At 41.0% G+C, this 71,984-nt stretch overlaps 2 protein-coding genes across 2 annotated transcripts in view; both read right to left on the reverse strand.

The window, feature by feature from the left end:
• LOC121998345 overlaps positions 1-8,524 on the reverse strand; it is a 9,011-nt gene extending 487 nt beyond the window's left edge. Inside the window, exons 1-2 of the mRNA XM_042553245.1 lie at positions 8,066-8,524; positions 1-176 (exon numbers count right to left, since the gene is read on the reverse strand). The exon at positions 1-176 is cut by the window's left edge and continues 487 nt beyond it. Coding sequence (XP_042409179.1) covers positions 1-176; positions 8,066-8,469 — 580 coding nt within the window. The 5' untranslated portion in view covers positions 8,470-8,524. The remainder of the gene's footprint in view (positions 177-8,065) is intronic.
• Positions 8,525-48,373: 39,849 nt separating this feature from the next.
• LOC121998346 (WRKY transcription factor 22-like) lies at positions 48,374-50,084 on the reverse strand. Its single transcript, XM_042553246.1, has 3 exons — positions 49,559-50,084; positions 49,345-49,458; positions 48,374-49,252 (listed from the first exon to the last, which is right to left on the reverse strand). Exons 1-3 carry the CDS (start codon positions 49,915-49,917, stop codon positions 48,706-48,708), a joined length of 1,020 nt encoding a protein of 339 aa, XP_042409180.1. The 5' UTR covers positions 49,918-50,084; the 3' UTR covers positions 48,374-48,705.
• Between the last annotated feature and the right edge of the window lie 21,900 nt (positions 50,085-71,984).

A 71,984-nucleotide genomic window follows, 5' to 3' on the forward strand; every position in this document is an offset into this window, starting at 1 on the left:
TATGAACAATCCAGCGAACCATTATTACATTCTCTGCAGGCTGCCATATACTCACGATATTAATACTTAGAGCTCGGAACAAAACACGCCCAGTGAATCTTATTGCCCAGAATATACGTTTGTAATTGTCAATACCAACAAACGAGTTCAAAGGATCCTTGAAGACAATATCATCCCTGAACCACAACAAAAGATGTATCTTAGCCCGGTAGCTATAAATTATACAGAAAATAAAATGTAAGCTGATTAAATATCAAGTTGGCACAGATATAAATAAAATACATCTTCCGATGAGATAAGGAACACTTCATAGTACAAGATTAAACATGGACACCGAATAAATGATTTACTATTGATTGGCAGTCTTCCCTCCGGGAAGGCAACATCAGCAGGATAGTTGTTTAGGAAAAAAATTGTTGGGCAGTGCACCAGAATCAAATATGAATTTTGATGTTGTTAAATATAAGTTAAATCTTATTGTGATCTGATGATTTGACTAAGTATAGAGACTATTTACTCAACCAGAAAAGTCTTAGTCGTGACTAGACAGTAAAGTCCAAACAGATCTGGAGGACCCGATGTTTGGCTAGTAGATTGAGATAAACAACTAGAGTGGAGCAACGGGGAGGTCGTGTCCTGAAAAAGGACAAACCCTAGATCGCTGATCCAAATGAAGAAACCGGCAGGTTTCTAAGTTAAAATCAAGATAGATTTTACTGTCTTTGCCTATTCATGCATTATTACTGTGCTAACTTTGTGTTACGGGAATATTTTATACTACATTGAAGACTAACTCTATTTACAGAATCCAAGTGGATCAATCGACCGAACAGGAGGATCAGTCGACCGAATCAAGTTGACATAGTGAGCATATCAAAGCAGAGCACTTTTGGTACAAGGGGATCAGTCGATCGAACCCATTTTGGTAAACAACCTGAAAGATCGAAATCTCGACAAACTTGGAATTCAAGCAGATCGATAGACTGAACCCAAGGATCGATCGACCGAACATTAAATAGCATTGATGTCGAAACAGATTCGGGTCGCAGCGAAAAAGGCAGTTTAAAGGATCAATCATTTTCTATTAATCCTTCAATTGGTATTAGAGTCAAGTTGCTTTGAATTAACTTAACCGTTTTTCGAACACTTTAATAATCGTTTCTTTTCTTTTTGTTAAAAAGAATTTTTTTATATTCTCTTTTCTTCTAATTAACTTAACCGTTTTTCGAACACTTTAATAATCGTTTCTTTTCTTTTTGTTAAAAAGAATTTTTTTATATTCTCTTTTCTTCTTTTTCTCGCACTGCTAATCCCAAGACAAGAGTCTTGGAAATTCTTTTTATTTCTCAATTTTTGGTGCAGGAACAAATGGCATAATCTGCAGGATACTCCACCGTGCATCCTCCTATATTCGATGGAAGTGGTTTCCCATACTGGAAAAAGAGGAAGTTTTTCTCAAAACAGACATTGACCAATGACTCATTATCCGATGCGGTTACACATCACCAGTCAACAACTCGGAGGAATGGACCGAAGAAATAAAGAAGAAAATACAAATTGATTCAAAGGCATTCAACACTTTACAATGTAGATTATCAAAAGAAGAATTAAACCGAGTCGGGCCTTTCGACAATGCAAAAGATTTGTAGGATACGTCAGTCAAACTACATGAAGGGACAAACGACACAAAGACAATAAAATGTAATCTTTTATTAAATTCATTACTAAATATTAAAATGCTAGATGGTAAGTCAGCAAGCCAACTACATATCATCAGCCATCAACTAGAGAATCGTGATATTATCAAGTACACACTTAACTCATTTCCTTGAAACTCCTGATGGCCATCTATTGTAAATGCCTATAAAGTTTCAAAGAAGCTTTCCATTATTAAATTAGATGGGCTATTTTGCGAATTAACATTACATGAATAGACAGACTTGAGTCAGATCGAGAAAGGGTTAGCTTTGTATTCAAGACCAAACAAGGAAGCTAAGCCCCGATCAAAACCAGAACTAAAGCACTTGAGTCATATAGCATTTATGGCAAAAATTGAAGAGTCAGAATCTGAGTCTAAAGATGAATACGAGTCAAAGTCCGATAATGAGTCCAAGAGAAGTCACGGATCCGTATCCGTTTTTCGAAAGACCCAATAAGGTAACTTTCAATTCGAAGTCTGAAATGTTGAAAGTAATTAAATGCTTGTTTAAAAAATTTACAAAATCCAAGGAACAAAATACTTACTATTTAAAAAAATTAACCACCTTAAGGAGCAAGTTATAGCTTGAATCACTTGACTAACCAAGTTCAAGTTGGAACTTCAACTCAAGTTGCAAAACTTGAGTAAGAAAATTCCAACCTGAAAGGTCAAGTGGAGCGACTCAAGAAGATGTTGGAAAAGTTCAACTTGGGATCCCAATGTCGAAACATGATTCTTGGGTCTCAACGAGCCGTATACAACAGATCCGGACTCGGATATAAACCAAACACAACCAACAAATTATATTTGTCTTTACTTAGTCAAAACGTTAGAAAACAAGTCAAGCATGGGTATCGTACCTAAATCATGTTTAACTAAACTAATTGAACCGGATCAATATTTGGTTCCCAAGAGTCAGATCCATCTCTTAGACATACCATATCTAAGCTATGACTCAGGGGAGCGAATAGAAAAATTGTTCATTCTACTAATTGTTCATCCTACTTGATTTATTGAATATGCATGTTTAGGTTTAGATTTACTTTTCTGCTTAAATTAGGAATAGTTAGAAATAAAAAGACTTACCAAACCCTAATAACATAGCATCGGAATGGATTGAGATGATAGTATGCCAAGGAAATTTTATCGAATGCATGTCTAGGTTGAATCATATGTGTTCTACTTGGTGCACTAGACCTAGTAGATATTGTTAGTACCCCGTGGAAGTTTTGATGTGGTCAACTAAGTTAAGTTAGATCCTGTGTATTTGATCATTGTGTCTAAGTTTCCGGGAGCTTAGGAACACAAGAAGTCGAGCGAAAGACACAGCTAGTGAGAAGGATGACACAAAAAGGAAATCGACGGGCTCAGTGCATCCGAGGGACGAGGTGCTGCAAAAGAGTACACCAGTGGATGAGAAAGACGTGCACGACGTTCGAGGGACAAGAAGCCAAGGAAGAAGCCTGCTCGAGGAGAAGGCCGAAAAATGGGTTCGAGTGAGCTCTATTCCAGTTGGCCAAAATCACCCAAGCGAACGGAACAGCAGAAGAGCAAAACGGAGTTGTTGGAGCTGCTGAAGGCGCCTCCAACGTTGCAAGAGGCGCCCTCGCGCCTTTTTGGTGGAAGGCGCCTTCAAGCCTTCATGGAAGGCGCCTTCAATCACTTGAAGGCACCTTAGACGGGGCAAGTTGATGAGGATATAGTCTTATCCTCGCTGGACGCGCCTTCCAGCTTGTTGGAGGCGTCTTCTAGCCCCGGATAGAATTTTCCAAGGCTATAAAAAGACCCCTATAGGTAGGAAATCAACATCAACTCTTGTATTCATTTCCTAGCAATTGTCTGAGCGTTCAACGAGTGTAAGAGGCTTCTCTGCCTTCATCGAAGGAGACTTTTAGTGCTTTTCATTTGTCTTGGATTAACAATCACCTAAGTTGTAACCAAGTAAATTTCTTTGCCTCTTCTTTTATTTTGTAGTTGTTTAATTTACTTGTTATAATTATACTGGTGCTACTAATCGAGTTGAAAGTCGGGAAAGGTTCATTTTTGTTTTCAGGCAATTCACCCCTCTTGTCGGCCGCATGGGTCCTAACAAATATGACCGAAGCTACCCCAGTCAAACATGAGCTAGTTAGACCAAAACCTATTAAGTTCTTTGGAATAGTCGTTTTTGGAAAGTTATCTCAGATGTGGTTACTCTAATGATGTCTATTGTGACTCACCACAGTCTAGAGGCTTACCTTATAAATTCCTTCTTAATTAACCCAAAGCTAAGTTTGAATCTAACAAGAGTTAAACAACCTTTTCAAGAATTCTTAATAATTCAAACCAATTTAATATAAACTTAACATTAATTAATGAAACAAAATTAACTAAGAAAATTAATAAATTAATCAAATTTATAACCAATAATCAATCAATTAATTTTAAAATTACTAAATTACCTTTTATTCAAAATTAATTTAATAAATTACTTTAATCTAAATTAATTAAATAATTATCTAAAAGTAAACATTTAAATCAACATTAATCATAATTAATCTTCTTAATCAAAACAAATTAATTTAACAATAAATTAACCAAATTTAACTCTCAACTTAATCAACCTAATTAATTCAAAAATTATCTAATTTAATAAGAGTTTAAATGATCTTAATAATTTCAGCTAATATAATTTAATGCAAAATTAACATTAGTTAATTCAAAATTAATCAACTGATTATTACGTTACTTTAATCTAAAATTAATCTACAACTTAAACTAATCATCTTATTTTATTTTCAAATTACTTCAAATTTAACTAATAAATTATTAATCCTAAATTAATTGATAAATACAAATAATAATTAATTAATCTTAATCAATTTGAAATTAGAAAAAAAAAAGGGGACTCCGGTGCATGAAGCTCCCGCTAAGCGGGGTCCCGGGGAAGGATTCATTGTATGTAACCTTACTCTACTTTTTGCAAGAGGTTGTTTCCCTTGAAAATTTTCAGATTTGGTGTTTATTGATACCCCAATTTTTTGATGTGTCAGAGGAGAGATATTATGGTATAAATTCAGGGGAGTTATTGAGCTAGGAGGAGAGTTATGGAAAAATGTTTGTTTACTTATCCCTGCATATTTTAAATTTAACTGTGAACCTTGGTTGTCAAACATCAAAAAGGGAAAGATTGTTGGTGCATGGTGCACCAGAATTAAACCCGAGTTTTGATGATGTCAAAGATTTAAGTTAAGTCTTGTTATGATCTGATGATTTAACTAAGTGTGTAGGATATTTACTCAACTGGAAAAACCCTAGTCGCGGTTAGGCAATAAAGTCCAAATCGATCTGGAGAACCCGATGTTTGGTTGGTAGATTGAGATAAACAACTAGAGTGGAGCAACAAGGAGGTCGTGTCCTGAGAAGGGACAAACCCTAGGTCGCTGATCCAACTGAAGAAACTGACAAGTTTCCAAGTTGAGATCAAGACAATTTTACTGTATTTTCCTATTCATGCATTACTACTGTATTAACTTTGTGTTACAAGGATATTTTATCCTACTGTGAAGACTAACTCTATTTTGCATAATCCAAGTGGATTACAAGGATCGGTCGATCGAACCCAAGAATCGGTCGATTGAACATTAAATAGCATTGACGTCGAAGCAAATTCGGAGTGCAACGAAGAAGGCAGCTTAGAGGATCACTCGACCGAACAATTAATGCTCTTAATTACGCAAAGATTCAGATCTTGTCACCGAAGGAAAGCACAGTGCTCAGTCGACCGATAAAGGGTTCAGTCGACCGAATGGTTTTTCAATCGACCGATCAACACTTATAAAAGCAAGCTTCAAGCACCAAGCCGAAGTAATATTCTGCATTCCACTGTCCTACTGCGTTGCTGCTAGTGCTACTTCAGATCTTCCACTCAGCGTGCAAGCTACATCACTAAGAAGCTCCGACGATCTTCGTTGTTGTATTGTCAGTATTTTTAGTTAGCTTGCATTCTTTTGTATTAACTTCACTGTATGCATTACCTCTTTTCCAAAGTTTTCAGAAGAAGGAATTTTACTGGATTACTCAATGGTGCAATCAAGGATCGCGGATCTTGAAGTAGGAGTCGCCACAAGCTCTGAACCAAGTAACCGAACGAGTTTACTTGTTTTCATTTTCTTTCCGCTGCTACTTTGATATTTCGAATTGAAAAGAAAAGTTTTTAAAACGAATGTCCTTTAAAAACGACCAATGGGACGGGAAATTGCTGCTAACAATATTTGATTGCTAGTCATAAACACTAATACTAAAGATAAACAATGTGTTTGGAATGGCATTGAAATGATGAATAGCAATAGAATAAAATGTTTTCCCAAAAACCATGTAGATCGTCTCATGTGGAAGGACCTAAGTGTTATCAGCAAGATGCATTTAGTTTTAAGTTTCAATGTCGTCTTTGCTGGGAAACCTCTCAACTCATGCCAAATTCTGGAAGGAGACAAGCATTCCCTATATGGCAATTAGATTTTCCACTATCTCTTTTCTGGAAGCATCTCAACCATTGCTACCACATTTGGCAGCCAGCCTTGGGACATTTCTAATGATGCAGCATATGCAGTTCAAATCTCACAAGTCATAGCCCTATATAATAGTTACTTGAATATTTGGCATTCACCAGAAGTCTTGCAACAACAAGACAATTTCTTGCTTAAGTCACTTTATCTAACTAGATCATGTCAAAATTATGCATGATATAACTGAACTAATATCAACCATCTCAATGATGTCATGAATAATGATCTTCAGTTGGATCTTTCTCCATTATAGTTTACCAACGAAGATGTAAGAGTTTATGATCTGGTTTATTTTATTGCACTGATTTATTCTAAAATAGTCTGTTTTTGTTGCACTAAAACCTTACTTCAAATGGTTCTTTCACTCCTTATGAGGAGGGCAGGTCCATTGCAAACTTCAACAGCAGAAAACCCAAGACCTTATTAAAGTGAAACTGATCGATCTGGTTAGCTAGTACTTGGTTTTTGAAGGATCCAATGTTCTAAGCAGATCTCCCACAATATTGTATAGCCTATTCAGATAGAGCAGAGGTTCTGGAATCTTGATAGTAACTTATGCATTCTAAGCCAAGGCCTCTATCTAGATAGACTGTACTTAGTTTGGAGATCCATCTCTTGGAGGAAGGTAAGATCTTCAAGTCTAACTTGTGCTCAAGTTCCAGTTCTCTTAAGGTATATCTGGCTCAAAGATCATTTCATCGAAAAGATATCAACCAGTGAAATTGCTTCAATTGGATTGCCTATTAATTTTTGCTATCCCCAAGCAAGTATTTGGAAAATTAGTAAGATGTGAGTAATTTACTGGTTCACATCTTTTTACCTTCTCTTAATATGGTTTTGATTATAGAGTTATGGCTTTATACTCCAGAAGTTCTCAGATAGGACTGTTGTACAAACTAAATGTCATCATAAGTTCAATTTGTGCCGCATATCCAATTTTGTCATGATGTGGGCAAAATTACCATCTCTGAGGACCACTGAGATGTTGACGTGTCCATGATGGGGAACTAAGACTTTGAACAGAGCTGAATTCACATTTAGTATTGCAATGAATGGGGAAGTTACAAATGTTTGGTCAGATCAATCAGTGGATTACCCACTATCTCCGTGGATTGCTAAGATGTTGTGTATCCATGACGGGTATCGAGTAGTTTGAATACACTAATAGCGTGTATTCTAGATGCAAAGAATGTAGAAAGCATACACATCTAGTCAAGCCAGTTAAAGATCAAGGTCCCAGGGATGGATAGGATGTATTAAACCTAAAGGCCATAGATACATGGGACTCTACCACTGGATGGTCAATGACTCTAAGACCCACAAAAGGGGGCCATGCAATAGTAACCCTAGAGGTTAGTGTGATTCCAGGCAACAACTTGTCGTCCATCTCCATTTCAATCTACTTTTGATCTCACATTACTCAATTCTGTTACTCACCCGTGCCTTGAACCTTCTTCCCTCATTGCTGAACCTCCAGGCTCCAGTTAAACAAAATCACAAGCAATCTTCCAGGCCATTTGGTCCCGAGCTTTTCCCATCTCAGTCAAGCTAGATCCATCTCATCCGAATGGCACTTAATTCTTACGAACTAATTCACCTCCCTCTGTTCAAACTCATCTTGACCTACCTACCTTCAACCAAATTCCCCAATTGAGGTCCAAATTATCTCAAGTATTGGAAGACAGTTTTAATTTGCATATAACAGAAGCTTCTCAGAGGCTCTTATAAAATCAAATTAATTCCGACAAATCAATCACTTAATTACTAAAAAAATCATTTTTCTATAAACCAAAACCAGAAGAAAAGAGGGATAGCGAACCTATAAATGCTGAAGTTGGGTTCCCGCTGGAAGATATCAGGACAGTCCTCTCTCAAGGATCGAATTGCATACCCCATGTTAACATAATACCGCTGCTTCTCCTCCTCCTCGTCCCTCTCCTGCTGCGGCTTGAGTGAGGGAGACGGAGGCGAAGAAGGCGAAGCGCTACCGAGGAGTGGAAAGGAAAGAATTGGAGACAGGACGAAGCTGCCGCCGGCACCGCACAGAGGGTCACAAACCCTAATCACCCTCCCCAGGGCCTCGTCCTTGACCAGACCACGGGCAGAGCACCAGGCCGGGGTTCTCTTGCGGGAATCCACCGCGCCGCTGATCGTCCAACGAAAGGGTCGGGGTTTGACGACGGGGTTTGCGCTTGCGTCGGTGAGAGGGAGAAGAAACGCCATGAGGAAGAAGATATTTTTTTAGGGCACAACGGGAAAATACCCATTTTTAGCAAAGAGATAGGAATCGGATTTGAGATATTCCTCAACGACAACAACGGTGGGAATATAATTATTATTTATTTTGTATTATTATTATTATTATTATTTTAAATATCGACTCTAATGGAAAATGAAAGTCAAAGCGTAAATACGGCGATTTAACATATCACTATTATTATTATTCATTTTGGAATGGATGAATATCTCTTTCCATTTTCTTTTCCACAATACTACTCATCCTTTTTATCTTTTTTTTTTAAAAAAAATTAATCTCCTTGCCCTCCTCTTTTATCTCTATTTCCTCCACTGGCATAGCATCGAGGCGGTTGCCCGTCATCATCATTTGCCTCTATCCAACAGCACAAACAAACATGATAAATCCACGATAATTTGATATCACCGTTGAGTTTTGTATCGATTCATGGTAGTTGACTTCATCTATTTTAAAAGGCCACCGGAATGATCTTTTCTCACCATTCATGCCAATTCCATTTACTTTCTTTTTAGTAATTTAAAGGTAATGTGACTCCAACGACTCGGAGAAATTAATCATGAAAAGAGGAAAATGAACACTTTCGGAGGATAAGATTGACTTTGTTGTTTTTTTTTTTTTGAAGAACAACTCTAGTCACAAGAGTGTCAATGCGCCCTCGACGGCCAAGTAAGTTTTTAATTTAAGATTAAATATCTAAATTCTATATGTTTTAGGATGATTCTATTTTTTATAGGTAGTTGTTTGATAAAATTGAAGGAAACTCTCTCAAAATGGAGATGAAAAGGATGGATGGGAGATTAGATTTTCTTAGAGGAAGAAATAAGGCTATGTATACATTAGACCCAGCTTACTTAATTACTTAATAGTATTCATATTAAATTACAATGTCACTAGCTTTTATGAGTAATGAAGTATAGTAATTTATAGTGTGTAATAAATTCTACTTGTCTTATTAAAATTTATATAATATTTTTTTTTAAAAAAAATCTAGTATGATAATCATAACAATGAAAAATAGTCAAATTTTTATAAGCGAATTAACATTCTATTTTTTTTTAGTTTTTCTCGTATTGATTATGAATTTTTCTAGTGAGTTATTTCTAGCTTCATTATGCTTTCATTGCATTTTATATTTGTAGGTCTCATCTTTGGCAACTAAATTTGCAAGGGCATACTAAAGAGGAACACTTGGGTATCTTACTATTGGGGGTTGGATCAAAAGAATTCACATGTCTCTATAATGGTATATGATCCGGTGGTAAGGTGGAGCCCGTCTGACAGGAGGTCAAAGTGGTCAACATCCGGGGTATGCGTCTGATTGGTCGAGTTACCTTCCCGATCAGCAAGAAGAGTAACCAGCCCGACACTTCGATAGCTCGGCCTGACGCTGAGCTTCCGATGCTCATAAGGCAAAGCGGGAAGAGACGAAGGTCGAGCGGACATCCCACTCGGCTAAGCAAGGGACATGACTTCGACCCGACAGTTAGGATTCCTTCGCTCGATTGGATGGAGCCGGACAACAGCTCATGGGCCGAGCGGACGCTTGACCCTACCGTCGCATCGCCTAAACGGCGAACTGGCCGAGCGGCTCTCTCGCTCGGCCTAATAGCAGACAAAGGGAGCAGTTGGCAATATCTTCCTAGAGACCAATGTCATCGACAACCCGCATGATCAACGGCATGGACAGGCAGAGGATCGTACGGTGGAAGCTTCCACTGTCATACCAGGGATATGCTCGGTCTGTTCAGGTATGGCGTCAGACACACTTTTCTGACACAACCTTTCCAGGTATGCTTTGGGAAGCGTGCACGTCTCGAGAAGCATGCGCGCGCCTCCTGGGAGCTCTATATAGAAGCCCCAAAGCTTCATCGAAGGTATGATCTGATCACTGTAGCTACAGTTACGCTGCTCCTTTCTACTTCATTCTTCATTCTTCATTCGTTTGCCAGTGATTGACTTGAGCGTCGGAGGGTCATCACCAAGGAACCCCTCCCTAGCTCAGCACTAACGACTTGTGGTTGCAGACTTAGCTCATCAGAGGATCACGCCACCTTTGGTCGACAGCTAGTCAACGTGAGTGTCGTCTACCCAACGTCCGTCTACTCGCTCTCGGACAAGATCAAATTTGGCGTCGTCTATGGGAAAGCGCCTGAATCCGAACGGAGAAGATGGAGGAAGCTGGACATCTCCACACCGTGACGCTCACTCCAGAAGAGCTTGACTCGCTCATTCAAGTATGAGTGGCGAAATTAGTCGAACAGCAGCAACAAAAGGCCCTAGCCAATCGGCTGGCACAGCAAGCAACATCGGCCTCGGGAGGCCGAGCGATGCATGAAGACCGGTCGGAGCAACTCTCCATATGGGGACAGAACAAGATGCCGACTGACACTCTTGGAGAAGTTCCGCCAGCACCCATTCCATTTCATCGGGCGTTATTTCAGATGCCCTCAGAGATTGCTCAGGCCAATCAGGATAGGGGTTCCTCAGATGAGGCCCCCGCTCGGGACGAAAGAAAAGGCAGAGCGCCCTGAGCTGATTTGTTGCCCGAGCGGATCAACCGACAGTTCTTCGAAGCCATTTTGCAATATCCGTTGCCGAGGCATTACGCTCCCTTGGCGATCGGGGAGTATAACGGGTCGACTGATCCAGACGACCATCTCAGTAAGTTTGATAATACTGCCACTCTTCATCAGTATACAGATGGAGTCAAGTGCCGAGTGTTCCTCGCCACTCTCTCTGACTCGGCTCAACGGTGGTTCCAGAGGTTGTCAGACGGGTCTATCCGAAGCTTCAAAGACTTCCAAACGGCTTTCCTTCACCACTTCGCAAGCAGCAGACGCTATCAGAAAACAAGCGTCAGCCTATTTTCCATGAAGTAAGGCCAGAGGGAAACTCTACGAGCCTACATCCAGCACTTCAACCATGTGGCGATGGATATCCCCTCGGTCTCGTCCGAGACCATGATGAACGCGTTCACGCAAGGGCTCGTGGACGGGGACTTCTTCAGATCGCTCGTCAGGAAGCCGCCTCGCGACTACGACCACATTCTAAAGAAGGACAATGAGTACATAAACGTGGAAGAAGCTCAAGCGGCTCAGAGGAAGGAGGCTCCATCTGAACCATCAGCGCCGACCGAGCGATGGGCGCCGTCCAGCCATCAACCTCCAAGAGGGCCCTGAGCCGAGGGAGTACGCCCACACCAGGAAGCAAAGCCACATGTCGTCCAGCATGTTGCCGCAGAACGGCCGAAGCCTAAGGGGAAGGTATGGACCCCTTTGTTTTGCTCATTCCACCAGTCTGCATCCCACAACACCTGCGACTGTCGTGGGTTTGATCCTGTCGTCCAACCGGCGCCTAGGAGTTATCGGCGCTGATCCCCTTCGCCCGATCGGCGACACGAGCATCCTCGAGCCAATCGACGAGAAGAAGCAAGACGATCACCAAGGCGGCCTCATCGTAGAAGCGCGGAGCCGACAAGAGCAGGGCGCGAGCAAAGCAAGGCGTCCGCTCGGGAGGAGAAAAACTGGAGCAATGCTGCTCGAGGCGAGATCAACATCATAGCCGGCGGGCCGATCGGCGGGGATTCCAACCGGGCCCGAAAGTCACATGCCCGGCGGTTAGAAATCCATGCGGTGGGCTGCAGTCGAGAGCAGGCCAGCAGACCCGAGATCAGCTTCGGTCCCCGTGATCTCGAAGGAGTCGAAGTGCCGCACGACGATGCACTCATTATTCGAGAGGTAATCGTCAATTATACTATTCATCATATATTCATTGACACAAACAGCTCGGTCAACATCATTTTCAAGAAGGCGTTTGACCAGCTCCAAATTGACAAAGGCGAACTGTTGCCAATGACGACCCCTCTATACGGGTTCACCGGCAATGAAGTCTTGTCGATCGACCAAATCAAGATGGCCATCTCGCTCGGGGAGGAACCAATCCAGAAAACAAGGGACATGAACTTCATCATAGTAGATGCCCCCTCAGCCTATAATGTCATTTTGGCCCACCCGGCCCTCAATGAATTCCGAGCAGTCGTTTTAACCTTCTGCCAGAAGATTAAGTTCCCGGTAGAAGATCAAGTTGGAGAAGTAAAGGGGGATTAGCTGGTTGCTCGGAGATGCTATGTCGAGATGGTCAAGACCGAGACCAAGACCGCTCAGAAGACACCCCGGATGGAGGTAAACACCATAACTGAGGAGCCCCCTACTTTAATTTATGAAGAAAAAGAGGAAGTACAGATTCATCCGAGCCGAGCGGAGGTGACGACTTTCATAGCGTCTGACTTGGAGGCCGAACAGAAGGTCAAGCTGATCAGATGCCTTCAGCAGAATCATGACATGTTCGCCTGGTCTACCCATGAGCTGCCCCGCATTTCCTCGAATGCCGCACAACATGAGCTCCACGTCCAACCGGACGCTTGGCCAGTGAAGCAGAGGAAGAGGGACTTCAGCGCCGAGCAAAACCTGATCATCCAGGCAAAGATTGAGAAACTGTTGGAGGTCGGCCATATACGCGAGGTCCAGTTTCCGAGCTGGCTCGCCAATGTGGTGCTGGTCTCCAAACCAGGCAACAAATGGAGGGTCTGCATCGACTTTCTGGATCTTAACAAGGCGTGCCCAAAGGACTTCTATCTCTTGCCCAGGATCGATCAGATGGTAGACTCCACGGCCGGATGCGAGCTGATATGCATGTCGGACGCCTATCAGGGGTATCATCAAGTGTCGCTCGCCCATGAAGACCAAGAGAAAGTCAGCTTCATCGCCGCCGATGACATGTACTGCTACAACGTAATGTCATTCGACTTGAAGAATGCAGGAGCCACCTACCAGCGGCTGATGAACAAAGTCTTTCGGCAGCAGATCGGCCGCAACATGGAGGTATATGTCGACGACATATTAATTAAATCCCTTCGAGCCGTCGATCTCTGTGCAGACATCAAGGAGACCTGCTAGACCCTTCAGACGTACGGAATAAAGTTAAATCCTCAGAAGTGTCTGTTCGGCACTAAAAGCGGATGCTTCCTAGGATATATCATCACCGAACGGGGCATTGAGGCAACCCCCAACAAGGTAAAAGCACTCCAAGATATGCCACCACCAAGAAATTTGAAGGAAGCGCAACACCTCACCGGGCGGATAACAGCATTGCCACGATTCATCTCCAAGTCGTCCGATTGGAGCCTTCCCTTCTTCAAAATTCTGCGCCGAGCCACCAAGTTTCAGTAGGACGAGGAGTGTGACCGGGCTTTCGAGGAACTCAAAGTATATCTGAACTCACTACCTGAACTAGCTAAGCCTATTGTCGGTGAACCGCTCCGGATTTATTTGTCTTCAATCGAACACGTTGTCGGCTCGGTGTTGGTTTGGTAGAACGGCGAAGAATAGCTAGTGTACTTCTTGAGTCATAAATTAAAGGATGCTAAATCTCACTACACAGGTCTTGAGAAGCTAGCATTTGCATTGGTACTCGATGCTTGGAGGCTTTGTCCTTATTTCCTCGCTTACACTATCATAGTGATGACCAACAACCCTCTGGGAAGAGTCCTGCTTAACCCAGAGGCATCCGGTTGTCTGATCAAATGGACAATGGAACTCGACGAGTTTGATATCCAATATCATACCTGAACGGTCATCAAAGTGCAGGCCTTAGCTGACTTTGTCACAGAGGTGCAAAACCCTGAGCCCGACTCAGTATGAAAAATATATGTGGATGAGTCGTCCACACGGCAAGGTAGTGGAATCGGCATACTGCTTATCTCCCCACAAGAAGAGCGGGTGTAGTTGTCCGTTCGGCTAGAGTACCGGGCAACTAACAATGAAGTCAAGTACGAGCCTCTTATAGCCGGCCTACAAGCCGCTCAGCATGTCGGCGCCGATAAGGTTCTTATCCACTCGGATTCTCAATTAGCCGCTCAACAGCTGACTGGAGCCTTTGAGATCAGCAACACGTGGCTCAAGTCATACATCGAAGCCTTCGAAAAGCTGAAGGCAAGCTTTCAAGAGATAATCATCCAAAAGATCCCCCGAGCAGAGAATCAAGCAGCAGACGAGCTGGCCAAATTAGCGAGCTCACTCTCGCCAATCGTCATTACTCAACCGATCAAGCAAGTATCCTTGGTGGCGCACGTCAATCGGATGGAGGGGCTTACTTTCCCCGATGATTGGAGAACGACCATAATAGAATTCCTACAATCGGGAGCTATGCCTTCCGATCGAGAGGAAGCTCGCTTACTGAGAAGAAGGGTCGGGCGCTTCACCTTAGTCGGGGACCAGCTCTACAAGAAGACCTTCTCCCGGCCATTGTTTAAATGTGTTGGATCAGAGGATGCCAATTATATACTACGAGAAGTACACCAAGGCTCCTATGGAGGGCATCCGGACGGTCGGTCGCTAGCAAGGAAGATCTTGCTGGCCGGGTACTTCTGGCCGACTCTACAGGAAGATGTCACTCGGACAGTAGTCAACTATCTATCCTGCTAGAAGTATCACCCCCTTTCCCACCGGCCGATCGAGGAGATGAAGGCCTCCACTGTGTCGTGCCTGTTCAACCAATCGAGCATGGATATTGTGAGACCCTTCCCCGTGGCAACCGAGCAACGAAAGTTTTTGTTCGTCGCGGTGGACTATTTCTCCAAGTGGGTTGAAGGTGAGCCGTTGGCCAAAATAACCGAGCAGATGGTCCAAAAGTTCATCTGGCAGCATATCATCTATCGGTTCGGCATTCCGCGTTGACTCGTCTCAGATAATGGTAGACAGTTCGCCGGACGAAAACTCAGAGAGTGGTGTGAGGAGTATGGCATCTAGCAGACCTTCACCTCCGTAGCATACCCTCAGAGCAATGGGCAAGCTGAAGTCACCAATCGGGAGATCTTGCGAATTTTACGAGTTCAGCTCGACCACATCGGAAGGAGCTGGGTGGATGAGCTCCCCGACGTGTTATGGGCAATCCGAACGACCCCTAAGAAAGGCACGGGTGTAACCCCGTTCCACCTCGTATACGGCGGTGAGACGGTCGTCCCGGTGGAAGTGGGAGTTGAGTCCAATCAAATACAACACTATGACGAAGACAACGCCGAGCGGAGGCTTCTGGAGCTGGACTTTGTGGACGAGACGCGTGACAAAGCGGTCATTCGGCTGATGACTTATAGGAAGAGGATGAGGCAGAACTACAATCGACGAGTAATCTCGAGGTCATTCCAGGTCGGGGACCTCGTGTGGAAGAAGGTGAAGCCGGTTGGCGATGTTACTAAATTAGAAGCTCCGTGGGGCGGACCATTCAAAGTTGTGGAGAAGCTTCACTCGGGCGCCTACTGTTGGAACCCCAAGGTTGTTTTGGTGTGATCAACAAGTTAAGTGAGGTCCTGTGTGTTTCTGACCTTGTGTCTAAGTGTGCAGGAGCTTAGGAGCACAGGTAGCCGAGCGGAAGACGCAGCTAGGAAGAAGGACGACACGCAGTGCATCCGAGGGACGAGGTTCTATGGAAGAGTACACCGGCGGGCGAGAAGGAAGCATGCGGTGGTTCCGAGGGACGAAAGCCGGAGCGGAAGATTGCTCGGGAAGCAAGAGACGCAGCAAGCGAGAAGGTCAGCACGGGATGCGACCGAGGGACGAAAACTGTGGATGAGTACGCTGGCGGACGAGAAGGAAGCACGCAGCGATTCCGAGGGACAAGAAGCCGGAGCGGAGCCTGCTCGAGAAGACCGGAAGTTGGGTTCGGGTGAGCCCTTTTCCGGATGTCCGAAATCACCCAAGCAAGCGGATCCGGAGTTGAAAACCCGAACCGAGGCGACCAGAGCCGGAGAAGAGGACACGGACCGAAAAAGTCAACCAGAGTTGACTTTTGGGTCCGGGGCGCTCGGAGCTAACCGGGCGCCCGGAACGTACCGGGGCGCCCGGAGTTGACTTTTTCACAAGATCAAGCTTTGACTCGATCTGAACGTTGGGGATAAAGTTTTATCCCCCCTAGGTGCCCGGAACCCTTCTAGGCGCCCCGACCAAGGCTATAAATATAGCCTTGGTCCAGAAGCTTTTAAAAACAAACTCAGAAATTCACTTCCAACGCTTGTGTGCCGTAATTTAGAGGTAAGCTTCTGTTTTCTGCGCTTCAACATTGTAAGAGGCTTCTCCGCCTGAAGGAGTATTTAGTGCTTCAACTTCCTTGGATTAACAACCACATCGGTTGTAACCAAGTAAATACTTGTGCCTCTTCTTTTAATGTTCTATTTACTTTCTGCTTATTCTTTATGCAAGTATTAGTTTAAGAGTTCGAGAAGGGTTGGTTTTGTTTTTGTGTTTGCAGGCTATTCACCCCCCCCCCCCTTCTAGCTGGTCGCCAACGGTCCTACAAGTAGTATCAGAGCCAAGGCGCCTCAGAAGAACTAACCGTCGTCTGAAGCAACAAAACGATGGCCAGAGCTAGCATCTACCCACCAGCATTCGAGGGGGGAGTTTTCTTTATGGAAGAAACAAATGAAGGTATATCTAAATACTGATTTTTGTATTTGTTTAATAATGAAATCTGGTTTTGAAGCACCAAAGACAATGAATGGAGAAGAACTCGATAAACGCCTCTGGAACGAGAAGCAATGTAACGAGTATATGGCAAACGCTCGGGCAGAATTTCACATTCTGAGCGTAATACCACATGAAGATCTCGATAGAATCGGAGAATACAAAAACGCAAAAGAACTTTGGAAAAAGTTCTTAAAGGTCTACGAAGAATCGATTGAAGCCGACCCCTCAATAGACATCAAGCCATTGTCAGAAGAATCCAAGATGGAAGAAATTACCAAGACAGAAAAAATTACCGAGACAACCCCAACATCCGAATTTCATCCCGAGGACACAGAAAGCTCTTTTTCAATGAGCATTGATGAAGGGGGAGAATCTTCGAAAGAAAACAACTCGACAGGGGGAGAATCAACTGCTGACAAGGTAAGTCAGGTATGGTCTCCACCTTCTGAACAATTAATTAAATCAATCGAAAAGTCACCGAAAGAATTTTGCGAATTAGAAATTAAATCATTGAAAGAGTTTTTCAAATTAGAAAATCTATTATCAACGGATTTTTGCAAATTAGAATTTATGACAAAATATTCTTGTGAATTACAAAATAATTTTTGAACGAATTTTATAAATTAGAAACATTGTTGAAAAATTTTATCAAGTTAGAATTTCTATTATCAAAATATTTTTGTGAATTAGAAATTCAAAATATAACAAAAATTATTAAGTTAAAAGAAATAGCTTGTCGATTAAAGAATCTCGACAAACTAATAATAGAAAATGACATGTTAAAAGAATGAATACAATTTTTAGCATGTTTAACATTGTTTGCGTTAAATCTGAAAAGTTATGATTTAAGAAATTATGATAGACTAAAATGAAAATTTAGATATCATAATAATATTAAATAAATGGCAATAACTTGACAACGAATTTTGTTTAAATAAAAAAAATCCTAAGTCAAAAGTTTTTTCTGAAGTTAGAAATTTCTGGTTAAAATTTTGTTCTTAGAAAAAATCTTCAAAAATAATTTTTAATAAATTTCTCAAAATTTTTGTAAAAAATTATTTAACTTAGAAATTTTCTCTGATATTTTTTTTATTTAGAATTTTCAAAAAAAATATATTTTTTTAAATTCTTTTACTTATAATTTCACATAGAAAATTTTCTTAGAAAGTTGTTTTTACTTAGAGTATGTTTATGTGAAAATTATTGTAAATTTTTTAAGTCTCAAAAATTTTCTAAGTTTTACCCTTAGATTTTTCTTGCAAACCCCATTTTTTTTATGTGATAAAAGGGGGGAGGAAAAGTATAAGTCTAGGGGGAGGTAGACCAAATATATTTTTTCTATCCTTTTGCACTTAAATTGCAAATTAAGTTAGTTTTATTTTTTGTCTATTTTTTACTCTAGCTTAACTTGGGTTGCGCACATCAAAAAGGGGGAGATTGTTGGAACCCCAAGGTTGTTTTGGTGTGATCAACAAGTTAAGTTAGGTCCTGTGTGTTTCTAACCTTGTGTCTAAGTGTGCAGGAGCTTAAGAGCACAGGTAGTCGAGCGGAAGATGCAGCTAGTGAGAAGGATGACACGCGGTGCGTCCGAGGGACGAGGCGCTGCAGAAGAGTACACCGGCGGATGAGAAGGAAGCGTGCGGTAGTTCCGAGGGATGAAAGCCAGAGTGGAAGATTGCTCGGGGAGCAAGAGACGCAGCTAGCGAGAAAGTCGGCACGGGGTGCGACCGAGGGACGAAGACTGCGGATGAGTACACTAGCGGACGAGAATGAAGCACGCAGCAATTTCGAGGGACGAGAAGCCGGAGCGGAAGCCTGTTCGAGAAGACCGGAAGTTGGGTTCGGGTGAGCCCTTTTTCGGATGTTCGAGATCACCCAAGCAAGCGGATCCGGAGTTGAAGACCTGGACCGAGGCGACCAGAGCCGGAGCAGAGGACCCGGATCAAAAAAGTCAACCAGAGTTGACTTTTGGGTCTGGGGCGCTCGAAACGTATCGAGGCGCCCGGAGTTGACTTTTTCACAGGATCGAGCTTTGACTCGATCTGAACGTTGGAGATAAAGTTTTATCCCCCCTGGGCGCCCGGAACCCTTTCAGGCGCCCCGACCAAGGCTATAAATTAGCCTTAGTCCAAAAGCTTTTAAAAACGAACTCAGAAATTCACTTCCAACGCTTATGTGCTATAATTTAGAGTTAAACTTCTGTTTTCTGCTCTTCAGCGTTGTAAAAGGTTTCTCCGCCTGAAGGAGTATTTAGTGCTTCAACTTCCTTGAATTAACAACCACATCGGTTGTAACCAAGTAAATACTTATGCCTCTTCTTTTAATGTCCTATTTACTTTCTGCTTATTCTTTATACAAGTATTAGTTTAAGAGTTCGAGAAGGGTTGGTTTTGTTTTTGTGTTTGCAAGCTATTCAACCCCTTCTAGCCGGTCGCCAACGGTCCTACACCTACTACCTGGAAGATGAAGATGGACGGCAACTAGAATGTCCTTGGTGTTGGTTGCTACTCGGAAAACCTAGAGGTTCCACTGTACAAAAAATTTTGTACAAAGGTCTGAACCTTTTCCTAGCTACCATGTGTTCTTTTAAATTAAATTTTGGATCGCCTGCGGAACTTAACACGTTTGATCCAAAACTTAATCTATTCGTTCTTTTAGGTTTTGACTTGGGTCTCCTGCGGAACTTAACACGTTCGACCCAAATCACCTTAAGTTATTAATTCCATTAAATATTAATTTCCATAATCGGTTCCCAGTACTGACGTGGCGAGGCACATGGCCTTCTTGAATATGGGAGCAACCACCACCGACTAGACAAAACCTTTTATAGAAAGCTAATATTTAATTTCCTAAAATAACTTTAGGTTAACCGAAAAGAACAATCAAATCACAAGGAAAAGAAAAAACAAAAGAACACAACATCGAAAAACATATTCGAAATTCTAGAATCATAAGCCTCTTGTATTTGGTATTTTTCCAAAAATAACTAGTATGATGCGGAAAGAAAAATTACTAGTTATACCTTTTAGAAAGACCTCTTGATCTTCTACCGTATTCCTCTTCTAACCTCGGACGTTGTGTGGGCAACGATCTTCCGAGATGAGAAACTACCAACCACCTTCTTCTCCTCCTAGCTAGGTTCGGCCACAAAGAAGCTTTACCAAGGATGAAGAACAAAACACCAACCAAGCTCCAAAAGATGCAAGCTTTCTCTCCTTCTTCTTCTTCTTCTCCAAGTAGTATCCGGCCACCACGAGAACTCCAAGAGGGATGAAGTATTCGACCACCATAAGAGGAAGAGAGGGAGAAGATGATGGCCGGCCACAACACCAAGGAAAAGAGGGAGAGAAAATAATAGAGGTTATGTCTCATGAAGGCACCCTCACCCCTTCTTTTATATTCCTTAGCCTAGGCAAATTAGGAAATTTAATTACAATAAAATTTCCTTAATTCCCTTGACATGATTTAATTGAGAAAAATAAAATAAAATTTCCCCAATTAATCTCTAATGGCCGGCCACATCAAAAGAGGTAAATTAGACAAGTTTTAATCAACAATTAAAACTTCCTAATTTGTTTCCGGAAATTTTAAAAATTAAAATTTCTCTTTAAAAATCTCTTCATGGTTGATAAAAGGAAATTTCTATAATTTTAATTTAACAACATGTGAATAATTTTTTAAAGAGAAAATAAAATATCTCACCAATCTACAAATAAGGAAAGAGATTTAATCTCTTTCTTTAATCTTTTGTAGATCTTTTACAAGAGAGATATTTTAATTTTAATTCTCTTTAATAAATTATATCTTCCACATAATAAAAATTAAAATTAAAATTCCTTTTTAATTTAATTTGGCCGGCCCCCACTAGCTTGGGTTCAAACTAGGGCCGGCCACCCTATACCATGCTTAGCTTGGTTCCCAAGCTAGCTTGGCCGACCCCCTATTGGTGGGTATAGAAGGTGGGTATAGGTGGGTATATTACTCTATAAATAAGAGGCTACGATAGGGACCGAGAGGAGGAATTGGTTTTGGTCTCCCGATAAAATTAAGCATCTCGTGTTCGCCCCGAACACACAACTTAATTTTATCAATAATAATTCATTCCACTAGAGAACTATTATTGAACTACCGCACAAATCCCAAATTACATTTTTGGGCTCCTTCTTATTATGAGTGTGTTAGTCTCCCCGTGTTTAAGATATCGAATGTCCACTAATTAAGTGAGTTACTGACAACTCATTTAATTAATATCTTAGTCCAAGAGTAGTACCACTCAACCTTATCATTATGTCGGACTAAGTCCACCTGCAGGGTTTAACATGACAATCCTTATGAGCTACTCTTGAGGACATTATCAACCTAGTATCTCTAGGACACAGTTTCCTTCTATAATCAACAACACACACTATAAGTGATACCATTTCCCAACTTATCGGGTTTATTGATTCATCGAACTAAATCTCACCCATTGATAAATTAAAGAAATAAATATCAAATATATGTGCTTGTTATTATATTAGGATTAAGAGCACACACTTCCATAATAACTGAGGTCTTTGTTCCTTTATAAAGTCAGTATAAAAGAAACGACCTCATATGGTCCTACTCAATACACTCTGAGTGTACTAGTGTAATTATATAGTCAAGATAAACTAATAACTAATTACACTACGACCTTCTAATGGTTTGTTCCTTTCCATTTTGGTCGTGAGCTTCTGTTTATAATTTATAAGGTACTGATAACATTATCTTCTGCATGTGACACCACATACTATGTTATCTACAATATAAATTAATTGAACAACTACAACTAAATGTAGACAATTTAACCAAATGTGATTCTTTATTCATAATGAATATTTACAAAGCTTAGGCTTTCAGTATACACTCCAACACTTGGAGCACGAACCACCTCCAGGCGTACCGAGCTGGATGAAAGGTGCGCCAATGTAATTGAGATGTACTTTCCGTTCTTCCTGTGCCCTTTGATTGCAGGATTGAAATGAAAAACGAAAGGTTACCCAAATAATTGTCAAGTGGCGACGTTAAACTCATGTCTCCATCGACGGTCGAGCGACGACTTTAAACCCCGGTCTTCACCAAATCGTCGAGCGACGATGTTAAACCCATGTCTTCATCCACGGTCGAGCAGCGACCTTAAACCTCGGTCTTCACCAAATCGTCGAGCGGCGACATTAAACTCATGTCTTTATCAACGGTCGAGCGGCGACCTTAAACCCCAGTCTTCACCAAATCATCGAGCGGCGACGTTAAACCCATGTCTCCATCGACGGTCGAGCGACGACCTTAAACCCCGGTCTTCACCAAATCGTCGAGCGATGACGTTAAACCCATGTCTCCATCGACAGTCGAGCAGCGACCTTAAACCCCAGTCTTCACTAAATCATCGAGCGGCGATATTAAACCCATGTCTCCATCGACGGCTGAGCGACTACCTTAAACCCTGGTCTTCACCAAATCGTTGAGCGGCGGGGCGATGTTAAACCTATGTCTCCATCGACGGTCGAGCGACGACCTTAAACTCCTACCTTGGAAGATCATCTAACGGAGACATTAAAACCCAGAGTCGAGCAGCGACTATAAACCCCAGAGGTACAAGCCTAGCGAATATTTCAATAATGAAAGTATGATCATAATAGTCGATCAGAACCATACAGCCAAATACTTCAGCAAATAGATGGCATGTGAACAAAGAGCCCAAAAAGATTTCATTGATAATTAGTCACTGTCGAACGGCAGGAGCACATTCAAAACATTCTCCACTGACCCCTCGCTCACTCGATATACTCGAAGGCCTCGTCAGGAATGGACTCAAGGAGCTGGACGCGGTTCACATCTTTATAAGACAGGGCCTCGGAGACATGACCGTTCACCTTCAATTGGCCGAGTGTCGCATCGATCGCCAGTTCAAACGATCGGACGATCCGATCAGTCGCCTTCTCCAGAAATTGATCCGAGCGAAGGTATTGTTGCTTTAGGACTGCGAAGCTACTCGTCTCGACCTCTTGATAGGTAGTCAGAGCAACACGGGATGCCTCCAGCTCTTCTTCGAGGCGCTTCACTTGGTCTTTAAGTTCCTCCTCTTTAGCCGAGCGGCTCTCCCGCTTGACCACCAGAAAGTCCTCCGCCTTCTTCAGCTTCTTGGCCAACTGTCGAGCATCCTGGTTTTCTGCTCCAGGTCGGCGATGGCTCGCTGTTTCCTTTTGCTAGCCAGCTCGAGTTTATGATCGTAGGTCTTCAATTGTGCCTCGATCTGGCCTATCCTACTGGCATGTTCGGCCGACTTCTGCTGCTCTTCCGTGAGGAGCTGTTGAGCCTTCTTCAGGTCGGCCTGCAGACAGGCGGCCGTTGGCCCCTGGGAGGAGGCTTCTCCAGAAATTTTGAGCCTCTTTAGCTCATCCTCCACTTGTGCCAGTCACTGACACATGGAAATATTATCCACCCAGTACTGCAAGTAAATATTAGTGCCGAGCGGAGGTAACTTATGAATTGATTGTTGAAAATACTAACCCTGGTGGACATCTCCAGATGACTATTAGCAAGCGCGCCTGGGGGTTTCATTGTCGTTTGGGCCCTCGGTTCTTCCTAGATGCGAGCAAGCCGACCACGAAAATAGACGTGATGTTGGGGAGATCTGGGTTGGTCGCATAGCGCAAGAAAGTCGTCGGCAGGCGAAGAGTGGCAATGACAAATCGTCGCCCGCTCGGCGCCGAGTGAGAAGAAGCGCTCGGTCCCGAAGTGTGGGTTGGGGGAACTGGAAGGACAGCGGAGTGGGTTATCTTCCGCCTAGCTGGTGGCAAGGAAACAATCGGTTGCACGGCGAGCGGCTCTGGTAACTCAGCCACAGACGGTGTCCAATCGGAAGAGGTAGCCTCCACTGTTGCAAGAGCCAGGGATGGGGTGCCTCCCCTTGCATAGGCTTGGACGGCTGAGGTAGCGGAACGGGAAGGTGCGTCCGTTCGACGTCTCTTGCGGGAAAGCGGCACTTCATCGCCCGAGGACCCCGAACCCTCAGCATGTATGACGGGTGGCACTACTCGGACTGATCCTGGATCGGTCGTCCCTCTCGCGCTTGGCGTCCACTCGGCAGTCTCATCGCCCGCAATTGCTGTTTCCCCAGCTGTGCCCTCCTGTGAGTCGACCGGAGGCAGGCCGAGCCGTTCCATCTCCTTGGTCGCGGCTGCTTCAATCTCGGCCTGCTTGGCCTTCATAATACCGGCTGCTCGAGCGCGCATCATGATATCAGTTGCAAAAGAAAAATAGAATCAGTTAGACTCAAAGGAAGAAGGTTGAGAAATTCCATACCTAGGCTACTCGGGAGCTTCGTTCGAATCGGACTTAGCCCGAACATGTACATCACTCCCTCTTGTAACAGCTTATGAATGTCAAACTTCAGGTTGGCCAGCATATTAGCAGTGTGGAGATAATCTGGTCGGGTCTTGTATCTCTTCAGATCTGGCTGAGTAGGGAGCCTGACCTGCCACTTGGTCCGGAAGTAGGGCCGCTCGGGGAGTCTCATGAAGAAGAAGTACTCCTTCCGGTGCTTGTTGGAGGTAGACATTTTGTCGAAGAAGGCAAGACCGATCCGAGATTCGAAAAGGTATGTGCCCAGCTCGGACTGTTTGGGATAGTAGAAGTAATGAAAGACCTGAGGGGTCAGTGGAATGTTGTGCACTCAGAACAACACTACCACGCCGCACAGCGGGCGAAAAGAGTTGGGGATGAACTGGGCGAATGAGACGCGAAAGTAATTGTAGACCTCGGTTATGAAGGGGTGGATGGGAAACCGAAGACCGGCCACAAACTGATCCCGAAAGAAACAAACTGTGTCGATCGACGAGTCATTGGGTCGATCGGACGAGGAGGCTAAAATTATTTCATGGTCAGAGGGGATGTTGTAGACGTTTATAAGACTCACGGCGTCGCCCGTGTCAAACCGAGTCTCCATGGTAGTGTACCAGAGACCGGGAGCGGGGTCGAACGGCTGCGAGGAGCTCGCCATTGACGGAAAACAAAAAGCCAAAGGATACGAAAGGAAAGATGACCGGAAAACACAAGACTGAAAAGTACGGTGACTGAAAAGGAGCAACATGAAAGCAACAATGGAGATGGAAAGGGAGAGCTTACAAGAGAGAGGAGATCGCCGGAGCACTGAACACGGAAGAACCGCCGGAGCACTAGACGCAGAAGAATCGCCGGAGCAGAACTGTCGGAGGACACAGAGAAAATGCAAAGGAGGAAATGGCGACGCTGAGGCTTTATAAAGATAGACGCGGCTGACCGAAGCCGTCCGATCTAGGGCACAGGATTTAGAGTGCACATCTGACCATTGAATTCGACCCACCAAACGTCACATCAACAGCTATCACCTCGGACGTGAGGTGGCTGCACCTGCGACACATGGCGTCCTCCCACAGGGCAACATTTAAGGGGCACGTGCTCAGCCTTAATAAAGGTGATTTATGCGTATCACGAGGAGATTCGGGTGGCGCCAGCATTGACTGTCCGGCTCGCGCCCCTCCGAAAGCGATGAGGAAAAATATCCAAGTACAAAGGCTCGCAACACCGATCGGGAGAGAAAGATCAGTCCTACAGAGATCGAGCGGGATCCAACTCACCTATTAGCCGACCGGTCAATCATTCACCAGGCTACTTATCCAGTCAGTCAGACTTGCAGCCTCCTTCGACTAAACTTGAGGGGGAGGTGTTGGTTAGTCCTAGGAAAACGTACCGGTTCCACTGTACAAAAATTTTGTACAAGTGTCGAACCTTTCCTTAAATAACCTATTGTGTTCTTTAGAAGTTAAATTAGGAATCACAGACGGAACTTAACATCATTGATTTCAAATTTAACTTATCTGTTCTTAATGGTTTAGATTTGAATCGCAAGCGGAACATAACACTATTGATTCAAATCCACCTATGTTATTAATTCCATTAAATATTAATTTCCAAAATTGGCTTCCAGGACTGCATGGCGAGGCACATGACCTTCTTGGATATGGGAGCAACCACCACCGCCTAGACAAAGCCTTTTAAGGAAAACTAATATTTAATTCCCTTAAATAACTCTAGGTTAACCAAAAAGAATAATCGAATCACAAATTCGAAAACAAAGAAAATACAAACTCGAAAAACTAATTCGAAATACTAGATCTAATACCTCTTGTGTTTGGAATTCTTACAAAAAGAAATAACTAGCATGATGTGGAAAATAATTGTTAATTATACATTCTCTTTGTATGTTAATGACCTCGAGATCTTCTGTCGTATTCCTCACCTCGCCTTGGACGTCGTGTGGGCGACGATCCTCCAAGATGAATACCACCCAAAAGCTTCCTTCCTCTTCCTCTAAAATCCGGCCACCACCACCACCAAGGAGAAGAGAGTAAGGGAAAGGAGAAAGAGAAGGGGTCGACCACACCAAGATCTCCAAGCAAGAGAATAAGAGTTGTCTCATGAAGCCTCCTCACCCCTTCTTTTATATTACTTGCCCAAGACAAATAAGGGAAGAATTTTTACAAAAATTAAAATCTTCCTCTAGTTTTTCCTTTTCCCTTTTATTTTTCCTTTTCTTTCCTCTTGATTGAATCAATCACCAATCATTAATTGGATGATGATTTTTTTTATTTTCTTTTTGGCCGACCACCTTGCTTGGGCACCAAGCAAGGGTGGCCGACCCCCATAAGAGGAAAGAAATATAATAATTTTTTATAAAATTTTACAAGAAAAAAATCCTCTTATAAAATTTTACAAGCTCTCTTCTAGTTTCCTAAAGTAGGAGTTAAAAAGGAAAGTTCTAAAAATTAAAACCATGTTTCAAAATTTAAAACTTCTCTTATAAAATTTCCTTTTTTAACATGGTGATAGAAAATTTTAATTTTAAAACTTCTCTTCCTTTTTTTCTTAAACCATGAGGATGGTTAAAAAAGGAAAGTTTTAAAATCTTTTAAACTTTCTTTTAAAACATATGGCCTAATTCAAATAAGGAAAGTTTTAAAAATTTAAAATCTTTCTTTTAAAACTTGTAGTTTTCTACAAAGAGAAGATTTTAAAAATTCAAAACACCCCTCTTTGCTTGAATTATTGTGGCCGACCCCTACATGCATGGGCACCAAGCAAAGGGTCGACCCCTATAGAAGAGGATGTGGCCGACCCTTGCTTGGTCACCAAGCATTGGACCAACCCCTTTATTGGACACCAAAATGAGCTTATATATTTGAATGGACTTGAGGCTTTAATGAGGCTACGACAGGGACCTAGAGGAGAAATTAGTTTTGGCCTTCCAATGAGCTTGAGTATCCCGTGTTCGCCCCGAACACACAACTCAAGTTCATCGATAATAACTCATTCCACTAGAGAGTTATTATCGCACTACCGCACCAATCCCAAATTACATTATGGGCTTCTTCTTATCATGAGTGTGTTAGTCTCCCTGTGTTTAAGATTACGAATGCCCACTAATTAAGTAAGTTACTGACAACTCACTTAATTAATATCTAGCTCCAAGAGTAGTACCACTCAACTTCATTGTCATGTCGGACTAAGTCCACTTGCAGGGTTTAACATGACAATGCTTATGAGCTCCTCTTGGGGACATTCTCAACCTAGATAACTAGGACACAGATTCCTTCTATAATCAACAACACACATTATAAGTGATATCATTTCCCAACTTATCGGACATATTGATTTATCGAGCTAAACCTCACCCTTTGATAAGTCAAAGAAATAAATATTAAATATATATGTTTGTTATTATATTAGGATTAAGAGCAAACACTTCCATAATAACTAAGGTCTAGTTCTTTTATTAAGTCAGTACAAAAAGAACTTACCTAAAATGACCCTACTCAATACACTTAGAGTATACCAGTGTAATTTATTAATCAAGATAAACTAATACTTAATTACACTACGACTATTCCGATGATTTGTTCTTTTCCATCTTAGTCGTGAGCAACTGTTTATAATTTATAAAGAACCGACAATATGATCTTCTGTGTGTGACACCACACACCATGTTGTCTACTATATTAATTAATTGAATAATTACATTTAACAAATAAATGTATATATTGACCAATGTGATTCTTTTATTTTTTAAAAATAAATGTTTACAAAATCTAGGCTTTTAGTATACACTCTAACAAGAGGCACGTGATCCGGTGGTAAGGTGGAGCCCGCCCGACAGGAGGTCAAAGTGGTCAACATCCGGGGTATGCGTCTGATCAATCGAGCTACCTTCCCGATCAGCAGGAAGAGTAGTCGACCCAACACTTCGACAGCTCGGCCTGACGCTGAGCTTCCAATGCTCATAAGGCAAAGCGGGAAGAGACGAAGGCTGAGCGGACATCCCGCTCGGCTAAGCAAGGGGCACGGCTTCGACCTGACAGTTAGGGCTCCCTCGCTCGACTGGGTGGAGCGGATAGCAGCTCATGGGCCGAGCGGACGCTTGGCCCTGCCGTTGCATCGCTTGAACGACGGAGTGGCCGAGCGGCTCTCCCGCTCAACCTAATAGCAGACAAAGGGAGCAATTGGCAATATCTTCCTAGGGACCAGTGTCATCGACAACCGGCATGATCAGCGGCATGGTCAGGCAGAGGATCGTACGGTGGAAGCTTCCACTATCATGTCAGGGATATGCTCGGTCTGTTCAAGTATGATATCAGACACACTTTTTTGACACAATCTTTCCAGGCATGCCTCAAGAAGCGTGTGCACGCCTCCTGGGAGCTCTATATAAGATGCCCCAAAGTTTCATCGAAGGTATGATCTGATCACTATAGCTATAGTTACGCTGCTCCTTTTTACTTTATTCTTCATTCGCCTGCCGGTGATTGACTTGAGCGTCGGAGGGCTATCGCCGGGGAACCCCTCCCTGGCTCGGCACTAACGACTTGTGGTTGCGGGCTTAGCTCATCGAAGGATCACGTCATCTTCGGTCGACAGCTAGTCAATATGAGCGTCGTCTACCTAGTGTCAGTCTACTCGCTCTCGGATATGATCAGTATAATATTATCAATTTTGGGTCTAAACCCTCATAATTTTATTTTTGGGCTCTACCCAAAAAGCCTCGTTACAATGGAGATATCTTCATCTTTTTAAACTCATGATATTGTCAATGTTTTTCCAATGTGAGACCTTAATTGTATTCTCAATAATTCTCCTCTCAAATAAAAAGACCACTATTACTCTTATGGTATGTGCATCTTTGTAAGTATCTGGTCACTTTTGATTTGCTCTGGGCCTCTCTGCAAGTATCTGGTCACTCTTAACCTACTTTAGGCTTTCCCACAAGCATTTGATCACTCTTGATCTGCTCTAGACCTCCCCGTAAGCATTCGATCACTCTTGATTTGCTCTAAGCCTCCCCGTAAACATCCAGTTATCCAGGTCTCCCCGCAAGTATCCGGTCACTCTTGACCTACTCTGGGCCTCCCAGTAAGCATCTGATCACTCTTGACCTATTTTGGGCCTCCCACAAGCATCTGATCTAGACCATGGCTCTAATACAATTTGTTGGGATCCAAAAAATTCACATGTCTCCACAATACTATGATATTGTTCACTTTAATCCTAAGCTCTTATGATTTTATTTTTAGACTCTACCTAAAAGATCTTATTACAATGAAGATATCTTCATCTTTTTAAACTCATGATCTTTTCTATGTCTTTCCAATGTGAGACTTTAATTATATTCCCAATACCAGAATATAATCATCTATGATACTTGAAATGATTGGAGAACTTAACTTTTTATTGGATGATATGGATAATGCTCTTCCTAACCAATATAATAGCAAGCATGCTAGTTTACTATGGATTTTGAAGAGAAATATTCACAATATTTTATTGTTATTATTATTATACATAATTGTTATTGATGTATACTGCTAATTGTTGTTTTGTCTAAATTATTATGCTTTTCTTGTGTGTTGTTCTTGTAATATGTGTTGTTATAAAACTTAATAAAATTATTGTTGCTATCATTGTTGTAATTTTATGGCATAACAATTATAAATTGATACTTTTTATAGTGTGACAATTATTTTTTATTGAGTTTGTTTGGAATCATCAAAAGTGACTAATGGAAAAAGTTATCAATTTGAATTGGGTCCATCAGCTTAGACCGCTCCTACTAAACAATTTAAGTAGGTTGAGTTGAAGTTTTATCAATCTATTTTAAAGTGGATCCAGACAGGCTGATCCGCTTGGACCCACAACTCACACACGTCAGCCTGTAGCAGGCCTAGGTTGGCCCGCATGTTGAGAAACATATGTATGTCAAGTTTTATGTTAGTTTATTATTTTTCTTTATTACAATCTTAGAATAAAAACAACACTTTTTCATCAAACACGGGTGCCCTTTTTATATCCATTTACATTTAAAATATCTATTTCTAGAATATATTTGATTAAAGCTATTTTTTGAAAAACATGCTTAGATGGAAATTGATGTTATCTTTCATAAGTAAAACCATTAATATGAAACCTTTTTTTTTTTTTTATTTTTAATTTTTGATGGGCTCGTGAGTTGGCCTACCTAACCCACAAACCACCTTAGACTGGGTTGGAAATTTTCCAACCCGCAAAGAAGACGGATCGGCTCTCACTGCCTCGACATGAGCCAACCTGCCTTGTGACGGGTCGACTCATCTAACAGCTCTACAAATGAACCTAAGATATTCTAAAAATAAATTTTTAATTTTTTCTTACATAGGGAAGTCATATTTATTTGTGATATCGGATAGTGAGTATCATCGTTATATCATTTATATTGAGCTTCCAACTGTTGGTGCAATCAACCTAGATTTGATCGGTATAATCATGATTTTGATGTGTGTCAAAGAGTTTAAGTTAGACTTTCATATGTATTTGATATATGTTTGAGTCATGCAGGACTTGGTGAAACACATGAGGAACTTGGTGAGGCTAAGTTTGGGAAACTCATCATAGGCTCAGATCCTTGAGTCAGTAAAGGATGGTGTGGAAGACATCCAAGGGATCGCTGGACGAGGAGCAATGGAGTGGAGCCGAGGGAAATGAACTTTAAGGCAATATGAAGGATGACATAGAGAGGAGCCGCGGGCTCAGGTGCATTTGAGGGACGAATGTCGAGGAAGAGGGTTTCAAGGGCGACTCCGGAGAGGATGAGTGTGAGTGAATGTAAGATACCAATAGACTGGTACTTGGACCAGTTGACTAGTCTAAATTCACGAAGAGCACAAAAAGGATCTGTGCTCGTAGGCTGTGAAGACCAATCGACTGATGTTGACACTAATCGACTGGTATATGGTCGTTGGCAGAAAATGAGTTCTGCAGAGAGTCGTTGGTTGTGTCTAACGGCTACATCAATCGACTAGTGAATGGACCAGTCGACGAATGCCGAGATGAGTTGATATTGTGATCAACTCTCTCCTCTTATTTAAGGGGAGCTTTGGGGCATGAAGGAGGTAACTCATGCTTGTTGAATAACTCCTAAGTCTTTGCCCAAAGCTTCTAAGTCTTCTCTTCCTCTCCAAACCTAAGGTTCATCTTGTAAAGAGGAAGAGACCATTGTGAGAGGTTTGCTCCACCGAAAAGGAGAAAGCTTTAGTCGGAGATTGTCAGGGAATAATCCATCGAAAGATTAAGGGATCGCCCACCTTAAGGACAAGCCGTGGAGTAAGAGCAAGCAATCTTCGAGTCACGTTACATCGAACATGTTAGCGGTTTTATGTTTTTTACTTATTGCTTTCATTGATTTATTTTGTATTTCCGCTTGCGCACTAACCTTGTAGAGAAGTAACCAACTCGGGGGTGACCTAGTTATTCCCCCCCCCCCCCCCCCTTCTAGTAGATCACAAGATCTCCAACAAGTAGTATCAAAGTGAAGACGTCCTTCAAAGGACTAATCATCGAGAAGAGCACTTCATCAACATATGACCGACTCAAGCATTCACCCATCAAAATTTGAAGGAGATTTCTCTTGGTGGAAAAAAAATGGAGGTATTCTTCGATACCGACTTCAATATTATGCTAATCATGAGAAGTGGTTTTGAAGTGCCAAAGGATGAACGCAATGAGACAATTGACATAATAAGATGGACCAAGAAGCAAAAGGAAGAGCATTTAGCAAATTCAATGCATCACCTACTAAATGTTCTTCCCCAACAAGAGGTGTCAAGGATTGGAAACTACACAAGCGCTAAGGATTTGTGGGAGAAACTAGTGGAGCTTCATGAAAGGGCTTCAGAAGCAAAATTGGCAAAGAGAGACCTTATTCGATCTCAACTCAACAACATCAAGCTTGAGAAAGGAGAAAATGTATCAATGTTACATTCTAGAATTAAGGAAATTATTAATGGACTAACAAATGTAGGTGAGACACTCTTAAACTGAGACATGATGATGAAAGCCCTAAATGTCTTTCCAAGAACCACAACATGGATGTCCATTGTAGATTCATTCTACATTTCAAAAGATCTAGAGAAATCCTCTCTAGATGAATTCTTCTCAACAATGAAGCTCCATGAGACTCGGATTGAAGGATTAGATGGAGAAGCCCATAGATCAAGAGGAGTAGCCCTTGTGGCAAGTAAGGGAAAGGGTAAGAAGAAGAAGTCTTCATCTCCACCATCCTCCGACTCAGAAGAATCAAACACCTCAATGGATAGCGATCAAGAGGCATATATGGTAAGGAAGATGTGAAAAGCATTTAAAGCTCTTTCTACTAGCAAATCTCATGCTAGGAAAAATTCAAGAAGCAAGAGTAGAACTAGGAAGGTCATTTGTTACAATTGTCAAGGAGAAGGACACATGAGAGATGAATGCTCCCTCTTAAAGAAGAAAGAAGAAAAGAAGAAAGAAGAAAGAAGAGAAGAAGAAGACAAAAGAAAAACGGAAGAAGGTCAAAAGCCTAAAAGCAACATGGGATCATCCATCATCATCAGAGGAAGAAGAACACCATGTGTCCCATTTTGTTCTAATGGAAATTGATGATGTAGCCTCCACCTCATCCGAAAATGAAGAGGGAAAAAGCTCAAGTGAAGATGAAGAAGGGAGCTAAAGTGAAGGAGGAGGTCAAACTTTAGATTCAGACTTCTCGGTATGTGAGGTACATAATATTCCTCCCCATGTTTTAATTAAAATTATTTTAAGTACAAATGAAGATTTATTTAAGGCTAAAAGGAAAAATAAGTCTTTGAAAAATGATATTATTAGCCTTGAAGAAAAATTAGAATTCATGTGTTCTAAAGATAATGATATGCATGCTTCTTCTACTATTTCAAATGATTCATGTTTAGAAGAAGAAAATAGAAATTAAAGAAAAAGATAGAATACCTTACCAATGCCCTTTAAAAAAATTAAAATTGACTCAAATGCCCTAAGCATGATCATTGGGAGCCAAAGGGCAAGCTTTAAGAAAAAGGGATTAGGTTATGATGAATCCAACAATGAAAAACTCTATCATTGTCTAATTGCTAGGGACAATAAAAAACAAAGACCATAAATAGGAAATGAATTCCCAAGTAGTATTTGGTTAATCCAATTAGGAAAAACTTCTATTGAGTACCAAAATCAATCCTCAAGGGTTAGAGAATTTTGGGATACGTTAACCATGGAAGTTATAATTCTAATTTTTTTCTATATGGTTGACTTTAGACCTAAAGAGGGAGCACTTAGTCTTGATAGAAATTCATGATAAAGAGGGCTAAGTAGAGGTTACCTTTATTTCATCTCACAATGACTTGCATTATATTCCTAAATATAGATGTGAGATGATAGGATGATATTAATAATTCACTTATGCTTATGGCATTTTGATGAATTATGAAATGTATCAATTTTTAGTGATCATAGGCCAACTATGGAGAAAATAAATATTTAATTAATGGACATCTTACCCATAGAACATAGTTGGACATTTCAAATATTTTAAAAATAATTCTATGTTCTATTTACTGTGATATAGATATTTTAAAACATATGAATTCAAAATAAGGTTTCAAATTGATACACAATTACATGTTTTCAAGGTTTTTGAGATTTGGTCAAAACATCAAAAATACTTTGAATTTTCATGAAAATATATTTTTCCTTGATAAAGGACCTTAAAAGAAATATGTTTTCAAAATTTCATGATTTTGTAAATTTTTTGAAATTTTTTATGTATTTCTGAAGTTGACTTCAGAATGTTAAAATTCGAACTACTAGTGTACCAGTCGACTGCATCAGATACCAGTCGACTAGTACATGTTTTCCAGCACCTTCAGAAGCTAGTATTTGTTAACTTAGTCCAAAATTTGATGCCATGGTATGTGTAATTGTTTAGTACAATCTTTTTGATGGTGTCAAAGGGGGAGAAATGGAAAAGTTTAAGTTAGAAACTTAATTTTAATTTCCATATTAATATGCAAAACTTGAAATTAAGTGTTAGAGCATATGTTAAGGGGGAGCTTGGGTTTTATGCTTCATGTTTATACTATGATTGTAATTTTCAAGTTGTTATTTGTGCATAACTTAAACATATTATCACACATCAAAAAGGGGGAGATTGTTGGTGCAATCGGCCTAGATTTAATCGGTACGATTATGGTTTTAATGTGTGTCAAAGAGTTTAAGTTAGACTTTCATATGTATTTGATATGTATTTCAGTCATGCAGAACTTGGTGACACACATGAGGAACTTGGTGCGACCAAGTTTGAGAAGCCCATCCTAAAGCTCGGATCCTTGAATCGGCACTACAAGAAAAACTGTCAATAAGAATGATTTTTCACCATTGTTGTATGTCTAAAAAACTCGTTGTTAAAAATTGTGTTGTTAAAAATGGTATTCAAAGACAATGGTTAAAAATCGTTGCCTTTTTTTAGCTAACCATAACAGTTTGACAATGATTAAAAATCGGTGTCTTTTTAACCAACCACAACGATTTGACAACGATTAAAAATCGTTATCTTTTTAACCAAGACATGGTTTGACAACGATTAAAAACCGTTATCTTTTTAGCCAATGACAAAAATTTAACAGCGGTTTGAAAATAATTTTTCACCGTTGTCTTTTAACACAATCGACAACAATTTTAAACTGATATCTTTGAGTGCTTTAGACAATAGTTTTACGTGTTTAAATCGATATCTTTGGATAGAAAAGACAACAGTTTGACAATAAATTAAAAAGTGTTATCTATGGTTATATTTTATATTATTTTATAACCATTGCTTTATTTAAAAAATATATTTACAAAATATCATTGATCAAGAACCTACAATCCAAACATCATCATCCAAACATCATTAAAATACCAAACATCAACATCTAAACATCATCAAAGTTTACAAAACTAATTAAATAGTACCCATAACAATATATCACACATATATATGAAGTCCAAAATATTTTGCTTTGTTGGATCAAATTTTCCTTGCTTGTGCATCTTCTAAACACCCTTTTACTGCCTGTGAAAACAAAAATCACATGATTTTAGCACCCTTTTCAGCTCCCGCAGCAATCATTTTAACATGTATCCCCTAAAGGTTGCTCAAAAATGTTAGAACAGAAATTAACCTATATGAAGGAGCAATCTTCCACACACATCTTTGAATAGAAAAAACAAGATATCTAAACATGGTTATCCAATGTGTGTATTTCAGATATTGGCAAGGATAAATAATTCATAACAGTTTGATTGGTGCAAATGTAACTTAACCCTCAAGTTTTACCCATTCTCAGTTAAGAAAGTAGGTTAAACTGGATAATCTTAGAGCAATAAGTTCAACGATAGAATCACTAATGTTACTCATTGGAAGCCAGCACTAGACAAATCCAAAGAGTAGATAGAACAGCAACAATGCAAATTAGTCATCAAACAAAAATGAACAACTTTCCAGTATCTTGAACTACCATATTACTCCAAATTCATCCAACAGATAGTTCCTTTTAAATTTAGTAGATAATTTCAAGATGTGATGAAATCATAGAGGGTGAAAATATGATCTCAAATCTTGTTGATGGTTAGTTCTTACCACCTAACTCAGATTAAACTACTAAGAATCCAATGTGTTGTCCTCTGAGAAAACAAATAATTGTTAGTCAATAAATCTGTTAAGAATTGTTATCAATTAACAGACCCTATAGAAATGCCATTTAGCATTCCTAATTACGATATAATTAATCAGAATCTAAGATCAAATAACACAAGAGATGACATCTAACAGTTACCCTCCATGTTTCTCCCACATGAAGTTTTAGAGAAAACTCCAAAGAGAAGAGCACTGATGTCATTGTTTCCATCAACGGTTAAAAAACTTGACAGTGGTAAGGATGGATGGCTACTCATCTAAATCTCACCAAATTTTAGTGGAACCACGATGGATGGCTACTCATCACTGTCTCACCAAACTTTAGTGGATCAAAATGGATGACTTTAACCGTGGCAACACATTATATCCTAACAACACATTATTATCATTTTCAAATTAAATTACAGCATATTATCATTTTCAAATGCAATAACATGAACACATGTACATACTTATTCATAAATATGATCTTCTATGCATTCGGTTACCTCAGACCACACCTCATCAATTTATTCTCGAGAGTACTCCACTTTTTTGAATTGTGAACTCACATAAATTATATGATCTTAAAGAACAAAACGTAATTAATTTGAAAAAATGATGACTAAATAACTTCTAATTATTTGAGATAATAATACTATCAATCGCAGTGCATCTCCCTTGATCGTTACAACTTCTTCAGTTATTTGTCTCATAAATCTCATCACGTAATAATTGCATTGTTTTGCATCTGGTCGCTTAGGAGCCTAAGTTAACAAATGTCAAATTGTTAATGATCAATATATACATTAAAATTTTTTGATTGAAATAGAAGTACACATACGTTGATTACTTCCCATTGTACATGATTTCTTCTTTTCCTTCCTTTGTTCAAATCAAACAATCTTAACGCCCTTCATATATACATTCAATATAGTTGATATATGAGTGTCTAATGACTAAATTAAATGAATAATAAAAAAACATATATGAACTCACATCTCCGCAACATATTTCCACCCCTCATCGCAAATCTGATGACCTAGGGAATCCAACAAGCATTGGTTTAAAAAGAGGTTAAGATGGTTGCATATGGATCTTCATAGCTATAGTGGTAAATAAAATGATAGTTTTGGAGTAAACATAGTTGTGTTATTAGTTAAGTAATACATGATGTACATAATTTATACTTAATCAAGTTGAAGAAAAATCGTTGCTCTTAATATAGTGAATCATGATGGTTTTTGACCGCATGAGTGTAATAAGGAGATTGAGCAGAGCACATAAGACTTTGTTTTGAGTGAATATATTAGACATTTCTAGGTCCATCAATCATTTTTGGAACGAAATCGATTGATGGTTGTTGGTCCTCAGAAGACTATGTTGCTAGTCTTCAGAAGATCGACAACACATTGTTGCTAGTCTTCTGAAGATCAACAATACATTATAGCCACTATAAAATTATAGTTGCTACAACTACAAGGTATAACTTTGAGAGACCATAACTTTTATTTGAGTTGAACTATGGAACACACAATTTATCAAATTGACGGTTATTCAAAGATCTTCGATTTGATATATTGTGTATGCCATGGTTCAATCTAAATTAAAGGTTATGACCTCTCAAAATTTATCCAGTATATACATTATAGTAGCTATAAAATAGTAACTATTATAACTACAAGTTTAACTTTAAAATGTCATAACTTTTGATTCAGATTAAACCATAGGACACAATATATCAAATCGAAGATCTTTGAATGAACTTCGATTTGATATATTATATATCTCGTAGTTCAAACTGAATTAAAAGCTATGCTCTTTCAAAATTATAACATATAGTTGTAACAACTGTGATTTCATCGCTCTTACAAAGTGTTGCTAATTTCAAAAGACCAAAAGATCAGCAACAAGTTGTTGCAGCTACGAAATCGTAACTGCTACAACTATAAGTTATAACTTCGAGAGGATATAATTTTTTATTCGTGTTGAACTATAAGACACACAATATATTAAATTGAAGCTCGTTTAAAGATTTTCAATTTGATATATTGTGCATCCCATGGTTCAATCTAAAATTGTAGTTATTACCGTAGTTATTCCAATTTTATCCAGTATACACATTATAGTAACTACACAACCGTAGTTATTACCGTTGGTGCAGTCAACACTAATAATCAAACTCAAGTTTTTATGTATGACAAAATGTTAAAGTTAGATTTTGTATAATCTAATTTATTTACCAAGTGTGCAGGCTAAAATACTTGATGATCAAACACTAGGCTGAAGTCCAATTAGGTCAAGAGGACCAAATAATTTGCAGGAAGCCCAGATAAGTCATAGAGGACTTGATATTTGATAGGAATTTCAATAGGGTCAGCAAGACCTAACAGCTGGCTAAAATCCAGATGAGACATCTGACAAGAAGACTTGGTGGATCAGACATCGAGTTAAGTGATTCTGCAAATAGAAAGCGATGGTAAGCAACTGGAGGAGAGAGATCCAGTAAGGATGAGTCTCAATGGGATTGTAGGTGACAATCAAACATAGATCCATTTTAAAATTTTAAGTTGAGATCAAGACTAAATTCTAATAATGTTAGACAGGGTCTAATTCATAATTTTATTATGTGTGTTAACTCTATTTTGTAGGTATTTTTATTATTTTGGACTAACATATTTTATAGGAGCTTAGAGCAAAAAATAGAGTTCAGTTGAACAGTACTCGAGGCTCCTCAGTTGAGTGGAGGATGCACTGAGTGAGAGGTTGGAGGTGCCTTGGATGGATGGAGGCGCCCTAAAAAAAGATAAACTTTGAGGATGAAGTTTCAGTGATTGAAGGCGTCTCAGAGCTCATTGGAGGTGCCTCAGAACTGACTGGAGGTGCTCTCAGCTGGATGGAGGCACCCTAAAGTGGATAAAGGTTGAACTTCTTGAATCGGATAGCTTTCATTGGAGGTGCCCCGGATGAACTGAGGCGCCCCCAATACTCTTTAAAAGCAGTGTTTGACCACAACATTTGATAAACAATTCTACTAATCGTTTTAACTCGACTCTGCTGCATCATCTCTTTGCTATTGCTGTGCTACGACCTTACTATGCTGGATTGACATTTGTGCAAGCTTCTAGGTCAAGAATCGAAACAACTTAAACCTACAAGTGTTGGTAATGAGTTAAATTAGTTATTATTGGTGTTGCATAAGAAAGTGTAGTGTGTAGCACTTTCTTCATCTCTATACTCAACTTCTTTACCTGAAGGTTCTTTAGGAGAGATTTTAGTGGATTGCTCAATCGAAATGGTCCAAGGGATCGTGACCCTTGGAGTAGTACTCGCTGGACTATGAACTAAGCGAAAAAACAAAAAGTGTCTTTCTTTTTGTGTAATTCATAATTTTTTCTTTTTCGCTGTGTACTTGAGTTTTTGAAAAGATTTTAAAAGGCTAAAAGTTTTAAAACAAGATTCACCCCTCCCCCCTCTCTCGTGATCATTCTGATCCTATAACTACAACTACAAGTTTAACTTTAAGACGTTATAACTTTTGATTCAGATTAAACCATGGAACGCATAACATTTCGAATCGAATATTTTTTAATGAACATCGATTTGATATTGTTAGTGTTGGAAGCACCATCTAATCAAACTTGTGTTTTGATATTGGCAAAGGTTCAAAGTTAAGTTGTGTTGTTGCTCTAACAAGTTAAACTAAGTGTGTCGGAAAGTCCTAAATGATCTTAGACAAAGTGAAAGTCCTAGTTAAGGTTAGGCAAAAGGTGGAAAGTTCTAGTTGTAGTTAGGCAACGAAGTAGTGGTCTGGGGGACTAGACAAAGTCTTAGAGGGTCAAGGACGTTTGGCGAAATCCTAGGGTCGAGGATGCTAGATGAAAGTCCAGGGGGGTCACAGACACCATGCGGAAGGCTGGACAGGTCAGGGATCAGATGTCCAACGGAAAGCCCTGATATCTCAGATGCTGAGCAAAAGTCCAAATGATCTGGAGGACCAGTTTGAGAAAAGGTGAATTCTCCTAAGAGGAGTAAGTGAGGGTGTGCTCCCCGAAAAGAGAACAGTAGGCGTCAATTCGACATAGAATTTTAGCGAAACTCAAAGTCAGGACCTGATAGTCCGAAGGTTGTCAAAATTATTCTTTATATATATATATATATATTATTGTCTAGAGTAACTCTTTTTTCAAAAAGACAAAAGCTGAAAAAATATGGTCCGGGTGCTCAGAAGGGCTCTAGGCGCCCGAAGTTGCTCCAAGAGCCCGAGTAAGCTTCGACAAGGGAATGCCCCCGAGCGGGTGACTGGTCAGGTACCCGGGTGGTCCGGGCACCCAGAGTTGCTCCAAACGCTCAGACAGGTGAAAACTCATCATCACGCTGAGTTGGAGAGCGATGACTGGTCGACCCATGTCAACGGTCCAGGCGTCCAGAGGAGGTCCTGGCGCCTTGACGTGGAGAAACTTTCAAAATGAAGTTTCGACGAGAGCTCGTCATGTCAGCGCAGTCCAGACACTCGGGAGGGGATCCAGGCGCTCAAACAGAGCTATAAAAGGAGTGTTTGACCAGAAGCTTTGACACAACAATCTGAACGACTTTCTCTTGCACGCTACTCCAGAAACGACTATACAATGCCAAAACGCTGCTCCGACAATCGAAGGCACGATTCTTCAAATCTATAGTTGTTGGCACATTTAAATTATTATACTTCGTTAAATATTATAAATCTCTACTTGTATTATTCGAATTAATAGTGATTGATGATTATGGGCTTTGGAGTAGGAGTTGCCACAGACTCTGAACCAAGTAAAACTTGGCCGTGTCAGCATTGTTTGTTTTTCTTTTCTATCTTTATTCCGCTGCGTTTATCTCTCCAAGTTTTAAAAGAACGTGAAAACTATGAGTACTATTCACCCCCCTCTTCTAGTGCTTTCGATCCTACAGATATATTATGTGTTTCATTCTTCAATTCAAATCAAAAGTTATGATATCTCAAAGTATAACTTGTAGTTGTAGTAACTATGATTTCACAGCTGCTATAACGTGTTGTTGATCTTTAGAAGATCGACAACATGTTGTTGATCTTCCAAAGACCAACAACACAATCTTCTATAGACCAACAACCATCAATTGGTTTTTTCTCAAAAGTGGTTGATGGACCAAGAGATGTTTGATTCACTTCAAACAAAGTCTATTGTGTTCAGCTCAGTCTCCTTATTGCATTCATACCGTTAAACACTATCGCGATGCACTATATTGAGAGTAGCGTTTTTTTAACTTGATTCAATTATGATAAATTTTTTCAACACAAAGACCAACCGCAATGTTGTTGCTAACTTAAAATTTGAGAAATCATAACTTTTGAATGGATTAAACCACAGAATATATAATATATTAAATTAAAGTTCATTTAGAGATCTTCGATTTGATATATTGTGCATCTCATGATTCAATCTGAGTTAAAAGTTATGGTCTTTCAAAGTTTAAGTCATCAACACGTTATTGTTAGTTTTTTAATATCACCAACACATTATTTTTGGTTTCTTAAGATCAATAACACAAAGAGTTGCTAGTCTTCTAAAGATCAATAACATGTTGTTGCTGACTTAAATTTTGGGAGATCATAACTTTTTACTAAGATTGAATCACAAGACACACAATATATCAAATTGAAGCTCGTTCAAAGATCAATCCGAGTCAAAAGTTATAGTCTCTCAAAGTTTAAATCAGCAATATATTGTTGTTGACTAGAAATGAAGTTGCAAGCTCACTATAAATGGTATGGCGATGATACTCACTATCTGCCAACACAAATTAATAAGACTCTCTTATGTTAAAGAAAATTAATTTTTATTTTATTTTTAGAATATCTTAAGTACATCAGTCACTTTTGGGACAAAAGTGGCTGATAGACCTTTAGATGTCCAAATGACTCCAAATAAACCCAATAAAAATAATTGTCATACTAAAAAAAGTATTAATTTACAAATGTCATATCATAAAATTACAACAATAATAGCAACAATAGTTTTATTGAGTTTTACAACAATAATACACATTACAACAACAACGCATAAGAAGATCACAATAATTTAGATAAAGTAATAATTTCTTTATATATTAAGTTTTTTGTTCGGATTTTTTTGCATGTCATGTTACAGTTGATTATATGTTTTGATCTCACCTTGATACTTTACATGTCATTTCATGTTTTGCATGTTTGTGGATCCCCTCGGATGAGTTTAGTAGCTAGCACATAAGATGTTGTCATCATGAGGTCTGGGGTTCGAATCTCGACAAAGCCGAGGTAAATGCATCCCTTATGTGCTACTCAGTATTCCAAAGGCTAGTGCCGCCCGTGATTTACCTCCTCCGTGTTAACCTTGGGATGACTTGGCGGGGGCGCTGGGGGCAAGTGTATTCACCTTTTTTTGCCATCATGTTTTGCATGTTTGTGACTTGGCTACTACTAATCTATGCCATGTTAGCTACATGTTTCGATGATTTTATTATTTGTCATGGAGCATATGTTACATGTATTTTTTTTATTACATGACTTGTACATTTTTTGTTTATTGTTATGCTTAGTTACAAGTTTCATGTATGTATATGTTTCATGCAATTAAGGATGAATGACATCTTTAGTATCCAAGGTCAAAACCTTGATTTCATCTTACCATAATCATAAGATTAACTTGTTTGTGTATCAAAATACATAGATACAAGTGATATGTTATAATGATCAATTAAGTTTTGCTTGTTAGCACATAGATACAATTGATAAGTTAGACATAAATGTTACTTTTAATTTGTTTATTTTCTAATGCAGGAAAAGAAGAAAACTAGAAGAAGGAGAAGGGAGTGTCTATCAAGGTAGAAGAGGACGATGACTTATATTTGTATCTTTTTATCATTTTTGTAAGTATCCTGGATAAGTTTTGATGTTCATCAACTGAGTTAAATTAGGTCTTGTCGATTTGATGTCTTGTGTCTAAGTGTGTAGGGACTTAGGAATACAAGAAGTCGAGCAAAAAATACAATGAACGAGAGAAGGATGACACGGGAAGGGAGTTGACGGGATCGGTGAATCCGAGGGACGATGAGTCGCGAAAAAGTACACTAATGGAGTAAGAAGGCGCGTGAGATGCATCCAAGGGATGAGAAGCCAAGAGAAAGCCGGCTCGAGGAGAAGGATTTCGGTGAACTCAATTTTAGATGTCCAGAGCATCACCCAGGTGACCAAAATGAAGAATGACCAACTTATGAGTTGACCATTCCATGCACCTGGATTTAATCGAGGCACCCAGATTCCATGCGTTGGATCCATTCTAGGTGCCCTGAATGGGTGACCACGTCAGTAGAGCTATTGCTGAAGCGAATCAGCACGAAGTCCACATCAGCAAACTCCAGGCACCTAGATCTCTTCCAAGCGTCCAGAATGCCCAGAGCCTTTGAGCGACCCGTTACCAAGTGGATTGATTCGATCGAGTCCAAGTGTTTGATGGCTTCCAAGCACCCGAAATATGCCATGTCAGTAGACAACTATCTCGACCTGAAAGCTAAAAAAGAGCCATTGAGCTCAAAATTAAACAACACACCCGTTCTTAATTTTCAAACTATGTTTTTTACTAGTCTAGTATGTTCAACTTCTGTAAGGGGTTTCTTCGCCTCCGACTATTATAAAAAAAGAAGCTTTTTGTTAGTGGACTCCTACAGCCTTGGATTAATAAGACCCAGGTTGTAACCAAGTAAATATTTTTTCTCCTTACTTTCTTTTAGATGTTATTATTTAATTAAGTGTGTATTTTTTGCTAAGTAGCAAGAGAATGTCTAATTCATCTATAAATTATTCACCCCCTCTAGCTGGTCCACCCAATCCAATACTTTTGATATCGTTTAATATGAAACTGTTGAACTATGATATGTGTATATTGATGGATCTCTTGTATGAATATGTTTGTTTTTGTATGATTTCATTTTGGATATTTGGACATATATGAATGACTTGTTTCGATAACTTGTGTATATATGATATGTTGGATTGAATATTAATATAATTTGTTTGGATGAATTGTGTATATAGGATGTGTTAGATTGTTTAATTGTTGTATAGATGTATTGGATTGTTTATTATTGTGTTTATACAAAAAAAAAAAAAGGATTGAATATGATTTGTATACACGATAAAATGTATACATGAGTAGGGTCTATGTAAAAAATTTACATTTTGCGATGAATTTTGAGATGAAACTGTTTGTCGCCAACTTATCTTAATTTTACATTGTGTATCTCAATTTTGTGATAAAAATATATTTTCATTGTAGATCGTCACAGAATTGATATTTTTTCCCACTAAAATTTGCAATGACTGCGACGAAAAGAAATTTTTGTCACAGATTTTCTAAATCTACAACGAACCCTAGATTATCACATATTTGGGATGAATCTTTATTTATCCTAAATCTATGACGAACATTTGTTCATCATAGATTTCAACTACTTGCTTAGTGGACTTGATATTTTGATCGATGAGCATAATTAGAGACCATAAAAACTCGCTTACTGCCTGTTTGATTCTCCATAGAGAGCAGAACACATCGTCTTTTCTACGTGGGCGATTCAACTGCATCCTTTAGTTCCAAAACGATAAAAAAAAAAAAAAATAAACCGTGAAAGAAAGAATCTAAGGGCTGATCAATTTCATTAAACTCCTGGGACCTTGCACGCAAGCAGAGTCCCAGAAGGCTCTTTCATTTGGTGGGCGAGTGCTCTGTGAGGAGGACAATTCCAAGTAGAAACACATGCAAAAAGTCCATTGATTGTTTGACGTCGCCATCCCCTGTGGCATGCGCAGCTCAAAGCCACCTTCATCATGCTCTGCTTCTTGTCCTCGTGCCAATGACGATGTTTCTAGGTCGATTCTTGCTGTTAAGTGTTGGAAAATTGGTTGGGTGATTTTTAGGTATAAGATGACTAATTCACAAGTAGATCGTCATAAATTAATTTTTTAAGTGAATGAAAATTTAATGACTAATGAGTAATGAAGAATTATTCCGGTAGATGAAAATTTGATTCGTATATAAGTTGGATTCATTGATGAACTCTAACTGTATGAAATTATAATTAATTTCATTGATTAATTTATTGATGGATTAAAAGATTAATTATTATGATATTAATTAATTAATATTTATAATAGATTAAGTAAATAGTTAATCATATTAATCAATTAAATTAATCATAATAAAAATGTTCAATGAAAAGGTTTAAGGGAAAGACACATCTCATATCCTTTCATCTCTTGCAAGAAACCTTTCACCACTTGAGAGTAACCCTTCATCCCTATAATATAAACCTCATTCCTTCCACTTAATTCTAACTCAATTCTCAAGTTGTGAATTCTCCTCTTGAGTTCTATTCTCTCTCTCCTCTCTTACGAGTTTCAATGCTTCAAAAGTTTGATAGGGCTCGAAATTTGGAGTGCTCCTATTTCGAGACGCAAGTCGTTGTATCTTGAGAAATGATTGTCAATAAACCGTAAGCACTTGGGTGAGGCAATATCGTCTTAAGGAAAGAAGGTCTAGCCTTCACCTCGACCTTAATACTCTTATCCTTAGGGATGACTGATGAGTTTACCCAAAGGGGTTGTGTCAATATCCGAAGGGATAATTCGACGACCGACAAGATTAGGTCGATAACGACGATATCAAGAATGGTATATCTTTTACCCGAACGGGTACTTCGATAACCGAAAGAGGACGTTGAGAGTATAAATGGGACAAGATCCACATTGTTATACCGAGCTCCACCGGTTAGAATCATTGATAGATCGTCGAGATGACTAACCAGGCCCAACTATTAGATCTCAATACTATCCATATTTTCCTTCGAGGAAAGATGTCCAACATTAAGCGCTTCAACTCATAGGGTAATATTTAAAAGGGAGTTCATTTTTATTGGAATAGACAATCCATTTTCCATTTATTATCAAAGATCATTCTATTTCTGTGATTGTATATGATACGATGATGAAGAGGGGCTATGAGTCAAAGCAAGGAAAAACGGTTGATATAGAAGTCAAAGTCAAAATAGGCGAAGAGAGATGGTCCATAGATCAAACGAAGACGACCAAACCAAGCAGGAGGTCGAACGAGCGACATGTCCAGTTCGAGCGGACAAGCAATGACGGACAAATGACATGTCCGAATGGCCATTATTTGATAGCCTACGACGGAATGGTAGAGACAAATAGTAAAATCCACGAACCACCGTCCCCGCCAATCGAAGGACAGCCAACCCTCCGACAATGGGAAAGTTGAGTAAAGGAAGATTGCTCTATTCAGTACGACCGAGTTGGGATGTCCTGGTCGAACGGCCTCCGGTCGGCTTATAGTGGGACCCACCTACATATCTCATCGTATTCTTTTGGATGTTTACGCCAATAACAGTACAGCATGTCCAGCAAGAAAATTGTACTTTAGAAGTTTCTAACCTATCATATCAGAGATTTGTATCCTCGCTTAAGAAAATGTGTTACAGCTACTTTTTAACTTATTTTTTCCTAGGACACTTTGGAAAATGTGTATACACTTTGAGACGCGTACACAAGTACTACGGTGACACTATAAAAGGGATTCTCATCTATAGATGAAGGTATATGTTAGTATGTTATTCTACATGCTCTTTGCTATAGTATTTCTACTATTCTCCACTAGATCGCAGGCTGACTTGAGCGTGGGAGGGCCAATGTCGGGAGCCCCTTCCCAACCTAGCACTAATGATTCTTGTCTTTTAGGACCACTTGGAGTCTTCATCCAATCAAGTGCAGAGCCACATCCCCAGCTAGTCATCTTCTCCGCTTTCGGACAGGGTCATATTTAGTCTCGTTTGTGGGAACGTTACCCATAGCCGAAACGTGAAGATGGAGGACGTTGAATGACTCACCACTGTAACGCCAACTCAAGAAGATTTGGAAATGTTGATAAGTCCCCGAGCAGTAAAGATGGTGTAACAATAATAAAAGACGATAGTCGACTGTCGAGCGACGAACGACCCCGCCACGTCGGTGATATGCCATCAAGCCGACCCAAGAGCTCGAGCAAAAGACCCCGCTGACCGGAAGTCAAACAATAGACTGACTGGCACCTTCCAAGAACACGTCGATCTCATATCATCGGGTGTTATTTCGCACGCTCTCAGAAGAACAAGGCCGAGTGGAAACGACACAAGAATCCTCTTCAGATAATGCACCCATCTAGGATGGGCGGAAAGATAAAACGCCCAGACTCGACGACTCTCCCGAGCGGATCAACTAACAATTTTCCTAAGAAATCTTTGATGATCAATTGCCACCGCACTATAAGCCTCTTACGATCGAAGAGCACACGAGGACAATTGACTCGAACACCACAATCGAAGAGTACACGAGGACAATTGACTCGAACACCACATGATAAGTTCAACAAAATATATATATATATGGATGGAAACCTGTATTTTTTAAAATTAAAAAATGGGGTATGTAAAAGGCTACAAAAGGCGAAATTGTTCGCCTCAGTGTCCCCACCGCACCTAATTTAAGATCATCATGAGGGAGGTAAATCACAATGAGATATGTAAAAGGTGGCAAAAGGTGAATACGCTCGCCCCCAGCACCTCTGCCAACCCGTCTCAGGGTCAACACAGAGAAGTTAAATTACGGACGACTACTAGACCATCCCGACGGAACACCAAATGGATACTACTAAATGGTATGTAAAAGGTGGCAAAAGGTGAATACGCACATCCCCGGTGCCCCCGCCAATTCATCTCAGGACTAATATGGAGGAGATAAATTACGGACGACTACTAGTCTTTAGAATAGTGACTAACACATAAGAGAAATATTTATCTCGATTTTATCGAAATTTAAATTCCAGATTTTATAGTGACAATATTTCATGTGTTAGTCGCTAGGCCGTCTCGAGAGTATTAAATGATATGTAAATGAAATGCACTGTTGCTTACTCGGTTTAATAAAATGTCGATCATTAATTAGTTCATGAAGGAAGTCAACGCCCCCACTACGTAATTGAATACTGGAATTCTATCACTTAATGGCTGGGTATCATAATTTATCTCCCTTTTACCTGTCATGAAATGGACCATGGCGTAAGAATTATATCACTGTGCAGAAGCATATTTTCAGAAAAAAATTCTTTCATCCTTGATCAATTTGACGATAAACTAAACATCCCTAACAAAAATTTGACGATGGACTATAAACGGATCCATCCCTAAGCCATTTGATAATGAATTATAAATTAACTTCATAATTTATTTTCCTTCCCAAGAGGAATTGTAGAACATAATCACCTGTTTTACAACTGGAAAAGCCAATGTAAATAAAGTTTTGAATCCCAAGGAGATAGAAGATCATCATGAGAAGTAAAAGAACGAATATGTGACGACATGTACAGTCCCACAAAGAGACAAGGCAGGAAAATCCCACGGTGAAGGAGGTGTTGAAGGGAAATGAATGGACAAGATGATGCCTTCTCCCTCGTCTTCCTTTCTCTCTGGCTGGTTCTGCGGCCCTGTTGTGTCTGCAATGTGTCGGATAAAGAACGAACAGAGGAGGGGCATCAGCTGCTGGCTGCAGTGGCCGTGCTGCTGCTGCTGCTGCTGCTGCTGTACGGAATCCATGCGGGCGGAAAATGGTGATCCCCCAGCGCGCTTTCGTCGTCGAATAAGGCCTCCGCATCCGGCGAGGCAGCTCCGCCCACAAGCTGCAAATCGTCTACGTCCGTGCCCTCCACGTCCAGTAGCATTTCAGCCTCTTCCTCGTCGTCATCCGCTTCGTCGCCGCCCTCCGCGTCTTCCGAGCGGCGGCGGAGGGTTTCGTCGTCCATGGAGACGGCGAGCGGGGTGGTCGGGGAAAGACCTACTGACGGGGGGTTGGATGGGTGGTTGGCGGATGAGGGCTCGGTGCTGTCGTCTGTGACGGCGGATGCAGAGGCAGGGGAAGGGAATTTGTGGCGGGTGCTGTCGGCAAGGGAGTTGCGATGAGTGGCCACAGGGTGGTTGTGCTCAGCGGTGTAGGTGATGATGAACATGGCCGGATCAACTCGGCTTCGCTCCACCTGCTTTCGAGCGAGGCAGCTCTTTGAGCTGCTGCAACGGTAGTATCCCCTGCTTTCCCAACCAAAAGCAGCTTCCATTCTTCTTGCTCGCTTCGAAGCCATAATAACAGAGAGAGAGAGACAGAGGTTTATATTACTTACCGAGGATAAGGAGAGCCCTTGATGGGTTTTTGGCCGTACTTTCGCCACGCCCACACGTCGGCGGAGAGCCCGTCGGCCGGCACCTGGCAAACCACCTTCTTCTGCTGGTTTTTCCTGGAATAAAAAGTTAACCAATTTTTAGATCAAAGTTCGCTCGTTCAATCTGATTGATGAACGAGAAACAAATGCAGATTGGAAGAAGAACTACGTGAACCTTCTTTTAGAACGAGGAATCTGAGGCGGCAGCCGGTGAACTTGCCGGGATGGTGGATGTGGCTGCGGAAACCCTACGACGGCGGTTGAAACGTTGGCGGGGGAAAGCCACGACGCCGGAGGACTCCATCGCAGCTGCAGCGGCTTCTGCTGACTTTTCGAGAAAAAGAAAGGCTTGTAGAGCTCCTCCAGCTCCTGGAACCCATCCCGTCTCTGGAGCAGATCCGGGAAACCCGAAAAGGAACCACTTTTACCCGCTTCCGCCTCATCCAGCCTCGTCGACGAAGGACGGCGACCCCTCACCACCGCGCCGAGATCCCACTCTTCCTCGGCGGCCACCCACGGCGAGGACGACCACATCGTACAGAAGCTAATTAATCACCAAGCTCGAGCTATTGGCCTATTGCGTACCTAGTCATGCTTCCGCCACGTGCAAAGCGAGACGGAGGCTTTTTCGGAAGCTAGGAAGACGTCGGAAAGGCCAAGAGAGAGGGCGGGCTAGCGGCGTTGACTTTTAGTTCTCCCTGTCAAGCAGACTGGGGATATATATATATATATATATATAGTAATTTGGATGTAGACATATTTCGCAAAATGAAGAAAGCGGTGGGGAGCGTGGCACGTTGAATCAATACGTATCCAGGGTAGTTTTTGGAAACTGGCTTCAGTTTTCCTACCACTTGCCGGTGACTTTCATTGGAGCTGCCATTGGAGCTTGCTCGGTCCGGTCATATTTAAAACTCCAAGGAATACGGAACGATTTAATTATTTAAAATAAAAATAAATTGATACAAATTAATTATTTTTAGAAAAAGCGAACTGCGTGAAGGATATTTATTAATTAATATTTAAATATTTTGTACACTTATCATTTAAAATAAGTACATAAACTAAAAGTGAAACTCTATAATATCATGGCCGGGTTAAGACCTATAACTAAAATCCCAATTTTTATTAGGACCCTTATTTTTAATATATTAAATATATTTTTATATATTTTTTTAAAGAAAATGAACAAAATAAGGTCCGTGTGATAAAAAAATTACATAATCTTATTATCTAAAAATTGAGATCATTATTTTTAATATATTAAATATATTTTTATGTGTATTCTGTAAAAGAATGGAAAAGAATAGGGTCCATATGATTAAATATTTACATGATATTAATCTATTAAATTTTTGGATTTCACAAAGATGTTATTAGGGTTACAATGGATAGAATTATAAAGATATTTTTTTTTTAACAAATTAAATTTATTTTTAATTATGGATGTTATTTTATAAAATCTAACATATTCCTCTTCAATATCTCTCAATCTAACCTACTCTCGTTTCATTTTTCATTCATTGTGATGTTTTCCATACAATGCAAAATAAAAATGTAAGTTTTTTTTTAATCTCCCACTCTTCCCCTTTTCTAACTCCCCCTCTATGTGCTTCTCTTGCTCATTGAGATTAGAGAAGAGAAATCACACCTAATACTAACATACTAATTAAGTCGGTGATACGATACTCCTTGTTGATTAAATTCAAATGTTCATGCATTTATCCATATTGTGTCTGATAAAAATGGAAGATTTTATTATTTTTTAACAATAATATCTCTACCATTTCGCTTCCTTATAGACATTAAATTTAACTTTTATTTAGATATATTTACAATCATAAATTATTCAATTTTCCCTTTTTATCGATTCTATCATTTACAATTATTCTGGTTTACGTAATGAAAAATATCATTTATTTTTTTCCTTTGCTCTGTGTCTAAAAAGCTTCTATTTAGTTCTTGATAAATGATAATGAATAGTTTGGTCTCATTGTAATCTTTATTTTCTAAGGATTATGTTTAGTTTTGTCATTTATACATTATTTTTATTTATTTATTTTTTGTGCTTCGCCAATGATGATGAGTTGAGCATAAGAATATGATTTTTTTTGTTTTTTCTTATTTCCTCAATTTTGTTCCTTTTTATCAGGATTGTTCTATCCATCTTTCATTTAAACTAGTATCGTGCACGCGTGTGTAATATAATATATTGAAATCACATTGCCCCTTTATAATGAAATTATATTAATTAAAGTATTTTAATATTAAAATACTAAAGAATTATTTGAGTCTTTGAAAATCCGAATTGTTAATATCACCCATAGACTTTTCCATGAACAAAATTATTTTAATTTAATATTATACTTATAAAAAAAAACTAAGAAAAGTATATTTGTTAACATTGTTGGCCTAAAATATTTATAGAAGTTTTTTTTAATCATAATGTTGTCAATTCTAAGATGTGAGACAAAAATTATATTTTTTTTATATAAAACAATCAGAGAAAATTAATGATAAGAACAATTCATAATAATATGCCGCAACTGAGTCTCGAACTCTAGATCATTGATTGTTTCGCTTGTGGAATTACTAATAAACCTTGGAATTATTTTTAATATGAATAGAAAAAATGAATATTAATGTAAATTTATTTTAGGCTTCACCAAAGTTAGTTAGTAAAGGGGTAGATTTTTAATAAAATAGTAAGATAATTAGATATACTTTTATCTTTCCTCATTTTTAAACAATTTTAAATATACTTATTTTAAACTAAGTGAATTGTAAACTTATTATCTCAAGGTATATTATTATTTATATTAATAATATTTTGTTTAATACTATAAAGCTTATATTTTTTTTGAATTAGGTTATCAAAATTTGAATATAAAATTTGAATTAATAATTTTATATCTAAAAAGTGAAAAAATTAAATTGTATAAAACATATTTTTTTAAAATTCATATTTAATTTGTTAAAAAAATTTAAACCACGGTCTTTAATCCAAGTCTAAATGAAAAAAAGATGAGGATTTTTTTTTAAAAACAATATCAAAGACCTAAAAAAAAATTTTACCTAGAGCCTCAAATAGGCTTGAGCCGGCCCTATATAGTTAGGATTTTTCTAGATAAATATCTGGTCCTCTCTTAACTTACTTAACTTCTCTCTTATATATTGTCAATCATCAAACTCAAACTCGATCCTACTCGAATTTAGTTAAGTTGATCAACTTTGATCTGAGGATAATTGAACCAACCGTTTGAATTTGGATATATATTATTGAGCTCTTATAAGGATAAATAATTTTAGAGCCTATAAGAAAGACAATATGGTTATGATTATAGAACTTGGAACATATTAGGGTCATCTAACTATCACTAAAGAAGATTCAATTCAGATTTTTTTTTAAAAAAAAAACTCTCTCAATTCTCAATACTGCTATTAATTAAGTAATGCCAAATCACATTTGAAGAGTTGCTATTGTTACACACACTACATGCTCAGTGATTTTCTTAATGAATGTGTCAATACTTTTGCTGAGAGGTAAAGTATGATGTTCAGTCCATTTTGCATTCTTCAATTTTTGCCATGAACTTCTTGTTGTGGCAGCTTCATGTTGTGTTTTTTCTTCTAAGTGCCTGTGACCTGTCTGATACCCGACGTAGAAGTTTTTTTGCATCATTATCATCTGCCACTATCCAACTACATCTACTCACTTTTGCTCTTCAATCTGAAGTGACGCTGCACCACTTTCTGGTGGAATTTACTGAAAAAAAAAACCCCAACACCAGCAATAGCAGCTGGAAGAAGCCACTCAGCACTGTCTCCATGAGTTTTTTTGAACCTTTTCGTGGCCACAGAATCACAGCCAATGTAGCTCAGATCCTCCAATTCCTGCCCATTTGCTAGTGCAGAAAATAGTGAACTCGATCCAACTGAAAAAAAGAAGTAATGTCAACGCTGCTCTGTGTCATGGAAGAACTGTGCCGGAGGAATCAGGAACAGGGAGGGGTGGTGCAGCAGAACTGTTCACGAACTCAATAATCCCTGCAAGGCACAAACTCCTGAGAAGGATGTGCTGGATAACAATAAAACTCAACTTGCTCGTAGGATACTTATCCGCTTTGTCAATTCCACGGCCTTATCTGGAAGGTTACGATTATGGTAAAAAGTGAATACGTTCGTCTCTAGCGTTTTCATCAATTCGTCCTAAGATCAACACGGAAGAGGTAAATCACGGACAATTATTAACTTTTGAATAGTGACTAATATATAAGGAAGATATTTATCTCGATTTTGCCAAGATTCGAACCCCAGACCTAATCATGATGACAACATCTCAAGCGTTAATCATTAGATCCATCCGAGAAGACTTGAAAGGTTGCTGCTTCCTGAATTCATGGAGAGAAGAGAAGGTGTTAAGTGTCAATAATTCCTAGGTTCTATGTTAGTATTCATGAATTGCTACCTCTATTAATAGATCCCAATGTAATAGATCCCAATGAGTGTGGAATGTCCTATTGATTATTTCAACTCTTTTTTTACATGTGTTGTAGTTGTTTGGTGAAATTTTTCATAATTTATCTCCCTTTTAGTGGGAGATTATCCTGGAGAGATTGCTAAGTGATGATTTTATAATATACTGTCGTGAATAAAGGATTGAACACATGTACTACATGATTATACTTTTTAATGTAACGATTGTTAGTTTGCTTCCGGGTAATGATGTAGCGACAATGTCACCTTAATTTTTCATGCAGGTCGAGTCATAGTTTCGATAAATTAACAAATAAATTTATCTTAATAGATGATTAATCTAAAAATGCTGAGCTGATAGACCGTTCATTTACTATGATAATTTTTCTATTTATTTTAGTAATCGGTTAATCATCTTAAGATTAGTAGCATAAGCTAGATATGTGATACTAACAAAAATAATAATAATAATAATAATAATAATAAAAGAGCTCTAGCATCTAGAGCTACAGGATACAATTAAACCTTCCAAACAATTAATTATGCATTTATGATTAGAATCCCAATTATATTGTAGTATAGAAATTTTCCTTTAATAGAATGATAAACTTAAGAAATCTAGTCGTTTGGATGAGTCTTCACGAACGTTTCTTGATTTGTCCGGATAATCAATGAAAAACTTCTATAAAATCGAATATGATGCGGTGATAAAGGAAACCCACTAAGTGTGGATCAAAGGAGGAAGATAGCATTCCACGTAGAGGTCAAAGTCAAGTAGACCAATGCTAGAGGACCGATAAACCCACCAAACGGTAGTCGAACAAAGCCCTACATCAGGGGCCGACCGGGCATATGTTGCCCGACTAGCAAAGAGGTGGGCCAAGCGAAGCGCCCGCGCAGCTAAGATCACCAGAAGTTCGTCACGGAGCAAAAGAGCATGGAGATGACCGAAACGTTATTCCGGTTGGGCAAGAACATGTTGATGCGGGAAGCATCAGACGATCAAACCTTAGTTTTGATAATGGCAAAAGAGATTCAAAGTTAAGTTTAATTGTTATCTAATGTACTTGAATGACTTTGTAGGAAAGTCCTAACTACGGTTAGGCAGGTGAAAAATCCTAAGGGACGGTAACCTTAGGTCCTAGGGGTAGAAAACTCTAGGTGGAGGAGAAATCCTAAGGAGGAGTAACCTTAGGTCCTAGGGGGAGGTAACCCTAGGTGGAGAAAAATCCTAGGGAGTGGTAACCCTAGGTCATAGGGGGTGGAAACCCTAAGCGGAAAGTCCAGTCGGTCTGGTGGATCGAACTACATCAGGTATGATCTCCAGAGTGGAGTAGGTGAGACCGCGTTCCCCGGAAGAGGGAACAGTAGGAGTCGGTTCGACCTAGGGTTTCCGGTAGGAAATTCGAAGTCAGAATCGGATAGTCCAGAGACTATCAAACACTTCACTTTATGTATTTATATGTGTTAACTTTGTTTTGCAGGATATATTTGTGTTTTGGGATTAACATGTCTTGTAGGTACAAAAGAACAAAGTTTTCCCTCGGATGAACAGTATGCGAGGCGCCTCCATGGAGCTTAGAGGCACCTCGGGCGCAAGGGGTGAGCTGGCTGCGAAGTGGAGCTGGAGGCGCCTTGGACCGTTGCTTGGATGGGCCTTAGACTGGCATGGAGGCGCCTTCAAGAGGATCAACGATGACGATTTCAACCTTCATCCACGCGGCTGACTCGACAACATTGAGGCGCCTTGGAAGGGGTTTGAGGCGCCTCCAATGACCTTTATTAGGGGTCTCGAACAGCAGCTTCAGATAATTAATTCACAGGTGATCTAACCATTGTTTGCTGCCCAAGAGACGTCCAGAAGTGTTGTTATAAGTCCCCGACGACCCGGAGCTTCAGAATCCACTACTTTTATTGTCGGTATAGTTTTTAATTACTATTAAGTTGTAATAATTGTGTAAACTTTTGCACGATATCGTTGTTGCCCAAAGTAAACGCTCAAAGAGTGTGGGCCTTGGAGTAGGAGTCGCCCTAGGCTCCGAACCAAGTAAACCATTGGTGTCTTCTGTGTGATTGCTTTCATTTACGTTGCGTTTATTACTCGATAGTTTTCCGATTATGACACGTGAAAGCCACGAGCGCTATTCACCCCCCTCCTAGCGCAGTCTCAATCCAACAATTGATATCAGAGCGGGGTAGCTTTGATTTGGTGCAACCACCAATCAAGCATTCTTTTCGTGGTGATTTCATTTTTCGGAGTCGATCGGAATCGGTACTCTTGCCGTCTTCCGATCTTATTTCTTTTGTGATCGGATTTATCTCGAAGTTGGTGCAACACCACTCGAGATCGTAATTTATTTTTTACTTTTAGACCGCACTACTAATCAAGGATCAAGTCCTGGGACAATCTTTTCGTTTATTTTTTATGTGCAAGTTTTTCAAATGGCCCAACAAGAAGGCTACAACACAGTCCGTCCCTTGCTCTTCTCCGGCGAAGAGTTCGCCTACTAGAAAGGCCGAATGGAGTCGTACCTACAAACCCAGTTCGAAGTCTGGATGATCACCAAGATAGGTCTCGAACTCCCACTAGACGGCACGAGCAAATTAGCATCATACACGAATTATGACGCATCATTAATAAAGAAAGTAGATGCGAACGCAAAGACAACCTGTATACTCCAGTGTGGTTTGACAAAGGAGGAACTTAACAGAGTAGGACCCTTCTCAAGTGCAAAGGAGCTGTGGGAAAAGCTAATCGAACTACATGAGGGTACATTAGAAACCAAGGTAAGTAAGCAAGATTTACTTTTCAATAAATTATATAATATCAAAATATAGAAAGGAGAGACATCAAGCCAGCTCCACGCCCAGATACAGGATCTACTCAATGATCTACATGCAATAAGACAAAAAGTAGAGAACCAGGACATCTTGAGGTATGCCTTGAACGCTTTTCCGAGGAATATCTTGTGGGTATCCATGGTAGATGCCTACAAGGTTTCCAAGGATCTCTCTTCCATTAAGTTAGATGAATTGTTTGCAGAATTTGAATTACATGAACAGGTAAACTCACAACCGGCAGAGAAAGGTGTTGCTTTGGTTGTAGGTACAAGCAGAACTAGGGAAGCAAAAATAAAGCGCAGAACCGAACCAGAATCAGAAGAAGATCTGGACTCTGATGACGACAACGAACTCACAACAGAACTGGTCAACCTGGTGAAGAAACTCTACAGAAAGAAGAGGGGCTTCAACAAAAATGAGGTTAAAAAAGTAATTCAGTCGAAGTAGGCCCAACCAAAGGGAAAGTTTGAGGTGATGTGCTACGGATGCAATCAGAAGGGGCACATCAAGGCAAACTGCCCAAATTAGAAAGATGCGAAGAAGCCAAGAAGGAAGAAAGCTCTGAAGGCAACCTGGGACGAGTCATCCTCAGAAGAGTCCGACGACGAACAACTCGAACAGACAAGTTTTCTCACGATGACGACCTGAGACTGTATCAACGAATCCAGAAGCGAGGACGAATCGGAAGCTGAGTCCGAGAGAAGCCACAGATCCACATCCGTTTCCGAAGGGCCAAACTCCTTTATAAGTACAAATCGTCTATATAATTTAATTAATTATTTAATGCATAAGTTAGCAAAATCCAATGTTCAGATCAAGTCGCTTTTAAAGGAGGTAACATCCCTTAAAGAAGTGACTAATACCGAATCCTTGACTGGCCCTGTTCAGACTGGAACCTCAACTCAAGTCCAAAAACTTGAGGAAGAGAATTCCAGCCTGAAAAGTTAAGTTAAGGATTTGAAGACTACATTGGAACGGTTTACACTGGGTTCCAAGAATTTTGACTTGATTCTTGGAAAATAGAAAGCCGTATACAATCGATTCGAACTAGGATATAAAGCTAAAAAGAAATATCAGTCATATTTATCGCTTATCAACAGACCGAATAGTAAGATAGTCCAAGCATGGGTACCTAAATCCAACTTGGTCAATCAAGTTGGACTTGGTCAATATTGGGTCCTCAAGGATCAAGTTCAATATCTTGATAGACCATATCGAGGCTATGATCCAGGGGGAGCCAATAGAAAAACTATCTTAATAAATAAATAGAATTGTTTGATGATTGTTTATTTACTTTCTTGTTAATATGCATGTTTAGATTAGGATAGATTAAGGACCTAGGCATAATTTACACTTGTTTAGTTAAACCTAGGGATTTCAAAAAGGAAATTAAGTATGTCATTTCTTTGAGCAGTTCTGTCCAGGAAGTGGTAGATGATCTCATACCCAAGAAGACTTAGTGTCTTGCCACGACCTGGGAACCAATCTTTGAAATACATATTTAATCGACTAATTGGAAAACCTAAAGTTTAACTCAAATGTAAATTAATTCTTAGAAATAACCTAAATCAAAGATAATCATCTCACAAAACTACTTAAGATTACCTGATTAATAACTTAGAATCAGGTGAGATGGATCTACGTTGAACTTAGTCTTACTCAAAATAAACTCAATTTAATCAAAATAAATTCAATTTAATCAAAATAAATAAATTCAATTTAATCAAATTAACTCGATTTGATCAAATTAATTCAATTTAATTAAGTTAACCTTAACTAGTTTAATATACCATCTCACAATCACCCATAGGAATACCATTGTTGATAATCTAGACTGGGTGAGATGGAATGTTAGGATAATTTCAGTCAAACTATCTTATAAAAATCCAGTAAATTGACCCAAATCAAATACTTTATGCAGGAACATAAAGATTTGGATCAATGGATGCTAGATAGTGGATGCTCCAGACACATGACTGGAGACAGACTGAAATTCACTAAGTTGAAACTCAAGAACCTAGGGTCTGTCGCATTCGGCAACGATGGAACCCTTAAGGTAATCGGAATAGGTAATATCCAATTAAAATTTTATTTTTACATTCGAAAAGTATTATTGGTTGATCAATTTAGCTTCAATTTACTTAGTATTAGTCAGTTATGAGACTCAGGTTATTTAGTCACATTTTCAAAAACTGAATGTATAATTAAGAATATCAATAATCCTGAAATCACACTTAAGGGTTTTAGGAAAAAGAATATTTATACTATAGACCTACCAACCTCCTCACTAGAGTGTTTATTAACACAACAAGAGGAAACTGAGTTATGGTATAGGAGACAGGGTCACACTCACACTAGACTCATTTCAAAAATGAGTCAAAATGGTCTAGTTAGAGGTCTGCCCAAATTAAAATATCCAAATTCAATTTGTGATGCTTGTCAACAAGGCAAACAAACCAAGTCAAACCATAAGTTAACCAACCTAAACAGAACAACTTCAATACTTGAACTCCTTCACCTAGACTTGTTTGATTCACATAGAGCCAAGTCACTAAGCAAAAACCAATATTGCTTAGTAATAATCGATGACTACTCAAAATTTACTTGGGTAAAATTTATAAAAACTAAAGATGAAACTCTTGAAATGTTTAAAGTTTTTTGTAAATTAACAGAAAATGAAAAAGACACTCAGATAAAAAGAATTAGAAGTGACCATGGGAGAGAATTTGAAATTTATAACTTTATTGAATTCTGTGAAATTAATGGGTATAAACATGAATATTCTTGTCCTAGGACCCCCCAACAAAATAGTCTAGTAAAACGTAAAAACAGAATCCTACAAGAAGCTGCTAGAACCATGTTAAACGAATACAAATTATCGAATCAATTCTGTGCTGAAACAATTAATACAACTTGTTATATACAAAATAGGATTTTAATTAACAAATTTCAGAATAAAACACCCTATGAAATATACTATAATAAAATTTCTAACTTAAACTATTTAAAAGTATTTGGGTGTAAAGTATTTATTTTAAACACTAGAGACTACTTAGGGAAATTTTCATCAAAAACAACCCCAGGAATATTTTTAGGGTACTCAACAACCAGTAGGGCATATAGAGTGTATAACAAAAATACCCTAAAAGTTGAAGAAACAACAAATGTAATATTTGATGAAGAAAATAAACTACCTAATATAATAATTGAAAATAATAATACAGAAAATGTTAACCCAAGAAATACAGATGATAATAAAGAAATTCAACCTGAACCTAATGAATCTGAAGAACCAAATACTAACCCAAATACAAGACCAACAAGAATAAGCACCAATCACCCGTCTGACCAAATTTTGAGTGATTCAACTCTAGGAGTCAGAACTAGGTCATCTTATAGGAACCTAACCCAAATAGCTCTCATTTCCAAAATTGAACCCAAAACTATTGATGAAGCCCTACTAGACCCAGACTGGACCTTAGCAATACAAGAAAAGTTAGCCCAATTTGGAAGAAATCAGGTCTGGGAATTAGTCCCTAAACCCATTAACAAGACCGTAATTGATACTAAATGGATTTTTAGAAATAAATTAGATGATCAAAGCGAAATAGTTAGAAACAAAGTTAGGTAAGTAGCTAAAGGGTTCAATCAAGTAGAAGAGTTAGACTATGATGAGACATATGCCCCTATAGTCAGACTTGAATCCATTAGGATGCTGCTAGCCTATATAGCACACAAGGGATTTAAGCTGAACCAAATGGACGTAAAATCCATATTTTTAAACGGATTTATTAAAGAAGAGGTATATGTAGGTCAACCCTCAGGATTTGAGGACTTAGAACATCCAAATCATGTCTTTAGACTAAAAAATGCCCTATATGGATTAAAACAAGCACCTAAGACTTGGTATGAATATCTGTCCAATTATCTAATATCAAAAGGGTTCAACCAAGGTCAAATAGATCCAACCCTTTTTGTAAAAATCTTAGAAAAAGATATTTTTATAGCCCAAATTTACGTAGACAATATAATTTTTGGGTCAGCCAACTCCAAATATTTAAAAGAATTTACCAAATTAATGGAAAATGAATTTGAAATGAGTCTGGTAGGTGAACTTAACTTTTTCTTAGTGATCCTGTCGGGAAGCTGAGAAGACGGACCTGCCGGTGTGACGTGCCCGGAAGGTTGACCGCATCCCCATGACCCGGTGGTGATCAGTCGTCTATGTTGACCAAGTCGTCAGATGTCCTCTGGTCGACAGTACCTGTATCCAGCGACCGGGTCGCCCCAGCCTCTGGTACCTCGGTGCTCGAGGCGAATCCCACCAATATATAAGCAGCAGAATACTAATAACAGAATAGTGAAATAAATGCAGGAAAGGTACGGTAACGTACCCTAGCCCCGGGGGGAGGGGCGCCCTCAGATGGAGCGATGAGCTGGTTCCGGCAAGGTGGATGAATGCAAGTCGGTCGGGGAGCCGAATCCACGGGCGGTAACTCGGAATCCAGTGCGGCATGGATCCAAAAGATGGCACGTAGGCCGGGATACCACAACGGCTCGCAGGCTGGAACACGGCACGCAGGCCGGATAAACTTAATAACCCACAATGATGATAACGATGCAAAGAGTAAAATACCTTGGCGCGATGGCCGGAATTACCCAAATAGTACCAGGCTGCGGCTACCTGGAAGGTGGCAATATCCACTAAAGACAACGGCAGTAGACGCGGGAGGGGGAGGCTGTGGCTGTTGGCGGCGGCTGTGGCCGCGGGAAAAGGTAGCGATGGTTGCCGGCGGCGGCTGTGGCCGTGGTGGAGCAGACCGCGATGAGGGGAGGAGAAGGAGAGAAGGATAACGACCACTGACGCCGGCGAGGAACAGGCTGCGGTGGAACCTTCCTCGTGATGTTCCCTGACGGCGAGCCCAACTCAACGAGGCTCCTCCACGGGATGAGGAGGAGGAGAAGAGGCGAGGCGGCGGTGGCCGGCGATGGCCCCGGCGAACAGCGCGAGATGGGGAGGAAAAGGACCTCCCTTCCTTCATGTTGGCGGCCTCCTTCACCACAACCTATGAACAGTGCTTAAAAAGCACTCAAAACCCTAAGTGCGCCCAAAGACAAAAATGCCCTTATCCCTCTCCTTAATCCCTCTCTTGCCCCAAACTATATCCGGATCACAAGCCTCCCCTTCAAGTCTAGTCGAAGGAGGCGTAAGTCCGACTGACTGGACATTCATCGCAAAGGGCTGAACCGCTCTAGATACCAAAGTCAAATCGTTGAGCCCATTGTACAATGTCACGCGAGCAGTCGCTATAATAACGGTATCGCATGAGATAGCAACAACACTGAGTGGATCAAGTCGATAACCGGCCCGATGCCGAGCGAACAACAAAACATCAAACGAGTGGCAAAACAACAGTCGAGCGACGAGTGTAAGGATAGCAGACTGAGCGACACGCTGGACAACGAGTAGACCGAGCGGACGAGCGATGCCTAGCACGCGACCGCGAAGATGCCAAATGAGCGATCGGAAGGATGTCGATCGGGTGGATAGATGTCAGGCGGACGATGCCGAGCACGTAACCTAGCTCAAGCGTGTGGTCGAACGGACTGTCAAGCGATACTGGTCGGATGATTGCGAAAGTACTGACCTAGCAGCCCGCAGCATGTCGAACGGGCGATCCTAAACTGTTGATCGGATTGCCGTGAAATGCGACCGAGAGATCGAGCGAGAGGTAAAGCAGCACTGGGCAGGCGTGGAGCCTGAAAAATGAGCAGGAGCATAGCCCGTGAAATCAAATGCGAACGGAGACAAAAGTCGTGAGTCGAACAGGCGCATAACCTATGAGAGATTCTGGTCTGAAACCAGTGGAGATTCTATTGTTCGTGATCATCGGAGATAGCTCGACCCCGAACGGGGGAGATGAAATAGAGATGCTCTGATAAGCTGCTCGACCCCGAACGGGGGAGAGAGATGTTGGCGAAGACTGCTCGACCCCGAATGAGGGAGCTAGATGCTCGTGAAGCATGCTCAACCCGAACGGGGGAGATAACATAACTGATAAGCTGGTCTGAGGCTAGTAATAATCGCTCAACCCCGAACGGGGGAGATGACATAACTGATAAGCTGGTCCGAGACCAGTGACAGTCGCTCGACCCCGAACGGGGGAGATAAAATATATGATAAGCTCGACCCCGAACGGGGGAGAAAGAATATCCGATAAGCAAGCCGGGTGTTTATAGTGGCCGGTTTGACTCTAGAGTTTAACGTCGCCGCTCGATGGTCTTCAAGCCGGGGTTTTTATAGTCGTCGGTTCGACTCTAGAGTTTAACGTCGCCGCTCGACGGTCTTCAAGCCGGGGTTTTTATAGTCGCCGGTTCGACTCTAGAGTTTAACGTCGCCGCTCGACGGTCTTCAAGTCGGGGTTTTTATAGTCGCCGGTTCGACTCTAGAGTTTAACGTCAAGCCGAGGTTTTTATAGTCGACGGTTCGACTCTAGAGTTTAACGTCGCCTCTTGACAGTCTTCAAGCCGGGGTTTTTCGCCGATTCGACTCTAGAGTTTAACGTCACCGCTCGACAGTCTTCAAGCCGGGGTGTTTATAGTCGTCGGTTCGACTCTAGAGTTTAACGTCGCCGCTCGACGGTTTTCAAGCCGGGGATTTTATAGTCGTCGGTTCGACTCTAGATTTTAACGTCGCCGCTCGACGGTCTTCAAGCCGGGGTTTTTATAGTCGCCGGTTTGACTCTAGAGTTTAACATCACCGCTCAACGGTCTTCAAGCCGGGGTTTTTATAGTCGCCGATTCAACTCTAGAGTTTAATGTCGCCGCTCGACGGTCTTCAAGCCGGGGTTTTTATAGTCGCCGGTTCGACTCTAGAGTTTAACGTCGCCGCTCGACGGTCTTCAAATATAACTCAAACCCGGCCGATCAACGCGGGGTCTTCGTCAACGAGCTCAGGGCTTGGATTGTAGGATCGAAAAGAATTTAGATATCTCCACAATGACATGATATTGTCCACTTTGGGCCTAAGCCCTCATGGTTTTGCTCTTGGGCTCTACCCAAAAGGCCTCATGCCAATGGAGATATCTTTTTCTTATAAATCCATGATCTTTTCCATGCGTTTTCAATATGGGACTATGTTTGCAACCTTGCAACCCCAACAATCCCCCCCCTCAAACAAAGGACCATGGGTTTCCCACGTCCGATCCTCGACCCACCAGGTCTTCCTGCCCCTCGATCTACCCGACCTACTAGGACTTCCTGCCCCTCGGTCTACCTGACCTACTAGGACTTCCTTGCTTAGCCGCAACTAGGACTTCCTGCCCCTCGGTCCACCCGACCTACTAGGACTTCCTTGCCTAGCCGCAACTAGGACTTCCTGCCCCTCGGTCCACCCGACCTACTAGGACTTCCTGCCTGGTGTCTGGTCCTCTTGATCCAAACATAGGAGCCCCCACTTTCTTTGTTCGAGGTCAATATTGTACTCACATGGTTCAATCAGACCATAGCTCTTGTGCATAGTCGGCGGTTAAACCTTCTGGCAGTCCGGGCTCTAATACCAATTGTAGCATCGAAAAGAATTTAGATATCTCCACAATGACATGATATTGTCCACTTTGGGCCTAAGCCCTCATGGTTTTGCTCTTGGGCTCTCCCCAAAAGGCCTCATGCCAATGGAGATATCTTTCTCTTATAAATCCATGATCTTTTCCATGCGTTTTCAATATGGGACTATGTTTGCAACCTTGCAACCCCAACATGGATAATATACCCCCGGCCGATCGGCATGGGGTCTTCGACATCGAGCATGTGGCTCGGATAATATACACCTGGCCGATCGGCACGGGGTCTTCGACATCGAGCCTATGGCTCAGATAATATGCACCCGGCCGATCGGCACGGGATTTTCGACATCGAGCTCAGGGCTCGGATAATATACGCCCGGTCGATCGGCTCGGGGTCTTCGACATCGAGCTCAGGGCTCGGATAATATACGCCCCGCCGATCAGCACGGGGTCTTCGACATCGAGCCTGTGGCTCAGATAATATACACCCGCCCGACTGGCTCGGGGTTTTCGACATCGAGCCTGTGGCTCGAATAATATACACCCGGCCAAACGGCACGGGGTCTTCGGCATCGAGCCCGTGGCTCAGATAATATACGCCCGGCCGATCGGCACGGGGTCTTCGACATCGAGCCTGTGGCTCGGATAATATACACCCGGCCGATCGGCACGGGGTCTTCGACATCGAGCATGTGGCTCGGATAATATACACCCGGCCGATCGGCACGGGGTCTTCGACATCGAGCATGTGGCTCGGATAATATACACCCGCCCAATCGGCACGGGGTCTTCGACATCGAGCTCAGGACTCGGATAATATACGTCTGGCCACTCGGCACAGGGTGTTCAACATCGAGCTCAGGGCTCGGATAATATACGCCCGGTCGATCGGCACGGGGTCTTCGACATCGAGTCTGTGGCTCGGATAATATACACCCGCTCGACTGGCTCGGGGTTTTCGACATCGAGCTTGTGGCTTGGATAATATACACTCGGCCAAATGGCAGGGGGTCTTCAGCATCGAGCCCGTAGCTCGGATAATATACGCCCGGCCGATCGGCACGGGGTCTTCGACATCGAGCCTGTGGCTCGGATAATATACACCCGGCCGATTGACACGGGGTCTTCCACATCGAGCCTCTGGCTCGGATAATATACACCCGGTCGATCGGCATGGGGTCTTCGACATCGAGCTCAGGGCTCGGATAATATACGCCCGGCCGATCGGCACGAGGTCTTCGACATCGAGATCAGGGCTCGGATAATATACGCTTGGCCGATCGGCACGGGGTCTTCAACATCGAGCCTGTGGCTAGGATAATATACACCCGCACGATTGGCTCGGGGTTTTCGACATCGAGCCTGTGGTTCGGATAATATACCCCCGGCCAAACGGCACGGGGTCTTCGGCATGGAGCCCGTGGCTCGGATAATATACGCCCGGCCGATCGGCACGGGGTGTTCGACATCGAGCCAGTGGCTCAGATAATATACGCCCGGCCGATCGGCACGGGGTCTTCGACATCGAGCTTGTGGCTCGGATAATATACACCCGGCTGTTCGACACGGGGTCTTCGACATCGAGCCTGTGGCTCGGATAATATACACCCGGCCGATCGGCACGGGGTCTTCGACATCGAGTCTGTGGCTCGGATAATATACACCCGGCCGATCGGCACGGGGTCTTCGACATCGAGCTCAAGGCTCGGATAATATACGCCCGGCCGATCGGCACGGGGTCTTCGACATTGACCTCAGGGCTCGGATAATATACGCCCGATCGATCGACACGGGGTCTTCGACATCGAGCCTGTGGCTCGGATAATATACACCCGCCTGACTGACTCAGAGTTTTCGACATTGAGCCTCTGGCTCGGATAATATACACCCGTCCAAATGGCACGGGGTCTTCGGCATCGAGCCCGTGGCTCGAATAATTACGCCCGAACGATCAACACGGGGTCTTCGACATCGAGCCTATGGCTCGGATAATATACACCCGGCCGATCGGCACGGGCTCTTCGACATCGAGCCTGTGGCTCGGATAATATACACCCGGCCGATCGGCACGGGATCTTCGACATCGAGCCTGTGGCTCGGATAATATACGCTCGGTCGATCGGCACGGGGTCTTCGACATCAAGCTCAGGGCTCGGATAATATACGCCCGGCCGATCGTCACTGGGTCTTCGACATCGAGCCTATGGCTCGGATAATATACACCCGCCCGATTGGATCGGGATTTTCGACATCGAGCCTGTGGCTCGGATAATATACACCCGGTCAAACGACACGGGGTCTTCGGCATCGAGCCCGTGGCTCAGATAATATACGCCCGGCCGATCGGCACGGGGTCTTCGACATCTAGCCTGTGGCTCGGATAATATACACCCGACCGATCGGCACGGGGTCTTCGATATCGAGCCTGTGGCTCGGATAATATACGCCCGGCCGATCAGTACGGGGTCTTCGACATCGAGCATGTGGCTCGGATAATATACACCCGACCGATAGACACGGGATCTTCGTAATCGAGCCTGTGGCTCGGATAATATATGCCCGACCGATCGACACGGGGTCTTCGACATCGAGCCTGTGGCTCGGATAATATACACCCGGCCAAACGACACGGGGTCTTCGGCATTGAGCCCGTGGCTCGGATAATATACGCTCGGCCGATCGGCACAGGGTCTTCGACATCGTGCCTGTGGCTCGGATAATATACACCCGGCCAACTGGCTCGGGGTCTTCGACATCGAGCCGATGGCTCAGATAATATACACCCGGCCGACTGGCTCGGGGTCTTCGACATCGAGCCGATGGCTCAGATAATATACACCCGGCCGACTGGCTCGGGGTCTTCGACATCGAGCCGATGGCTCGGATAATATACGCCCGACCGATCGGCACGGGCTCTTCGACATCGAGCCGATGGCTTGGATAAATTCTATGACCAAAAGAAAATATAGCTGAAAGACTAACCTGCCGACCAGCAGAGGATCTGACTCGATTTCTCAACTCTCGAATACCCGTGGAGTGAGGAGGATACGATATACTCATCGAAACCCATCAAGGCCATGAGGATGGTAGAATTTTTTGGCGTCGTCCATCTTCACGTTCCAGACCAGGTGTGTTCCCACAGACGGCGCCAATTTGATCCTGTCGGGAAGCTGAGAAGACGGACCTGCCAGCATGACGTGTCAAGAAGGTTGACCGCATCCCCATGACCCGGTGGTGATCAGTCGTCTATGTTGACCAAGTAGTCAGATGTCCACCGGTCGGCAGTACCTATATCCAGCGACCGGGTCGCCCTGGCCTCTGGTACCTCGGTGCTCGAGGCGAATCCCACCAATATATAAGCAGCAGAATACTAATAACAGAATAGTGAAATAAATGCAGGAAAGGTACGGTAACGTACCCTGGCCTGGGGGGCGCCCTCAGATGGAGCGGTGAGCTGGTTCCGGCAAGGTGGATGAATGCAAGTCGGTCGGGGAGCCGAATCCGCGGGCGGTAACTCGGAATCCAGTGCGGCATGGATCCAAAAGATGGCACGTAGGCTGGGATACCACAACGACTCGCAGGCCGGAACACGACACGCAGGCCGGATAAACCCAATAACCTATAATGATGATAACGATGTAAAGAGTAAAATACCTCGGCATGATAGCTGTAATTACCTAAATAGTACCAGGCTGCGGCTACTTGGAAGGTGGCGATATCCACTAAAGACAGCGGCAGTAGACGCGGGAGGGGGCAGCTGCAGCTGTCGGCGGCGGCTGTGGCCGAGGGAAAAGGCAGCGATGGCTGCCGGAGGCGGCTGTGGCCGCGGTGGAGCAGACTGCGATGAGGGGAGGAGAAGGAGAGAAGGATAACGACCACTGACGCCGACGAGGAACAGGCTGCGGTGGAGCCTTCCTCGTGATGTTCCCTGACGGCGAGCCCAACTCAACGAGGCTCCTCCACGCGATGAGGAGGAGGAGAAGAGGCGAGGCGGCGGCGGCCGGCGATGGCCCCGGCGAACAGCGCGAGATGGGGAGGAAAAGGACCTCCCTTCCTTCATGTTGGCGGCCTCCTTCACCATGACCTATGAACAGTGCTTAAAAGCACTCAAAACCCTAAGTGCACCCAAAGACAAAAATGCCCTTATCCCTCTCCTTAATCCCTCTCTTGCCCTAAACTATATCCGGATCACTTAGGTTTACAAATTAAACAAACCAAAGATGAAATTTACATTTATCAAACTAAATATGCTAAGGAATTAGTTAGAAAATCTGGAATGGAAAACTCAAAAAATATTAATACACCAATGACCACTAATATTAAAAGTGACTCAGACTTAGAAAGTAAACCAGTAGACTTGAAATACTATCAAAGTGCGATAGGAAGTCTACTGTACCTAACTGCAAGTCGACCGGACATTCTTTTTGCAGTAGGTCTGTGTGCAAGATACCAATCTTATGCAAAAGAGTCTCACTTAACCTTTGTCAAAAGAATACTTAGGTATATTAAGGAAACTTTAAATGTAGGACTCTGGTACCCTAGGTTTTGCACCCTTGACCTAACTAGCTACTCTACTCAAACTATGTCGGGTGCAAGTTGGATAAAAAAAGCACAAGTGACAGTTGTCAATTTCTAGGTCAATGCCTAGTAAGTTGGTCAAGCCGAAAGCAACACTGTGTTGCTTTATCTACCACTGAGGCTGAATACATAGCCCTAGGAGAATGCACATCTCAATTGTTATGGATGATGCATACACTTAAAGATTATCAACTAGAATATCATAAAACAAAAATTTCAATTGATAATATAAGCTTAATTAATCTAACCAAAAACTCAATTCACCACTCAAGGACTAAACATATAGAAGTGAAGCATCATTTTGTAAGGGATCATGTAACTTAGGGTGATATTGTACTTAACTACGTTGAGTCAAAATCAAACCTAGCTGACATATTCACAAAGCCCTTACCTGAACTTGAGTTTAGTTCACTTAGAAGACAAATAGACATGTGCTTAGTAGAATAGAACTTATTTTCTGCTTACTTTTCTCAACTTATTTTTTTTAAAAAATAAAATCTTAGGAAAAATATTTTTTAAAATTCTAAGGGGGCGTTTGGTACGCGCGTTTTCCATTTTCATTTTCTGGAAAACGCGCGTTTTCCAGAAAATGGTGTTTGGTTTGCGTTTTCCGCGCGCGTTTTCTAAAAAATTGACTATCGTTTTCTAGAAAAATAGAGAATGACAAAAAGTCGTTTTCTGTTTTCTAGAAAATGCGCGTTTTCCAGAAAATGAAAATGAAAACGGTGTAAACCAAACGCACCCTAAATTTTGTTAGCTTTTCAAAAATCCGGTTTAGCCTAGGAATTTACCCCCTAGATATCATGTACCCCTAGATTTCAGCCAGAGTATCTCACAAGCACACTAGACTTAACTTGTTTGTGTTTGAAATACTTAGAATGGGGTGAGATGCATAGGGTACAGTCTAGACTTCAGTATGCTTATTTCTGTGCATCGTAGTAAGTCTGAACAATAAATACCAAAATAACAGTAATCAAGTTAAGTTATCCAGACTTAGTCAAATATAACTGGATTGCTAACTTAACTTGACTAGCTAAGTGAGAGCTGTTACCCTCTCGGTAATCAGCTAGTAACTAATGGTTAGACATGTGGCCAAGGAATTTCAGTTACTCATGCTTGGACTTTAGGAATATTTTTCTTGTTTTAATTCTCTAAAGTGAAATTACCTCAGTTAATTTTTTTTTCAAGTTAAGCATTCTTTTCAAAATTATCTAAGTATTGGCTAAATTACTTTTAACAGTCAAAATACTTCACTTAGCTAAAATTGTTTCAAACTTAACATTTAAAATGATTTCTAAAAGCAAATTATTCTTATGCTAAGTGTCTTTCAAAACTTGTTAAATTTGACAAAGTACTTCCAGCTAAGGTATTTTTTCAAAATCAAAATAATTCACTTAGCTAAAAGTTTTACAAGACAATTAAGTGTTTATCAAAGTATGTTTTCCCCTCTTTAAAAGCTAAGTGTTTATTTGACACCCTATTTTTGAAAAATAAGCTAAAATTATTTTTGAAAAATTTAGGTTTCTCAAAACTAAAGAAATTCAAAGAAATTCTTGTTCTCCCTTAGTATTTTGATATATGACAAAGGGGAAGAGTATAAAGAAATTCAAAGAAAGTTTGAAAGTTTGAATTTTTATAATTTAAGTTTAGTAAAGGGGAGCTTTTATTAAGGAGGAGTTCTTGTAAGATTCTATTAAGAGGGAGCCTTATTTGGGCTTATCACTTTGATGCTTGTGCTAAACTTGTACTTATGCTAGTAATATTTTTTATTATATCTTTCTACTTATCTTTGAATTTGAGTTGCCATAATCAAAAAGGGGGAGATTGTTGATGCGGAAAGCATCAGACGATCGAACCTTAGTTTTGATAATGACAAAGGGGATTCAAAGTTAAGTTTAATTGTTATCTAATATGCTTGAATGAGTTTGCAGGGAAGTCCTAATTGCGGTTAGACAGGTGGAAAATCCTAAGGGGTGGTAACCTTAGGTCCTTGGGGGTGGAAAACTCTAGGTGGAGGAGAAATCCTAAGGAGGGGTAACCTTAGGTCCTAGGGGGAGGTAACCTTAGGTGGAGAAAAACCCTAGGGGGCGATAACTCTATGTCCTAGGGGGTGGAAACCCTAGGCGGAAAGTCTAGTCGGTCTGGTGGATCGAACTGGCATCAGGTATGATCTCCAGAGTAGAGTAGGCGAGGACGCGTTCCCCGGAAGAGGGAACAGTAGGCGTCGGTTCGACCTAGGGTTTCCGGTCGGAAATTCAAAGTCAGAACTGGACAGTCCGGAGACTGTCAAACACTTCACTTTATGTATTTATATATGCTAACTTTGTTTTGCAGGATATGTTTGTGTTTTGGGATTAACATGTCTTGCAGGTACAAAAGAACAAGATTTTCCCTCGGATGAACAGTATGCGAGGCGCCTCCATGGAGCTTAGAGGCGCCTTGGGTGCAAGGGGTGAACTGGCTGTGAAGTGGAGCTGGAGGGAATCTGGGGCGCCTTGGACCGTTGCTTGGAGGTGCCTTGGACTGGCATGGAGGCGCCTTCAAGAGGATCAACGACGACGATTTCAACCTTCATCCACGAGGCTGACTCGGCAACATTGAGGCACCTTGGAAGGGGTTTGAGGCGCCTCCAATGACCTTTATGAGGGGTCTCGAACAACAGCTTCAGATAATTAATTCACAAGTGATCTAGCCATTGTTTGCTGCTCAAGAGACGTCTAGAAGTGCTGTTATAAGTCCCCGACGACCCGGAGCTTCAGAATCTACTACTTTTGTTGTCGGTATAGTTTTTAATTACTATTAAGTTGTAATACTTGTGTAAACTTTTGCGCGATATAGTTGTTGCCCAAAGTAAACGTTCAAAGAGCGTGAGCCTTGGAGTAGAAGTCGCCCTAGGCTCCGAACCAAGTAAACCATTGGTGTCTTCTGTGTGATTGCTTTCATTTCCACTACGTTTATTACTCGATAGTTTTCCAATTATGACACGTGAAAGCCACGAGCGCTATTCACCCCCCCTAGCGCGGTCTCGATCCAACAGAACATATTATCAAAACTCGTTGTGGTATGGAAGAGCAGCTGAGTCTTTCCGAGCAAAGGAGTACTTGGTCGATCAAAGGAGTACTTGGTCGAGCGGCTATCCCG

Source organism: Zingiber officinale, chromosome 6A (assembly GCF_018446385.1).
Source record: "Zingiber officinale cultivar Zhangliang chromosome 6A, Zo_v1.1, whole genome shotgun sequence".
NCBI classification, from domain to species: Eukaryota; Viridiplantae; Streptophyta; class Magnoliopsida; order Zingiberales; family Zingiberaceae; genus Zingiber; species Zingiber officinale.

Coding starts and splice junctions, on each gene's coding strand:
- LOC121998346 (XM_042553246.1), bottom strand. CDS start 49,917: ATGTGGTCGTCCTCGCCGTGGGTGGCCGCCGAGGAAGAGTGGGATCTC. Junction 49,459..49,558: donor ATTCCTCGTTCTAAAAGAAG/GTTCACGTAGTT, acceptor TTTTTATTCCAG/GAAAAACCAGCAGAAGAAGG. Junction 49,253..49,344: donor AAGGGCTCTCCTTATCCTCG/GTAAGTAATATA, acceptor TTGGGAAAGCAG/GGGATACTACCGTTGCAGCA.